Here is a 72,089-nt window from a genome sequence, read left to right as displayed (position 1 = left end):
AAACCCGCATAAAGCAAGGGAAACCTGTACACACTGGCCATGTCTACAGGAGATGCTTACTGTGCAGTAACTTGTTACTACTGCGCAGTAGTGTCATAGGGCACGAACTGTGACACAGCACCATTGTGCTGTGGGCATACCTACACATGCATTTATACTGGCTTAAATTTACTGCGTGGTAAGTGGGAATAGGCTGGCATGTACACATGCAGGCGTTAAAGCCTAAATTTAGTCCCAAGTCAGTCCACATGCACAGTGTTACTGCGCAGTAAGATGTCCAAATGTGCATTACTGCACAGTAACTAATCAGGTGTAAATTTGATACCCGCATCATGCAGTCATCAAATTTATGCCCAAGTCAGCGTAAGTCCCTAGATTTACTGCGCAGTACAGGCATGCACATGTAGACGCATGATCGTACTGTGCAGTAATCAAAATTACTGCGCATATGTAAACACACCCACTGGTCACATCTATATAAGACGCTGATTGCACAGTAGCTCATTACTACTGAGCAGTAGTGTCACAGGGCAGTCAACATCACCACAAAGTCATGCAGGGCTGCTACTCAGGGTTTGAATTACACTTTGACTCTTGTGTGGGGGTCTGGAAAATAAATTGGGCTGCCCATCAGATGCCCTAATAAAATCGAAGACCCCCAGGTTACGATTTTCAAATCTTACAGGGGAGCTCTCGTCTTTTATGGGGGGCCCCCCAAGCTCTCCCATAATTCAAACCCTGATGCTACTACGCAGTAGTTCCGGTTACTGCGCAGTCATTTAGTACTTGTGTATACAAGTACCAAATGACTGCACAGTCAGTTTCTTGTGTAGATGCAGCCACTGTGACTGCAGGTGTATCTGAGCTTGTATACCACAAGCAATGCAGCAGAACAGCCCACTCAAAGTAATTCACCCTGCTTTCATATCCAGACATCCAGGTACATCTACCCTGCATAGTTGGCAGCAGCAGCAGTCCCTCAATGCTCATCCACTAAATAAGGAAGTCATTGGTGAGTCAAAAGACAACTAAAGAGGCCAATCTGAGATCCACTTGTGTACACTGCATGGTACTGTGTAGAGATTGCAGAGACACTCAAACTAGCTCTCAACGAATTCTGCTGAGAAATCAAATTAAATTACCCAGAGTACTACATTTACCAGGCCTCACTTGGCTACTTCTGAATAGCATTGCGTCATGCGGTGTAGATATATCTGGATGTCTTGAAACAGAGGCTACTGCAGATGTTTGAAGACTTAACCAGAGGCAGACTGGAGGCTTGGACTCCATGAAACAGGCTGAAGACTTGGTTGCTATGGGGATCTGTCTGTTGGTCCCTGGTCACCATAATCATTCCTAAAATGCTGTCCCTACTTTACTCTTATTCTAGCTCTCTCTTTCATGCCTTAACTATTTTGTAATATTTTATTGTTTCTCCTGAATCAAGGAATTGAAAAGGAAAAATACATTATTGGTAATAATCCCCTGAGACATGGTTTTCATTATTTCACCCATCAGCAACTCTTCTAACCCACCAAGAAGACTGTTTGAGATCCTCAGCCAGAAGGAGCAAACAACCAAGCCCCATCAGGTACCAGATACGTTTACTAGTCCTCCACCTGCCAGATCCAAAGACTAAATCCTACACAGGCTGAAGAAACTGTTCTATCCTTATCCTATCATAAGCTTAGATACCTGCTACTCCTTGTTGCAAACATCCTAGCATCATGGTTGGTGGAAACAGATTGCACTATTTAGGAAAATCATATGTTGACTCACTAGCCAACTATGCTGAAAAAATTGGGAGGAAAAATGTGTAGAAGGGACAGTCTTGGAAAGAAACAAAATTCAGTTCCCATGGCCATTCAGTGTTGGCCTTTCTATTGGGACTTCACAAGTGTGCATGTTATAGTGCACGGTCTCCAAAATGTAAGAAATAAACTGATACTTAAATCCAACCTCTTCTGATAATTCATTCCACAGACAGCAGTCCTCCACGGATCTTGTTTCTGTCCCTTCAAAATTTCACCCTGTTCCACTGCCCCAAAGGACTATAGGTTCTTGGGTAGTTCATAAATGAAGAGATGATTTGTCCCAGAACCCTTTCAACAGTTAGGACTAATGCTTTGAATTGACATTGGAAGTAAAATAGGAGCCAATTCAGAGAAGGAATCCAGAGAATCTTTAACCTTTTCAAGTTGCATTATGAATCACCTGGAATGTCAGTGTTCCATCCTCATTTAGTTCTACGCTCAGAGGGGTGGTTTCCTGGAAAGCTGGAGGTGGAAGGAGGAACTTCTTGCTATTGTTTTTATTTGACTCTGTGTGCCAACAACCTAACTATGAGTATTATGCTTAGATAGATTAATATAACCATCCCGAATTCTCTTTTGCTTGGAAGGACCAGGAATGAACAAGCATTTCCAAATAAAATCACATTAACCTTACATGTCTGAGATCCTCCCTCAACCCCAGTCCAGTTATCCACCCCCAATTCAGGCAACATCATTACTGTTATTGTACCTTTACCCAGACTGTTCAGAGAGTATGGATTCCATTACACTAACCTATATTCATTTTGCTAGACCCTACAACATCATTATTGTGATTGTTACTGTGACAGTGAATCAAGCAGCCAACCATGAACTTCAAATTCTGTAATAAAATTATTTTTCCATTTGTTGACCCACTCTAGATTGTATTTTTGTGGTGCATGGGTTTTTGTGTGGGCCCTGCGTCTTGAGATGAATTTATCATTGAAGGAGAAAGTAATAGATGAGCTCCAGAGATGACTTCCTGTCTCACCTGGCAAATTTTCAGAATCCAAAAGAAAACAAACATAGCAGTGCAGTGCGAGGAAGAACATGTCAAGGAATAAAATATTCCTTGAGTTATAGTGCAAGATGAAGGAGGGACTTGAAACTGACTCAAGAAGGATGTACACAGAGGTAGTAGAAACATCTAGAAAACAAAATACAGGCATAAGCTGGAAAGAAAAAACAAGAGGAAGATGGGTCTGAGTCTATGGGTGGAGATACCAAAGGCATCATTATATAAAGAAGTGGGGCCCAACCTTTTTGACAGGTGCATCACAAATTAGCCCTCTGCCCTCCCTAAGTGCCACTCCAATCCCCTTCCTATGCCTGCTTTGCTGTTCTGCTGTCTGCCTTCTGCCCCATGCTCCCTGCATGACCTTCTGCTCTGCTTTCTGCTTCCTACTTCTATGTGTCACTGTGCTGCCTGTCCACTCCCCAATCTGCTGCATGCCACACAAATGGGATGCCCTGGCCCCTGGTGGCCTTTGTGCCACTGGTTGGCCACTCCTGACATAAAGGATCTATCAGATAGATAGTGATGGCAAGCCAGGACCATTTCATTAGTAAGATAGTTGTGCTTTCATGAAAAAGGATTATCAGGCAGCATAATCAAACCTTGGAGTTAGCACTAGTTTCAACCAGCTCTAGATAAGCTCTTCATAATCTAGTGATTTATTATCTATGTCTGCCAGATTTCTCTGATCAACACATCCATCCAATATGTTCTCACACTCCCTCCCACTAGATCATCATCTTCCTTGTAACCCAGACTGTTCAGGCAATATGGATTCCATTACACTAACCTAGATTCATTTTTCTGGACCCCACATTCCATATGACTGTTTAAAAAAATCTAGGTCTGCTATTTTGTTAATTGTTCAGCTGCAGGAAACTGCACGGAATGCTTTAATGAGCATCTAAAGAGACTATAACAATATAGAGAGACAATGTAATAGAGTCAGTAATTACACTACTGTAAAGCTCTTCCAACCACCCCACCTCCTTTATACCAGAATATGATTTAATAATACATTCTGCACAATCAGGAAACTGGAAACCAATTATACTGACATGGAACATGTCTATGTCCCCTCACTTTTCCCCACCCTCCACAATAAAGCATGTTAATAAGCAAGTATTATGTGTAATTAGGAAGCTGGGGACTAAATGGTCAGTACAGCCCTGGCTCTTTAATATTCTTTCAGTTCAGCATATAGGGAAGGTCATCATTTTACAGGAACTCAGTGTGATCTAATGGCATTCAGAGAGTAGGCCAGGAAGTATGGGAAGACTTTTAAAGTTTAGAAACTCTGTTACTTACTGTATTACTGTAGGTATTATCGTTCATGTCTATTAGTTGATTTCCACTTTGTATGTCACTATAGGATTTCCTTGATGATTGCAAACACTGAGTTTCCTCCTCCATCATGTAGGAAGCATGGCAATTTGGTAATATGAACTTTGCCAGTAAAACTAATAGACATTAAACAAACCACAAGAAAGAGTTGTGCAGAATCTCTCAGCCCTTTTATACTTCATTTGCCATTAAGACAAGGGCCTCCCAAGAAGCACCAATCAAAGTAAATAAAAATCCAGGGCTTTTGCTTTCCAAATCCGCAAAGGTGATTAGCTAACAGGAACCATGTGAGTTTGTGCCTTTTTCTTTCTCATTTTTGATGAGTCAAGAACACCTGAATGAGCTTGGTTATTGTTTTCCCCAAGCTATGTGTTCCTTTTAAAATTTTTGAACAAAGGGGCGGACTCTACCCTACTCAGAGCTGCCCAGCTATTTACTTACTGTGGTCAGTATGATTCCATTTCCTCTGCCTACCACAATGTTTCACCTCACTGACTATATACCAGTGTCATTGTCATAGAATACTCTCCCCCATACGCATCTTGTACTGAAGAAGTTAAATTTCAGTAGGAACAGGAAAAGGCCTTAATTTCAAGATTTGCAGAAGAATTAATAACTCTGTTGGATGGGTTTATAAAATGCAAGATTGCTAATCTCTAAAAGTCCAGATTAAGCTACACACAGAGGTGCTTATTTGAATCATTCACATCATTTTGCTGAATTAACTGAGTACCATGCATCTAGAGCAACCAAGATGTCTTTTTTAAAAGACTTTATCTTTCAAAACAGCTAAGAGCTAGAAAAGGACTTTGGTTGTCAGATTTACTATTGCATGTTTGCTGAGCAAATAGTCATTTTTCTCTGAATTTTTGTGCCAAGTCATAAGTGGAGAATCCAGCCACACGGGGCATTGCATCAGTCCGTGCCCTTCCAGTAGGAAAAGGTGAAACTTTATCTATAAACTTCTACACCAGTTACATATCAAAGTGCACTCTGACTTCTTTCAACAACTAACTTGTTTCCAAGACATCAGACTTGTCTTTGCTTTTACTTAGGTTTCTGGAACTCGGTGTGGTGAACATGACTCCATCTGTCTGTTCCTCTTCAGAAGCTGACAGCATTCATTTAAAACTGTGATGCTTGCAGGCAGTGTCTCTGTTAGATGTTCTTACAATGTTCCTTCAAATTACACCCAGCCACCCATAGCAAAGATAACAGCATTTACTCTGTAGCAATCTACACAAACAAGTTTATTCCTGGGGATACAAAACAATACACATGAAAAATAAATATAACTGTCCATACAGGTCTATTTAAAATCAGTTCCTATGCCCTAAATCAGGAAAACATCCCTATTCAGGAAAGTATGGAAGTATGTGCTTAAAGTTAAGCCTATTCCTAAGTGCTTTCTTGAATTGTGACCCTAAGAAGAAAGAAAATTGTTGTATACTATCAGTGTGAAGATAAGACATGAAGAGCACCTTATCACTCTGAAAACCAAAGATATTTCTCCTTACAAGTAGATACTGAGTGAAATCCTTGCCCCATTGAACACAGTGCCAAATCCCTCTGGTGACTCAAATGGGCCAGGATTTCACGCATTATTTTTATCTGGAGCTTTGAAAGCAAGTGAAAAATGATACACTTTGATGTCACTTTCAAGATTCTTCCTAGTTACTACCAGAAACTCCAGTATTTAAGTCCCTTTTTCCCCATTCCCAAATTCTGATTGCTCCTTTCTTGATTAAGATGTAACTGGTTTGTGTTCTTGTCTTTGACTTATTCATCTGATCAAGCTGCAAGTGATAATCTGCAACACCTCCAGACCATCTGCCATAATTAAAACCAATCTATTACTATGGAGTAACTATTTTTCTCTGGATGTCCAGTGCATTATTATTGTATTGATTTATACTGCAAACAGACATTTTCTTAGAATTCACATGTAGCCAGGCAAGCCTGTTGCTCTGGCCACCTATGAAGGTCAGAAACACTCAGACAATATTAGCGCTATCAAGCTGTCTTCTAGCCATTTATAGTTATGTATCTTTCAGACTGAACTGGATTCTAATTTGAAAAATCCAGCACTGTATTAATCACTATAGAACAAAACCCTTTAACTGTCACAGAAAAAATTATTATTATCCACCTTTCCACACAATCATCTGTTATCTGCTGGAAAGACAAGTAATAATGATTCAACAGGGAGGGGAAAATTCTATTAATATTGAACACATGGAATGAAAGAAATATCTTTTCAGATGACTAGTGGGTAACATGTGGCTTTTTACTGAAGTGAATTGTCCTTTACATGACATTGTTAATATATCATATTGTCAAACCACTCCTTGCTTAGAATTCATATTTTATTACCTTTGGAAAGAGCCTAAAGAACTGAACTAAGCCTGCTGGAGCCTTTGGTTCCAGAAAGGATATGGCAAGTCGACATTACAAAGTTTTGCTCGCAGAACTCTTATGTCTGCCAGACAGCTTTGGGCACGCTCACACCCAGGACACTTCTTGCTCCCCACAAAGTTATTCCACTTCTGCAGCTAGAACAAGGTGTCTACTACTGTCCAGCAGCCAAAAGAAAGTATATGTATATTCCTTTGCCCACTGCAGTATCCTCATACAGTACTTTACATTGCCTACTGCAGTACTCTCATGCCTCAGCACACTCAGTATCCTTTGCCTACTGCAGTACTGTCATGCTGTACTTCACATTGGCTCAGCAGCTAGTGCTTGCCTTGGCTGTACTTCACATTGGGTTAGCACAGCTGCAGAAGAAGCACCAGCAGAAACACCTGGATATACATGCACTCTGGCACTTTGGTGGGGGTAGCTGCTCCTGTTTGCAGGGAGCAGAGAGTGTAGGTATTGGCAAGGTCTTAGTAAGAGAACCTCCCCCATCTGCCTGTGTTGTTCCATGTACAGAGCAGGGGTGCCTGCTTCCAGCCCATGGCTCAGTGCAGTCATTCTCAAACTTTGCCACACTATGATTCTTTCTCCCTTGTAGCTAGGAATAGGGGAAGGACAGGGCAACCATGAGCCTCTGACACTTGTCTCCCTCTGTCCTTGGAGTGGCAGCCCCCATGATGGAAACTTGTACCTTAGGGGATCTAAGGTTGTCAGTTCAGTTTTTAGTCCTTTGTATCTCCCTAAGGGAGATACTTTTCAGTATTGATATATGCTATAGAGTCTGTGATTGGATCCTTCAGGAGGGAAGATGTATGATATAAATTTAAGATGCTATTAGGACAATAAATGTGGTAGGAAAATAACAGGCATGCACAAGCATGTAATTTGTAGCTAGTGCAGTGTGGAAACAGACCCTGTGCAACATGACTAAATAGGTAATGGCTGCCAAACAGGATGTGTCTTATTGTGGCCTGAAATATTTGTTCCTGATCCACATTTGTGAACCTTTATGCCTAATTGGTGTTCCATTGACTTGAATGGGACTATGCAGACACAGGGATCTGTATGAATGGATCTAATTGTATGGATCAAGGCAGTGTTCCCAGCCCACATAAAATCTCACCAAAATTATATTACCGGCTCAGCTAAGGAGAAAAGCAAGACAATTAACAATAAGCCCTGTCACAATGTTTCTAACCTATCTATTATGAATACAGTACCAATATTCTCACTGGTATAAACAAGGATCAAGAATCATTTACAGACTATCTTGCACAACAAAGACTTGTGATGGCTTTAAACTGTCCACCATTGACTTATTTGCTATCACGTACAAAGCCAGGCATTTTACTTGTATCATTTTCCACACTATATATATTATATGTATGTGTGTGTGCGTGTGTGTGTATGTGTGTATGTATATACAATACACAAACACACACACACATATAGTATACACACACACACACACATATATATATAGAGAGAGAGAGAGAGAAAGAGAGAGTGTGAAAAAAGGGATACATACACACATTTCCAAATGCTAATCATATTATCTCAAGCTGAACGAAATTCCCTTTGTCAGATAAGTAGGTGAATATGAGGAAAGAAAAATATTATTTTATCCTATTTTTTCAAACGTTTTAATGATAAATAACTATATTATGTGGTTTAAAACTGCAGGAGCTTTTAGTCTATTCTCTTCAGAAGCTATTCATTGGGTGACAATGGCCATCCTTTCAAACTAGATTTTTCTTTTTAAGTGGCAGGTACTTAGGAAAAAGTCATTTCAGAAAATAGTATCTATTATGATCTGTGCTGTTTTTTAAGATGTTAATATTGCATCTCCTGTCATAATTAGCATATTCTACAAATATCTAAAAGAACACTTTATCTGCAAAACTTCTCATTCTAAGTCATCTAATACCAAGATTTGACTGGGCTTCTATTATTAGGTGTATCTTATTTTCTTGAAGCTGGGCCCTCAAATATTCTATTCCTTTCCTTGTAGGATGAATATGCCCTCTAAATCAGGACAGGGATTCAAACAAATGATCAACCAGTGTGTATGTTAAATGGGATCGCCTCTTTTCTTCAGGAAGGAACCAACAGGTTTTGAAGCTTTCTCAGACTAATCTTGTTAAGTACTGTGTACCTTCAACTCCTGCTACTTTCAAAGAGGGGCTCTTCATCTCTCATTTTAATCTTTTAACTAAATGATTGAGGAATCCTCACAACAACCTTTTGAATTAGACAAATTCATGTTGTTATCACCAATTTTCAAACAGCTTAATGGAAGGAAAGGGCTTAGGTGCATTCCCCTAAGGCAGACAAAAGCCACATCAGAGCCAGGAGTAGTTTGCAGTGGGTCTTTCTCCAACTACCATGCCTAAACTACTATGTCAGAATCAGGATTTTCAAAACCTGGGCCCTAAATGAAGCTCTTAAGCCCAAATTCAGTGGTTTAGTTTAATGTATGGATCATCCAGCCCATGGTTCCCTGAGGACTCAGGGCAGATAGCATTATTCTGCTTGACCCACTTGTTCCCTGCCACTCAGATATACTGTGTGGTGCAGCACTGCCCTGCCCAGCTCCTGCGGAGGGTGGAGACAGGCAGGGAGCACCATTCCACTCACTCTACTCATCCTATGCCCTGCCACAGGTACACTGGGCACTGCCCTGCCCAGGTCCTATGGCCAGGCAGGGACAGTACAGATCTTCCCCTGCCACTGCAAAGACTCCGGGCAGTTGGGAACTTGGCACCCCCTCCCAGTTGATGCCTGAGGCAGGTGTACCCCTCAACCCACCCTACTTATGCTACTACAACCAGCAGTTCCTAAAGAAGAGAAAGAGAGCTGCTCACTGTCCTCTTGAAAACTGGGCCATTTATTTAGGACAGAGGCTCTCACCCTTCTTAGGATTATGGCACCTCTCTATAACTTTACTGAATTCAGTTGTTCACTGTTTTCAGAAGGTACATGCATGTGTGGCTGGATCCCAAAGCAGCTGCAGGAGGGGGTTTACCTGATAAACCTAATGCAGACAGAAGCACCTCCTCCTTTCAAGGGTGCTGTGGCACTAGTGCTGGCTTTGCAGCTAGGTGAAATTGCCCTGCATGCCTCTGTTTCCAGAAAGTGCATGCAAGACTGGACTGGAAAATGGCTGCAGAAGGAGAAGGTACAGAAACACTCTCTCCTGCCACAACCATTTCCCAGTTCAGCCCTGTACTCCCTTCCTTTCACCTGAAAAGGTCTCGTGGCACCCCAGGGTGCTGTGGCATGCTAGTTGAGAACCACTGATTTAGGTACATAAATAAGGATTTAGGAGTCCAACTTTAGGCTTACCATGCAAAAAATCTTGATCTAAGCTTCTCATGCTCTTATTCTGTCCTTTTCATCTAATTTCATCCTTTTCTATCCTTTTCATGCTAACCATCATATAGCAAAATTATGATTTGTATGGCATTCATCTGAGGCCACAACTGATATTTCCCTACCTCATATCTATGCAGGTTAAGTTCTGATTGTATATTCATGAGATTTGCCTGGTGGATCTGAGATTAGCAGCAGATAAATCTATATACTTGCACTGCAATGTGGAAATGTGGCTCCTAGAGAGACATGTGCTCCCAAGAAAGATTTCTGAATCTAGTTCTTTATGCAACATATTTACTTCAGCTCCAAAAGATCTCCCAAAAGAATCATTTTTAGATCAGCACATTATTGGTATAGATTCTCTAATGTCAATATTTGTGAAAATAATGGCCATGTCTTCCACAAACAAAAAATCTCTCTACCTTACAGATGAAATAACTGCTGCTTGCTCAACTTCTGCAGCTGAATTAACCCATCTGTACATAGTAGTGAGTCAGGACTCAGTCCTGCACTGTTGTTGTATGATGTAATGGCTGCTTACTATGGAGAATATTTCTTCATTTAAAGAGGTGATTCATCGTTATGGCCTCACATACCACGCTATCCCTTCTGACCTCTTATTTAACCACACATACCATAGCTGTGCCATACAGTGTATTTATATCAGATAGGATGACTGCCTTTGCACATATGGTGATGATGGACAATAAAAACCTAGAGCCTTCTGTGTCAGCCAAAAGCCAGCACCTTGTAGCAGTTACACACATATAACCTAAACAAGATGTGGGGCTAAGATTGGCTGACTGCCTCATTCTGGTGGCTCTGGAAAGGCATCAGTCAGAATTACAAAAGTTTCAAACAGGCCTGGCACACAGAAGAGGAATCAAAATGGTGCTGAGTGACTTGCTGAATTCTGGGAAATAACTACATAGGTCCTCTGTCAGGGGGTTATAGTCAATTTCTTCCTTCTTCATATTTCTCACAATTAAAAAACAGACCTTCCTATGGTCTTTTAGACTCAGAGCAGCCATCCATTTACTGGCAAGCCCTAATTTAAACCCAAGCGTGGAAGTAGGTCAAACTCACATTTCTATTCTAAATGCTCCACCCAGGAAGTCCAGTAAATGAAAATGGCATGAATCTTTGCTCTGGAAACCTGCTGGGAGACTGAGAGCACCAAGAGTGCTCCGCCCAACAAAGAGGGTAAAGGGAGTCTTCAGCACTTTGCAAAGTGACTAGAAACCAGGTTTGTGAAACAACATCCACTCCCCTCATCCGTTTATCTCAGCTCAACACAACCCCTGACAGAGAAGTGGCTGCCAACATACCCCCACTGAAAGTAATATCTTTATATGCAAACCCCTGGGTGTGCCAAAGCTTTTTTATCTCTTGAGTGCATGAGCAGCCAGCTGAACCCAGAGCGATGGCAAAGGAGCTAATAATTAAACCTGTTCTTTTTAGTCTTACTGCCAGAAAAAAGCTTCCATAGCAAGCTACTAGAGCACAGCACTCTTATAGCAAAAAATCATTCAAACAGCCAAGGTAAATACTAGGTTACACTTAGCATGCTAATTTTTGGGCTACAATCTACAGCCCCTTGCACTTTAAGTTGTATGACTCAATCTCCACTCCTTCCAAAGACACTAAAAAATATATGTTTATTGATTGGCACATATAAAATATACATTTACACATGAAAACAGGGCAGAAACATATACAACCATGGTCTTATTCATACAGACATGAGTTTTGCACAGGCAAACAGGAATGTGCCCTAACTCTCACACATAGAACAGATTCAATTATGGAAGCTGCTTTTGAGAGTGGGATCTTTAACTTGTAGAACATGATGGAGGCAGTCCTATAGGATGACTGATACTATGGAATGTGTAGTATTCCTACTGCAAGGGACAAACACATTTGGCCTAATCTCAAACTCATTGGGCACATCTACAAAAGATGTTTACTGAGGAGCTGCCTAATTAGCTCCGCAGCAAAATGTCACTGTGTATACATGCAACCCAATTAGGGCACAGTAGAATAATAAATGTTGCCACAAGGTAGTCCAGCTAAACACAAGCAGTACCTGTAGTGGCATTGCTTTGTGTGCTGCAACGCACACGTAGATGGTGATGGGGCTGGCTGGGACACGAGGGTGCTTCAGTGCGGGAGCTGTCTGCTGGCTATCCCTGCAATGAAGCACCCTCATGCCCCAGCCAGCCCCTCCGCAGTATGTGGAGTCCAGTCAGAGCAACCCTGCGCTGCAAGGCTGACCCCCTCGGTTCCCTGCCAGCCTGGGCTGCTCTGACTGGGCTCCACATGCTGTGCATGAATAAACTCTGGAGCAATATGCTCCAGAGTTTTTTGCTCCCAGGTGCACGTTCAAACAGTATACCCAGGAGCAAAAAACTCCAGCGCAATAAGCTCTGAAGTTTATTCATACATATTAATCCTACATGTAGACATGCCCACTCAGATAGATCATGAGCTTTTGTGTTTTCATTCCAGACTGTGTAGAAAGAAGAAAAAGCAATAGATTGGGGGGAGGGGGAAGGGGAGGTGGGATCCAGTAAAAACACCGAACTGATTGAAAAATGAGCATAACAAGGAAACAAAGGACACAGACCAAACAAAAATGGGGCACAGAGAAAAAGAGAGAAAAAAAACCAATAAACATGATATCTACCATATCCAAGGTTCCTACTCACCCTTGCCAGCCTCACTTGTGTTAGGAGAAAGAGAGGAATATCTATCATTATTAAATAGTACAGGTTTATTATTATGTATCATTTATTATTATCTATCATTATTAAATAGTACAGCTAGAAAAGCTTATAAATATTATTCTTTATCATTGCTATTACAGGAGCAACTACAAGCCCATATTAGGAAAACATCCCTCTTCAGCTAAACTTTTAAGTAACCTTCTGAACGTTAAAGATGCCCACAAATGCTGTGCGAAGTAGAGAGGCACTTACATTTATATTTTAGTGCTTTCCTGAATTAGGGCACAGGCCCCCAGCAGAGATTGGTGACTTGGTTCACACAGATACTAGACAAGCAATAAGAGAACAATTTGCAACCTAAATAGACAAGGCAGAAGAAAGGCAGGAATGGAAAAAAAGAGACCTGGAGAAGTAAGCATGTTTGCCTAAGGTCTCACCTCAGGCCACTTTCAGAGCATGGAATAGAACCCTTATCCCCAAATGCATAGCCCAGTTTCCTAGCCACTAAACTCAACAACCTCTTCAAACTTGGGTTTATTACAGGGACCCACTGTTGGGATGCCTGGGATGAAATCCTGGCCTCACTGAAGTCAGTGGTGTGACAGACTATGGCTTTATTGTAAAATTTCTGATTAAAAATTCTATAATAAAGTTGCGTGCCTCAGTTTCCTGGAGAAGCTTGTATCTAGGAAAGAAAGGGTTAAATGTATTTCCAGCCAGAGCTGTGGAGGTTTGCCTGATCAGTAGTTCTCATCCTCATTAGACTTAAGGCACCCTTGGAAAATGCCAGCTGTTAGTTTTTACTTGGTTTTTGACTATAGAAAAATACTGGTAATAGAGCAATTTTTCTGTTGCAAAGAACTCCGAAAGATCACAACAAGGCAGAATGTTTGTAACACTATGGATTCCTATTTGAAATCTCTGGGTTTATCTTGTGAATCATGTTTGCGCACCTAACAGTTCTAATAGTGTGGTACCCTGCAACACCAGTTTTTGAAAGGATCTCAAGGCACCCTCAGTTCTGCAGCCCCCTGGTTGAGATTCACTGGTCTACGTGCTCTATTAGGGGTAATAGGCCACCAGGCAACAAAGAGCTAATTTGGCCTATGTAGACACATGAAGTAAACTTCAGACAAACATCGACAAGATTCCCTGTTGTTTCTGTTGACAGGGAAGCCCTTGAGAGAAAGACAGGATGCTTGAGAGAAGGTCTTGAAAAGGAAGACACCCACCAGATATTGGACAGATACGCAGGAAGAAAATAAACTGAGAGGTCTGAGAAACAACAGCTGGGGCAGCTTTTCCTGACAGAGACTGCTTGGGCTTCGGGACAGGACTTTGCTTGTTGTATTGCTGTGGCCCAATAAAGGTTGTTTTGTCTTAAGAAGAGCTGACTGCTTTCCTGCTTGTGACTTTGGATGAACTCTGTCCCCTGAAAGAGAAGTGCCTCTCACTGAACTAGAAGGTAATCTCTGGTTATCTAACCAGGGATGTTATCTCAAGGAATCTATACAAGCTACAGGTCCCAAGTCAGCGCTCCCTGGAGAATCCATGACAAATGGAAAAACACCCTATGACTTTGTTGGGATTGCAATTTCCTCTTTCATGAAGAGTTCAAGAGTAAAGCTTTATATACTTTTGTTAACTTTGCAAATCAGCTGGAAATGTTGGAACACTTCTTCTTCATGAGTGCCAAATATTTAGCACATGATCCTGAAAGCTGCTGAACACCCACAACTCCTACTGATGTCACCTTACCCTGAAGCTTAAGTAGACTTACCAGCTACTGAAGGGAGCAGCAGGGGGCCACATTACTCAAGATCAAGCCAACAGATTTAATGGAAGTTTTTATGCCACAGTGGGTCAGTGTGCCTAGGGATTCATTATTCTTTACATGGAGGCTTTTAAGGGAGATGGGAACAGCACTTATGATTAAATATTCTGACTGAGTCCTAAAGTTCTCATTCAAGGGATAGGTTTTATTGTGGTCTGGGAGTTGGATTGAATCCTTGTTGTCCTTTTATGAAAGGCATTGCAATGCCATCCTAGTGGTAGAAACACACTGTCCTCCTCTCAATTTCATGTTTGCTGTGCCAGATAACACAAAACTCATAGGTACAAATCCAGCTCCAACTTTAGATAGAGCTAGGTACTGCCAACTCTGCCCCTCTAATTGAAGGCTACTGGGCAAGCATGAGGGGAACATCTTTGGGATCAGAAGTCCAGCAAGCGCAGCTCACTGGGGTCTGGCCCCTGAGTTGAGTTCTGGTCTCTGCCTCCCATTGGCAGAATTGATCCTAATGCTATTTATCCAGGGACTATCAGATGCAGAAATACCACTGGATATGGGAACAGGGACCAGACCGCAGGACTTTCTTCTTTTCAGGGCTGTACTCCTCTCAGTGAGCCACATTCCTGCTGGCTTGCTTTCATTCTGGCCCCACTCTTCCCTTCTTGGTCACCAAGGGGAACACCTTCAAAATAAAAGGGGGAGGGTGCTCTTGGCAATGCATAATCCATGGCCTGGTAGTTATGGTACTTTATAGAAGAGTGGAAAGAAAGTATAGGTTCAAACCCTTTCACTGAAGGGAGCTTAGAACATGGGTCTTTCACTCCCTAGACAAGTACTGTAATCACTAGGGTACTGAGTTAAAGGTTTGTAGCTAGTCAGAAAAGATGCTCACCACCCCACAATGTTGCAAATGCAACTTCACTGGTCAATCAAGCTGTGAAATCTTGTCCAGGGCTCCTGGATCCCATGTCTGATGTTGAGACAGGATCTTGGATTGGTGACAGGATCTCTTCAGGCTTTCTTCACAAGTGTTCCAAAGGGTACACTCTCGCACCTCTCTTTATAGGCCATATAGCTTTCATTTCTTAATACTTAAAATTAGCTTAAGGCTTCCTCCTAATGTATATTAATAATCTTGCTTCTGTTTGCCAAATATAATTGCAATTTTCTATTCTGAAGTAATCTTTTAATTCTGGTCCTCTTTTGCCCAAACTATACTTATTCAATTTAGTTAGCCAACTTTCTGATTCATTTTAAGTCAGGGACAGTATTTTTCCATCTGTTCCTTTCACTGGGTACATGTCTCAACCACAATTCAAGCTAAGCAAGCAGCGTAAGCTAAGCACAAAGGTCAAACCCAGGCCTGAAGGCCTTTGGGTCCCAACACATCCTACTCCTCTGTCAATCATTAGTCATGTTTTTTCTGGGACTAACATTTCAGTTTTTCATGGTGTTGATGTGCCTTCTTGGGGGAATATGTTTGCTATGGAATATAACTGGCCAGAGGAGAACCTGAGTGAGTATGCTCACAAGGACAAGACCTGCAGGGCTGGAGTAGGATTTAAACCTGAGAAAGCAGCCCCAAATGTCATATGCGCAGCTAAAGTTAGCGATGTACGTGCCACTTACCCACCTACAAAGGGAGCTGGAGTTGGGCCATAGATTTGAAGGACAGAAGGGACTATTATCATTACCTAAACTGACCTCCTGCACTTCCTGTGCTCTTTGTTTATATCTACACTGCACCTCAAAAGTGTAAGTCCTGTAGACATACCTAAACTAACCATAACTATCCAGCTAGGGTATTGGTAACAGAGCAGCTGTATTGGCACAGGCTTCAGCGGCTCCATACCTATCTAAGGTCCTAAGTAAGATTATTCAGCCACTTCCTGGGCTGTATGCTGCTTTGCCTATACTTTCATCAGTACCCATAGTACTGCTGGTACTATGGGTACCATAGCTAGTTTAAAAATAACTCAAATATGTCTGTTCAAACTGCAGTTACATTTCTAGATTGAGTTGTAGCCATACTTGTAAGATCTCACTAAGTGATTCCTGCATCAAGACCATAAGTCCCAGCTAAGTCTTCTACTAAAGACTTAAAGTACTCCAATGTCCCTAACTCAACATCTGCCGTCTAGCCATCACCCTCTTATGTCTAGTGAGATCTGCTGCCAAGAGGACCACAATAGATGAAGCACTATATGTCTACTTAGCAAGATTAATTTAGAAGAAAAAAACTGCACAATTCTGCTGCAAGGAGACAGCTAAGAATAGTACTCTAGGGCAGTAGCTCTCAACCTCTTTAGATTTAAGGCACCCCTTCATAACTTTTGTGAACTGAGTGGCACTCCATTTGAAAAACTACTTATTACCATCTTGCACAGGGGTTGGGCAGTGGGGGCAGGTGAGTGGCCAGGCAGGGAAAAGCCTCTATCTTATGCTTATCTCCTCACATCTCAGGGCAGCCCTCAAAAGATCTTGTGACACTCTGGTTAAGAATCACTGCTCTAAGGGCTTCCAGGCTTTGCAGTCTCATTATCATAGAATCATAAAAAATGAGGGTTGGAAGAAACCTCAGGAGGTCATCTAACCCCCTGCTCAAAGCAGGACCATCTCCAACTAGATCATCCCAGCCAAACCTTTGTCTGGCCAGGTCTTAAACACCTCCAAGAATGGAGATTCCACCACCTCTCTGGATTACCTGTTCCAGTGCTTGACTATCCTCCTAATGAGAAAGTTTTTCCTAATATCTAACCTAAACTTCCCTTGTTGCAACTTGAGATCATTGCTCCTTTTTCTATCATCTTCCACCACTGAGAACAGTCTAGATCCATCCTCTTTGCAACCCTCTCAAGTAGTTGAAGGCTGCTATTAAAGTAAAGGTGGAGTAGGGCAGCTCTGCCTCCACAGCAGCCAAGACACATGGTGCAGCTCCAGCTACCACAGTGCTAATTGTGGTAGCATGGTCAACTGTTTCCCCAGTCATCCCCCCTCAGTTAAACTACTGCTCATTATCTATGATTTGCATGCACAAATCCGTACACCACCAATATCAAGGGAACTCATAAAGATGTTTCCAGGCTCATGGGAGGGGGAGCATAGCCACCTCCCCTTGCAGGGTTTGCTCCACTTTGGAGTCTCTGGGGCATCAGATAGAGGAGCTCCAGGCCACAGTCCAGAGACTGGGTGCCATCAGGGATGGTGAGCAGGAGACAGACTCCTACTGCCAGGGCCCTTCACCCCCTGGAGGCAGAGGGTAGACCAAGGTCACCTCCCAGGACAAGGGAGGACTCGGGGATCTCCCATACTGTCCAGCCAGGAGATTGGACCAAGGTGGTCAAGGACCCCAAGGCCCACCTCACCAAGGTCCCCCCCCCCCCACACTCTGGGGCTTTGCAACAGGTACAAACCTCTTGCGGCCCCTGTAGAGCCTGCAGAGATGCCAGCTCCTGTAGGCATGGGAGGATCATCCAACCCTACTCTCCCTAAGACAAAACGCAGAGTGGTCATCATGGGATTCTCCCTCCTGAGGGGGACTGAGGGGGCAATCTGCTGCCCCAACCCACTAGCCTGGTAGGTCTGCTACTTCCCAGGGGCCCACATCAGGGACATAGCAGAGAGGATCCCAAAGATTATCTGGCCCTCTGACCACTACCCTATGCTCCTTATCCATATGGGCACAAATGACACAGCTTGGAGCATTCCCAGCCGGGTCGTGAGAGACTACAGGGCACTGGGAGTGGGGCTCAGGGGGTTGGAGGTGGAGGTGGGTTTTTTTCGCTCCTCCTGGTTATGGGTCATGGGCTGAGGAGGGAGAGATGGGTTGAGGTAGTCAACCAAAGACTGCAGCACTGGTGTCATCATGAAGGCTTCAGTTTCCACAATCACGGTTCGCTCTTTGCTGAGAGAGGCAGTGGGCTGCTGGGGAGAGACGGCCTCCACCTCACTCTGCTGAGGAGGAGGCTCTTCTCAGCCAGACTGGCTGACCTGCTCGACCAGGCTTTAAACTGAGCTGGCCAAGGGTTGGGGGGATTATCGCCACTGCTATCCCACTGGGCAACCCTTATAAATCCATCAAGCTAAGGCACTTAAGGGAACCCACCCCTACCCTAGCCCTGGAACAATCAGTTGGGAAGGCAGGGGCCCCCAGTGGGACACTTGCCTGCCTGTAAACCAATGCCAGGAGCTTGGGGAATAAACAGGAGGAACTGGTCTTCCTGCTAAACAAGAATGACTATGACCTCATAGGGATAATGGAGACCTGGTGGGACTCCATCTATAACTGGGCTACAGGTATAGATGGCTATGCCCTGTACAGGTGAGATTGTGCAGATAAAAAGGGTGGGGGTGTAGCTCTCTATGTCAAGGACAGCTACACGTCCCTCCAAATTGACATTGGCACCCAGGAAGGATGACTGGAGTCTCTCTGAGTTGAAATACATGGGAAACGTGGCTCAGGGGACATCATGGTAGGAGTCTACTACAGATCTCCTAACCAGAAACAAGAGCTGGATCAGGAATTCGCCAGGAAACTGGCTGAGGCTGCACGCTCTAGGTGCATAGTTGTCATGGGAGACTTCAACTACCCGGACATCTCATGGGAAGAGCACTCGGCCAAATCTAATCGGTCGCAAAGCTTCCTCACGTGTGTGGGTGAGCTCTACCTGACTCAAGAAGTCTATGGGCCGATGAGAGGTAAAGTATTGTTGGACCTGGCACTGGCCAAAGGGGATGACATAGTCAGTGACCTAAGAATCGATGGAAAGGTGGGTGATAGTGACCACGAGCTGATCAACTTTACTATCATTGCAAAGCTGGCAAGTCAGTCAGCAATACTGAAGTCTTCGACTTCAGGAAAGCTGACTTTGACAAGCTCAGGAGACTCATTGTCGAGGCCCTAAGGGACCATGACTCGACTGTGTCACAACCCAAGTTGTGAGTTTTTGTTTTGTGTGCTTCGGCACAGCTAAATTGCTCCCCGCTAAATTGTTCCCGCCAAATTGCAGCTTCTTTGCACGGTGGAGTTTTCTGCTGCAACAGAGAACCTCGGGTGCAAAAGAAGTTCCCGCCAATTCGTAGCTTTCTTTGCAGCGTGCATTTCTAAGTTGCAGCACGGTGATGCACGTTGCAAAGAGTTCCCGCCATTTGTATTCTAATTCGAGCCCCATTATTGGTTTACGTTAAATTATTCACACGTGGCAGCTAGCGATTGGCCTGCTAGCCGTATAAAAGGCTTGTGTGGTTTCCGCCCTAGTTGGAGAACTCCACGAACACCAGGAGAAGGAGACTTCGCACTGTGTGAAGATCTCTAAGCGCTGCGGATCCTCACAGACCCAATGCATTCTAAGCAGGCAACAGAGGTCTGATCAGCCTCTAGCCTCTCCCCGTCGCCATACGATCCTAGACGTATCCTTCCCTGCGCGCCAAAGAGACGGATCCATGGAGCCTAGCAAACTTCGTGTGAGTGAGTCTATTCAAAGCTCTTTACCGGACAGACTTTCTCCGGTTGGTCCAACAGGCTCGTGGTTTAGAGCCTCCAACCGGATGGGCTAGAAGAGTGTTCCCGGAGGAACTCTAGTCCGCCTCTCTTCTTTTCTATCCGCAACTGTAACTCAAGCAAGTTTTTCAGCCTGCACCGCAACCATCTCGGTGTAAGTAAACAATCTTAAAATCAACCGTTACGTGTCTGTGCCTAATTCTAGCTCAGCGACCTCCCTCTCCGACCCGGCCTGCCCAGGCTGCCGGCCACAGCCCGCATGCAGAGCGACGAAAGTGACCCGGGGTCAGACCCGGCGCGCACAGACTGGAACAGGAATCCAAGAGGAGTGGTTGCTCCTCAAGGGTGCAATCCTGACAGCACAAGGGATGGCCATCCCATCTTGGAGGAAGGGTAGCAAAAGGGCTCAGCAACCCCCTTGGCTCAGCAGGAAACTCGAGGACCTCCTATGCCTCAAAAGAGCGACTTATAAAGGATGGAAGGCTGGAAGTACCACCAAGGAGGAGTACTCAGCACTGGTCCATACCTGCAGGGAGCGGATCAGGAAAGCCAAGGCTGCAACCGAGCTCCGTCTGGCTTCACATATCAAGGGTAACAAAAAGTCATTTTTCAGATATGTAGGGAGTCAGAAAAAAGCAAGGGTAACATTGGACCCCTGCTGAACCAAATGGGACAGCTGATAACCGACACCCAGGAAAAGGCCAACCTGCTTAATAACCTGCTTAATGGGTACTTCGTGTTGGTCTTTCATCAGTCCAATGGGACCACCCTGCCTAGCAAGACATGGGATGGCCAGGGTGAGGGCGTATTTATACCCAGCATCAGTGTTGATCTAGTAAAGGATCACCTTGAGAGGCTGAATTCTTTCAAGTCAGCTGGTCCTGACAGATTACACCCTAGGGTACTCAAGGAGCTGGCAGGTGTCATAGCCCAACCATTGGCAAAAATATTTGAAAATTCGTGGCACTCAGGTGAAGTACCTGAAGACTAGAAGAAGGCCAATGTGGTACCCATCTTCAAGAAAGGGCGGAAAGTAGATCCCGGGAATTACAGGCCAATCAGATTGACCTCAATCCCCAGTAAGATTCTGGAGAAAATTATCAAGGAGACCCTTCTGGATAAGCTGGCTGAGGGCAACATCCTGAGGGATAGCCAGCACAGGTCTGCCACGGGTAGGTCTTGCCTGACCAATCTCATCTCCTTCTTTGAGCAGGTGATATATCACCTGGACAAGGGTGAAGAGATTGATTTCATATACCTGGACTTTAAAAAAGCATTTGATCTGGTGTCCCATGACCTCCTCATGGAAAAATTGGCCAACTGTGGCCTTGGCTACACCGCAGTCTGATGGCTGGGAAACGGGCTCTGAGGCTGGACCCAGAGAGTAGTGGTCGATGTGAGCGAGTCATTATGGTGCTCCATGACCAGTAGTGTCCCCCAAGGCTCTGTCCTTGGACTGGTTCTCTTTAACATCCTTATCAACAATGTGGACATTGGTGTCATAAACGCACTGGCCAAGTTTGCCAATGACACTAAACTTTGGGGCATACCGTCCACACCTGAGGACAGGCTAGTGATCCAGGCTGACTTGGATAAGCTTAGTAAGTGGGCGGACACAAACCTGATGACATTCAATACCAATAAATGCAAGGTACTCCACCTCAGGAAAAACACCCCGCAGTGTACTTATAGACTTGGCAGTGCTACACTTGCTGGCACCACTGCTGAAACAGACTTGGGGGTCATGACTGACCACAAGATGAATATAAGCCACCAATGCGATGTTGCAGCTGGTAAAGCAAACAAAACCCTGGCTTGCATCTATAGTTGCTTCTCAAGTAAATCTCAGGATGTCATCCTCCCGCTGTACTCAGCCTTGGTGAGGCCACAGCTGGAGTACTGCGTCCAGTTCTGGGCTCCACAATTCAAGAAGGATGTTGAGAAGCTTGAGAGAGTCCAGAGGAGAGCCACGCACATGATCAGAGGGCAAGAGAATATGCCTTATGAAAACAGGCTGAGAGCCATGGGACTCTTCAGTCTGGAAAAGCGCAGGCTCAGGGGGGACCTGGTGGCTGCCTATAAGTACACAAGGGGTGTGCATCAGGGTCTGGGAGAATCTCTGTTCACCAGAGCACCCCAAGGAAAAACAAGGACCAACGGTCATAAACTCCTCCAAGACTGTTTTAGGCTGGACACGAAAAAATTTCTTTACTGTCCAAGCCCCCAGGACCTGGACTAGACTCCCTCCAGATGTGGTGCAGGCACCTACTCTGGACTCATTCAAGAAACACTTGGATGCTTATCTTGCTGGGGTCCTTTGACCCTAGCTGACTTCCTGCCCCTGGGGCAGGGGGCTAGACTTGATGATCTTCAAGGTCCCTTCTAGCCCTAACGTCTATGAAATCTATGAGACAGGGATCTAGGTGATTATTTTGCTCAGTAATATGACATATGCAGTAGCAGTAACAGTGATATCTTTAGTTTCAAACAAAGACAAATTAAGGATTATGCATTAATCACCAGAGACACTTGCCATGAACCCCAAATGGCTATATATAGGTGATATTACTGAGATGATTTCCCCAAGGCCAGACAAAGAGAGAACCCTAACCAGTATTTATTTAGTGTTTTTGTCTCATTTTGGCATGGAACTCTTCTACATAGTTCTATATATGGTATAAAAAAGGTAAGGTTAGCCCATTGGAAAATATCAGAATCAACAACTGGAGTTTGGCAATGTGCAGTTGGACACCACTATTGAAGGCCTCTAAACCAGTGTTTCCCAACTTTTTTCACCCCATGGCACACTTACTTAAATAAAAAAGCACCACTGCACACTGGATGTGGAGTTGGGAGGGGGACGGGTGTGGCCAGCCCGACACCGATGGCAGGGTAGCACGTGGCCAGCCGCACGGCATTTTGGACTGGAGTCATGCCCCATGGCTGGCTGGAGCAGGTGTGAGGCGTGGCTCCAGCCCAAAATGCTGTGGCACACCTGGACGTGCATCACGTCAAAAATCGTGCTAATATGCTAATACTCAATAAAAATAAGCTTCTGCACATTAACCATCACTAAAAAAGTGTGCACTTTCGCTACTTCAGAGTAAGGCAGCCTAATGTGCATTTTTTAGTATCTCACTTTAGGGGGTGCCTGTACATGAGCGCGGAGGCTGCTTTGACATGTTGTAATTACAGCGCATTGGAGCAGACTCAATTGAGTCTGCTGGAGCATGGTAACTACTGCGCTCCAGTAGTCTCCCACGCCTTGTGTATAGGCAGCCCATGCTTAAAAATGGTGGTGGGGATGCTGATACACGAGACTCTGTGGCACTTTAATTAGAGCTACTCTTTGAGCTACTCTAATCAAAATGCCGCCCCCCCCCCCCCCCATGGGAGCACGTGTAAAAGTCCCCAGAGGTACTGAATTAAATATGCCTTAGGAAATGGCATTAATGAACATGTAGATGCACCCACTGTCTGCACAACTTCAAGATTTTAAAATCCAGCCCAGATTCTCCTATCCCCATCTTTTATGGGGTTAATAATTAGACTCCCTCAGAGGTAGCTTGACATTGGTTTTTATCCATAGCAGTTGCTGATTCAGCTGTGAGTGATGTTTTCAGAAAAGCCGTACTCCGTTCTATGGGTAGCAGTAAAAGGAACTTGTAAAGAGCATAGTATTTTACATACCAGGTCGGACAATCAGTCTATGTAGTTCAGCCTCCAGCCTCCAGCAATGGACAATAGCCTAAGTATGGGGTGAAAACTTAATAAACATAGCATGACATGAAATGATGCAGATGATTACATATATGTGCAAAGGAGAAGTATTCCTTCCTGCCCCCACAGAGGCAATCATCATGTTGTGCCCTAGAGCATGAAATCCGATTATTCTTATCTTAGTTTATATAATGAGAAATATAGGCCCCCTGAGCTTCTGCACATCTACTAAGTGCTCCTATCAGCTGATATCAATGGCAGCAGAAGATGCTTGACATCTTGTAAGACTGAGCCCATAATTACTCTTATCAGTCATCTAAAGAGAAAGAGGGCTGAGCAGTCATGTATGCTGTACTTTCATTTAATTGTCATATACATTGAATTCTATAATCATTTAAAACACAAAGCACTGGTCCTTTTAGAGATTCTAATGCTGGTGACAACAGGTTTTCAGCCTTCAGTTCATAAAAAGTATAAATTATTGCAAATTCCTTGGGGGCAGGTGTGTAATAAACCTATTAAAATACACATGATCATGCATTAAACTGCATCCTTGATAAAATTTCCCACCATAGATATCTCAGCAGTTCTTCCTTCTGTTTCTAGTTGCAACAACAAAGTAGTTATAACCTGAGCCAAACTAATTACCCTTGTCACAGCCATATGAAGCCTTTGTTTCACCTCCCAGGAAATCATTATCTGCCATGATCTACCATCTGCCTTGATGGCTTTGTTTATATTATGGACTGAGTCTCTGAAAGTCTATATTATCTGTCCCTTGTGGCATCTAAATATTGATTAGCACTGGTCAAAGGGGATATTTTAACAACAATTTAGCACTTAAATAGGCCAGTGACTTTGACCTTCATGTATGTTTGTGATGCTTTGCCAAAACCTCATGGATGAAGCAAGTGTTTTTAGGACTCTCTGTGGTCACTGGAACACTTACTTGCTAGTGGTCCATGGAGAGCTGGCTGGTCAGATTGTTCTGCATCTCCCAGTAAGTAGATGTTGAGGTACGTTAAAAGTATTATTTTCTGAATATTACTTCTCAATGTAAGCAGATGATGTAGTTGACACAGGAATGTTATATGATGTTATATTTCTGATGGGTATACTACTACACACCAAATACAACTCTACCTAGAAACGTGAAAATAATTGTTCTTCATAGACGTTCTGTGGTGTACAATTCTAATATTATAAAAGCCTAAGTCTGTCTGTCTGATTTACCCCCTCTATTCCTTAGTCCCAAAACGGTACAGTGGTTGTGGTACCAACCCTCACATGAAAGTAGTGAGACTGAATTCAATAATGCTTTTAAAGAGATCAGAGAAGACAAAGTACCTTTGGGATGCAAATTGTTGTTATGATTTCAATAATTCCATTTAGAATACATGCATACACATATACATTATATTATATAGATATAAAAACATAACTGACAAGATAAGGTAGACAAGTTTTATGTATATATTTGTGTGTGTATTAAAACGTGTGTGTGTGTGTGTATGTATATATATATATATATATATATATATATATATATGAATATACACACCTGTATGGCAAGATATATATTTAACTTGTTTTAATGGTCACAGATGAGAAGGGAGTAGAACAATGCTAAGGGCCATCTTATTTAAATAAAGCTATTATTTATAAAGGGCTCATCCCCTCCAACCTCTCCTTACCTCAGAGGTAGATGCAGGTACTTAGCACCATACAGGATCTGGGCCACTATGACAAAGTTCTTCATGACCTGTTTTTGCACCCCCTCATAAATTCTTGCATTGTAAGTAATACAGGGAAGTCCTTGCTCCCCAGTCAGAAAAAAAGATTGCGGTCATTTAATTTTTAGCATTATTATTTGTGATCTCAAGAATCTGTAAACAAAGCTCTTTGCTGGGAATCCCTGGAGCAGATGTATAAATCTTTGGGCAGCAGAGGCAGAGCCAAGTTGACTTACTCATTTGGAGATGAATGAAACATTTTCCTTCACGTACCCTGCCAAGATGCATTCCCCTCTCATCACCAGTATGCTACTCCAATATCAAGCTGCCATTTTCCAATAGAAAATGTTGACGAAAGGCCAAGACACAATGTATACCACACATTGTGTACTGGCCTTTTGTCAACATTTCCTATTGGAAAATGGCAGCTTGATAGTAGAATAGAAATCAGTAATCAAACCAGTCTCAGGAACTATTATTTAGAATTCATCTGCAATGCCAAGTAATGAAGATTTTTTTAACAGCATCTGGATGCATTTTATTTTATAGTCTTAAAGGGTAAAACGTATTTATATTTTTGGTAAATTAGTTAATTTTAAAAATTAGCTAATAAAATAAGCTGTTTACCATCATCACCATGGTAAAAACTATAGGCAACATTCTGGCCTGGTTTAAGTAAATGGAAAAACTCCCTTTGGTTCAATAATGCCGAGATTCCAGTGTAGGTTTTGTACCTGGGTTGACAATTGTTCAGGACTGATAAACGAAAGTAGGGATGTCTAATGTTGGTAGTTTAGTGACTTTCTGTATGCGATCATGAGAAGCTGACTTTTTTTCCATAACCTTCCTACAGTTCAGGTCAGGCCTGTATTTCCTGCACTCGCCAAAGGATTGTGAATTTTTTGGCAGGAGATTAAGATTTGTTAGGAGGCGAGGTTGGGAAATATTCTTTTGATGTATTGTCTTTTCTTGTGTTGAGAAAAGCTGTTGGTTTGCTACTGCTGTGTATGTCTTTTCTAAACTGAACTCTTAATCCAAAAATGTCATAACAAATATAAATATTTATAAAACTCTATGACCAAAGTAAATTCAGAGTCCTAGCAAGCACCAGCTAAAGTTAAAAGAAAGATCACCGTTGGGTTCAGAGGGTTTTGGATTATGTCCTTACAACCTGATCTGGCATAGTCCATGTATTTCATGAAATAGTATTAATTGTTTCTAAGTCCTCAGATGGCAGCTGAATATTGGTGAAAACTCTCACAGATCCCTAAAGTTTTATGTGTTAGGCCAAATTATTTCACATAGAATGGATCGCAATGGAAAGTGTAATTTATTATTGATTATTCACTATGCATTATCTCCTAGTCAAAGTTTCAATTGTCCAATCAGGAGGGAGAAATTAAACTATAGGATTTGAGTGACCAAATAAAGGAATTAATAGTTAAATTTTTATTTATATTTGTATTACTTTACAATAGAAATAGAACACATTAACAGATAGACCTATCAATTACCACAGCTCAAACCAGGTAATGCAGCAAGATTCAAAATTAATCAATTTCCCAAATCATTAGGCATGTCTACACAGTGGGCTTAACTTCACGTTAGCATAGTTTACTGCCAAGTAAACATGTGCATCTACACGTGCACATGCTTACTTCGCAGTAAACCTCCCTAGTCCCAAGTAAATTTGCGAGTAGCAATTTACTTGAAATTAGTAACAGTGCTGTAGCACTCATGTAGATGTCTGACTGGGAGCAAAATCTGCTCCTGGTCAGCCATCCAACAGGGAATGGAAGATAGCTCCGTGCCCCCAGGAGCTGTCTGCTGTGGGGGTGGGCTCCACCACAGCAGCCCAGATAGGGACTATATCCCCCTCCCCAGCAGTAGGGAGCTCCAAGCCCCTCCTCCGAGATAGAGAGCTATCTCCCGCTCCTTGGTGCACATGCTTCCCTGAGATCCTGGGGCTGGCCAGAAACTGTCCTGGTCAGGGGCAGGTCCCAGCCCCCTGTCCCTATCCACCAGTGGGGTAACTAGTAGTGAGCTAGCTGCTAGCTACCCCACAGGTGGATCAGGGCAGGGGGCTGGGACCTGCCCCTGCCCTGAAGCTCTTTCCAAGCCCCCTGCCCTTGATCAGGGAGCCAGGGCCAGGAGCTCCTTGCTGTTGAGGCAGGGGGACATTGTCCCCACCCCAGCAGCAGGCAGCCCGCTGGGCCCAAGAGACAGCTGTCTCTTGGCCCAGTACTCCCTGCCAGCCCCTGGGCTAGCACCCAGGGGGATCCTGGAGCTCTCCCCAGTGGTCGCAGGGCCCCACTGGAGGGCTGCAGGAAACTGGGTGCAAATCTTCTCCCTAATCCCTGTATGTGTAGGTGCCTGCCCAAAAGGGTTTATACCAGATTAGTTTACACCAATGTAAACTTAGTCTGAAGTAAATGCATGTGGAAACGCACCCAGTCTCACTTGCCACTGCTCTCCAGAGTATAAATTTGACAACTGGTCATAGGCTAAAAATGTATTATCCAGACTTTTGGTAAGCATGGATGAATGACAAACATCTTTCTGGGAAAATCAGGACCAGTTTGTGAATGATTATGGAACCAAAAATGAGACTGAATTCTCAAGGCTAAGAATATTCACAATTAATGTTTCAACTAACTTTTCTAGGGATTCTTGTCACTTAATTAACAATCACATCATGAACCTATCTGACCCTGTGGTGTACCACAAGCACTAGCAGTGTGAGCCAGGCACTTTCATTTTGAAAGTCCCACAAGTATGCATTGTGAATTTGCTAAAATACCCACTGTCTTCACAATGGACTAAACCAAAACCCCAACTCTGTGGCATTTGAAGTCATAGAGAAGTGGGACTAGAAGAGACCTCAAAAGGTCCTCCTGGCCAACCTCCTGTCCAAGGTAGCAAACATCTTATTTTGTATACAGGGATCAATCCTATGAACCTGGTATTATTTACATCACACTAACTAACTGGTTAGGCTGCAACTAAACTCCAACTAGCTTTGAACATCAAGGACAATAAAAAGTCCTTTTTCAGATATGTGGGGAGCCGGAGGAAAAGCAAGGGCAACGTTGGACCCCTGCTAAACCAGATGGGACAACTGACAACTGACGCCCAGGAAAAAGCCAACCTATTAAATGGGTACTTTGTGTTGGTCTTTCATCAGTTCCATGGGATGCCCATGCCCACTACGGGACAGGGAGGTACGAGTAAGGGAGATCCCCTGCCCTCCATCAATGCTGACCTCCTGAAGGAACACCTTGAGAGGCTGGACACCTTCAAGTCAGCTGGCCCTGACAATCTACACCCCAGGGTACTCAAGGAGCTGGTGAGCATCATAGCCCAGCCCCTGGCATGGATCTTTGAGAACTCCTGGTGCTCTGGTGAAGTGCCCGAAGACTGGAAGAAGGCCAATGTGGTGCCTATCTTCAAGAAAGGGAGGAAAGTGGTTCCGGCAAACTACAGGCCCAACAGCCTGACCTCTATCCCGGGGAAGGTCTTAGAAAAGCTTATTAAAGAGACCATCCTTAAGGGACTGGCCAACACCAACATCCTGAGGGATAGCCAGCACGGGTTTGTTGCAGGTAGGTCTTGCTTGACCAATCTCATTTCTTTTTACGACCAGGTGACCTATCACCTGGACAAGGGAGAAGAGATTTATGTTATATATCTTGACTTCAAAAAAGCCTTTGATCTGGTATCCCATGATCACCTCTTGCAAAACTGTTTCTTGTAACCCCCGGGGGCGCCTTGGTGAATAAATCCTCACCAATTCCCTTCTGTGCCCCCGTGATGAACTTAAAGGCAGCCACAAGGTCGCCTCTCAACCTTCTCTTGCGGAGGCTGAAAAGGTCCAGTTTCTCTAGCCACTCCTCGTAGGGCTTGGTCTGCAGGCCCTTGACCATACGAGTTGCCCTTCTCTGTACCCTCTCCAGGTTATCCGCATCCTTCCTGAAGTGTGGCGCCCAGAATTGCACGCAGTACTCCAACTGCGGTCTGACCAGCGCCCTATAGAGGGGAAGTATCACCTCCCTGGACCTATTCGTCATGCATCTGCTGATGCACGATAAAGTGCCATTGGTTTTTCTGATGGCTTCGTCACACTGCCGGCTCATGTTCATCTTGGAGTCCACTAGGACTCCAAGATCCCTTTCCACCTCTGTGCCACCCAGCAGGTCATTCCCTAGGCTGTAGGTGTGCTGGACATTTTTCCTCCCTAGGTGCAGCACTTTGCATTTCTCCTTGTTGAACTGCATCCTGTTGTTTTCTGCCCACTTGTCCAACCTATCCAGGTCTGCCTGCAGCTGTTCCCTGCCCTCCGGCGTGTCCACTTCTCCCCATAACTTTGTGTCATCTGCAAACTTGGACAGAGTACATTTGACTCCCTCGTCCAAGTCACTGATGAAGACATTAAAGAGTATCGGTCCAAGGACCGAGCCCTGCGGGACCCCACTGCCCACACCCTTCCAGGTCGAGACCGACCCATCTACCACGACTCTTTGGGTGCGACCCTCTAGCCAATTCGCCACCCACCGGACTGTGCAATCATCCACATCACAGCCTCTTAGCTTGTTCACCAGTATGGGGTGGGATACCATATCGAAGGCCTTCCTGAAATCTAAGTATACGACATCCACCCCTCCTCCTGTGTCCAGGCGTTTCGTAACCTGGTCATAGAAAGAGACTAGGTTGGTCAGGCACGATCTGCCCGCCACAAACCCATGCTGGTTTCCCCTCAGCATAATTTGCCCTGCCGGGCTCTCACAAATGTGAGCCTTGATAATTTTTTCAAAGACTTTACCAAGGATGGAGGTGAGACTGACTGGCCTATAGTTGCCCGGGTCCTCCTTCCTCCCCTTTTTGAAAATGGGGACCACGTTATCCCTTTTCCAGTCTTCTGGGACTTGGCCCGTGCGCCACGAGCATTCGAATATTCCTGCCAGTGGCTCTGAAATGATGTCGGCCAGTGCCTTCAGCACCCTCGGATGGAGCCCATCCGGGCCTGCCGATTTTAAAGGCATCCAGTTCTTCCAAATGACTCTGCACCACCTCAGGATCTATGTATGGAAGTCCGGCGCCTTGCTGCTGCCTCTCTACAACCCCAGTGAGAGACTTGTCGTGCCCCTCACATAGGAACACTGAGGCAAAGAACTCATTGAGGAGTTCAGCCTTGTCCCCCCTATCTGTCACCAATTGTTTCTGCCCATTTAGCAGCGGTCCTATTCCTCCCTGGGCCTTCCTTTTACTCCCAATGTATCTAAAAAACAATTTCTTGTTGTCTTGTACTTGGGTTGCCATCCTCAGCTCCATGGTAGCTTTGGCCCTCCTAACTGCCTCCCTACAAGCACGAGCAGAGGAGGTATATTCATCTTTAGTGATCTCACCCTGTTTCCACTTTTTATGTGTTCCCCTTTTGGCCCTTAGGCTGCCCTGGATTTCTCTGGTCAGCCATGGAAGCCTCCTGGCCCCTTTCCCTCTTTTGCCTCGCTCGGGGATCGTCTTGCTTTGTGCCCGAAGGATCGTTTCCTTAAGGCACAGCCACCCTTCTTGGGCTCCCATCCCATCAAAACTCCTACTCTGCAGTGCTTCCTTGACTAATCGCCTGAGTGCATTGAGATCAGCTTTCCTAAAGTCTAGCACTTTCACCCTACTAGTTACCTTACCCTGCATCCACACCTGAAGCCAGGAAGGTGATCCAGGCTGACCTAGACAGGCTCAGCAAATGGGCGGATGAGAACCTGATGGTGTTTAACACTGAAAAATGCAAGGTTCTCCACCTTGGGAGGAAAAACCTGCAGCATCCTTATAGGCTCGGCAGTGCTACGCTGGCTAGCACTACGAAAGAAAGAGACCTGGGGGTCATCATTGACCACAAGATGAACATGAGTCTTCAGTGCAATGCTACGGCTAGTAAAGCGACCAAAACGCTGGCTTGCATCCATAGATGCTTCTCAAGCAAATCTCGGGACGTCATTCTCCCCCTGTACTCGGCCTTGGAGAGGCTGCAGCTGGAGTACTGCGTCCAGTTTTGGGCCCCACAGTTCAAAAAGGATGTGGAGAAGCTTGAGAGAGTCCAGAGAAGAGCCACGCACATGATCAGAGGTCAGGAAAACAGACCTCACAGGCTGAGAGCTATGGGGCTGTTTAGCCTGGAAAAGCACAGGCTCAGGGGTGATCTGATGGCCACCTATAAGTTTATCAGGGGTGACCACCAGTATCTGGGGGAACGATTGTTCACCAGAGTGCCCCAAGGGATGATGAGGTCTAACGGTTATAAACTACTGCAAGACCGTTTCAGGCTGGACATAAGGAAGAATTTCTTTACTGTCCGAGCCCCCAAGGTCTTGGATGCTTTCATTGCTGGGATCCTATGACCCCAGCTGACTTCCTGCCCTTCAGGCAGGGGGCTGGACTCGATCTTACGAGGTCCCTTCTAGCCCTAATGTCTATGAAAACTATGAAACTGAGCTAATTTAGATCAGCATGAGAGCCAGGTTCTAAAAATTACAGAGATTTATCTTAAAAAAAAATGTTATTTTTCTGTGAACCACTAAGTACGCCAGGTACGCACTTTGCCTTCAGTATGTTATAATGTCAGATAAAGGTATCATTACCTCTAGTACAGTAACTTTTTAGCAGTGCTGATCTGGCTAAAAAGATGATTATTAAATGGGTGGCAATTTAACAATACACGGTATTAAGATATCACCCTGGCAGGTTTTTTCAAGTTGTAAAGGTTAATATTTAATCTTTGGCCGGGTTTCTAAAGTGACCTGAAAAGACCTTTTAAAGTAAATAAATAAATAAATATGCCTTCCAAGCCCAGGGAGGATGAGAACGTGTGCAAACATCACCAGTACATATTTAGAGCCAGTATTTTGCCCCATGCAGGTGCCTATCAAATGAGTCCTAACATTGGAGCTGGCCTTTCTCTCCGACACTCCAGTTGTATTTACACTGCTAGAACTCATTGCCTTTAGGTAAGTTATGCAGGTATAAAATAGAATAACAAAGTGGAGAATCAAGCCTCCTTATTCTTACATATAACATTATCGTGTACAGCTGTATTCTGGCTGAGAAGACCTCCCTTTTCCTCCCCAAGATTGAGTGCTAGTGATAAAACCTACATCATGGTGGGGGTCACAGTTCTTAGTGGTGGATCAGAAAATACATGAAGAAAAATGTGCAGGCTGTGCCTAGGCCCTGAACTGGAATTCCAGTGATCTCACTCCAGAGTCCCATGGAAGGAACAGTTTCTCCTCAGGTTTATCACAGCCAGAAGGTGTAGGAAGCATCTGCCCTATACTGTTTCTTGTACCTTGAGGGTTTCTTTCCAGTGAGTTCCCATATGCTGTGCCTGCCAGCATTCAGCGGGTTTTTAAGAAAAATGTGTCCTCTTTTGTTTAGTTGCCAGAATTTTATGTAGAGTGGTGATTTCCACCTGGCTACTTGCCAGGGGGACAGAGTTTTACTCCAGTACTGGCTACAGTCAGAGATTGGGGTGCTGATTAAATGGCCTCTTGGCATTTATGTGTAGAAAGGGGATTAATGGCTCATTCTGAGGGCAGTATTTAGATTCCTCTACAGCAAAATTCACCCAGCTGCAAGCTGCCTTTGGAAGGCTTTTCATCCTGGCTAGGTACAAACATTCAAAAAGCCCAAGGCAAAATCAATCTAAAGGTGCTGACAGAAGTGATATTTGTTGTGTGATCACCCCCATGAGAGCACTCTATAGCCATGCCCACACAGAAGTGCTGAAGAACACTTTAAAAATGCCCAATCAGGTGACAAATTAACCCTCATTTAATGACAGTTCAGATGAAGGCGCTCCAAAACAGAGCACCTTCATTAACTTTTGTTTGTCTCTGCATGTGAGCAGGGCTGGGCTGCATCCATCCAGCCCCACCCCCAGTTCTGTCTTCAGGCTGGAAAGGGGAAAAGGCAAGGTGGGGAGCTCTGGTCTGAGGGTTGCCCAGCTTGCACCTGAAGAGGGGGGGCAGGTAGATTGGAATCCCACACTTTGTGGTGGGGGACTCCAATCCACACGCCCCCTACCACACCCAAGCATGGCTGGCTCACCCCAGACCTGAGCTCCTTCCCCTGCCTTCTCCCCCTTCTGTCCTGAACACAGCACAGGAGCTCGGGGGGGGAGTGGGAGGAGAGGCTAGGAGAGAGGGGCTGCAGACATGCAGCCTCTCCCTGCTAGATTAGCTCCAAAGTGGAGTTTGATCCCCACCCCCCAACTGAATAGTGAATATCTGTTGGGTTGGGAGGCTTGCTGTAACTCGTGGCACTTTTTGTGGAGCACCATGAGTTACAGCAGGGAGCTGCACATTTGTCTACACCCTAAGTTAGGCAATTTTCTTTAAATGGCATAGTTTAGATTATGTTTAAGCCCTGTGGTCAGATGGCACAGTCTTTCCAATGGTGTGGTAAGATTGCCTTTGTATTGGTCATCTAGTCTGCCACTGAAAAATAAGCCCCACCCACTCATGCCTGCCTTGCACACATCAGACCCAGAACAAAGACAGGGAGAACAACCCAGGAATTCCTCATCTACCCACTGTGGCTTTTGAGAGCTCTGTCTTTTGAGATCACAAGAGCAGAGGCAAGAGCTACCTTTAGAGCATCCTAGCCACATTTTTTTATGTGTGGCATGTGAGAAGCAAAAATGGGGCTTATCTGTTAGTAGCAGCCTCAATAGCTATGTAAAACATACTCATACACATCATAACTGCAAAGGGATTGCTCAAGACTAGAAATGACCCTACAGCCTACTTCTAGCTGTAGGAATGAATTCTATTGTTCCTTAGCTACTGTGGGCACATCTGCATGTACAATTAGTATGCCTGAATAGGCTCCAGTGCAGTTCATCCCAGTTTTTTGCTCCTGGGTGCAATGTTTAGATGTGTGCCTGGGACCTCAGCATGTTGAGTGGGAGTGGTGCAGCCCTAGCTGGCAGAGGGCCCGGGGGGGGGTCAGCCTACCAGCCTGGAGCTTCTCTGCCCCATTCTGTGGAGGGTCTGGCTGGGGTATGAGGGGCTCTTGGCATGCAGGAGCTTGGCAGGCAGTCCCCACACTGGCAGCAGTCCCCACGCTGTAGCACCCTCATGATCTAGTCACCATCTACACATGTATTGCAGTGGAGTAAATAACTCCACCATAGGATAGTACATGTGTCAGGCAGTACTATGCTACAGCGGAGTTAATTAGTTTACTCCAGCCTAATAGTACTGGATATATAGACCATGACGCTCGTGCAGCTAATTAGTCAAATCCACAGTAAATTGCATGTGTAGATGCCCCCCATATCATCTCTCATGCAAAGGCCAAGATTTTATCTAAGTTACCAGTTACCATTGTGTCTGAGCACCTTACAACACCCTTGTGAGTCAGTATATCCATAGGTGATGCATAATTGCTATAGTGGAGGGGTACAACTCCATGCTGCCACCACATTGAGGGGTGGTACAACTCTGTGCAGCCACCACCACTACCACTGCCACCACTTCCAGGTGTTGGGTCTGGCCAGGCTGCAGCCCCTCGCCCCGCCATTGGTGCAGAAATCTGGGGGGACATGTGCCAACCCATGCCCTCCTGGCACATTGCTAATGAGTGTAGTTCAGGGCCTTTGTGAGGCAGTGAAGTGTAGCCTCCCATTTTATAGCTGGAAAAAGTGAGGAACAGAGAAATTACCTGACTTACCCAAAGCCACACAGGAAGCCTGCAGCAGAGAAAGGACTTAATCCCAGATCTTGCAAATAATAAGCAAATGTCTCAACCTCTCGACCGTTCTTCTCCTCCTCCAGTCAGGTTTTGTGCAGGAAAGGTGGCCTTCAAACCTGTATAAATAAGAGCAAGAATATAAATGGAGTGCATCTTTCATATCTGGTAGGGAAGAGAGGGCAAAAAGCTGGAGCTGCTAAGCAGTACTACTCCACCATCCCAGGTGCATATTCCATGATTCTTGAGAAGCAAAAGCTCCACACTTCCCAGTCTTCACTTATTCAGTAGGAGAGCTATATTGTCACTAAAATAATAGGTACAGAAGGATCTTCTATCTTCAAGCCAAATTCTGGTCTGGTCTAAGTACTTGCTGCCCAAGGCTCAGAAATGTGATAAATTTACCTCACAATTCCCTCTGTAAAATGCTATTATTATTATTCCCCTTTTACAGATGGGGAAACTGAGGTATCAGAAGACAAGCAAGTTGCTCAAAGTTACACAGCAAGTGAATGGCTAAGCTAGAATCCATGTTAGCTGACTTTCATGCTACCAGTCTACCATTAAGGCCTTTCCTCTGAAGGCAGAATATATACACACAGAGCGTGTCTACACAAGATGCTTTAGTCAAGATTCGAGCAAATTACTGCGCAGTAAGCATCATCATCTTATCTCCCAGCTCCCCCCGCCTCATAGGACCAGGACTTGTAGATAAGTATCTCCCAGCCTGAGCCCCACAACTGCGACCCAAGGCTGGGAGATAAGAATCTCCCATCCCTGGACCCACAGTTGTGGAGTGGTGGCTAGGAGCACCCTGCTGCCAGGGCAGGGAGACATTGTCCCCACCCCGGCTCCAGTGGCAGAGCTTGCCCTGGCAGCAGGCAGCTCCGAGGAGCAGGGAGCAATGTCCAAGCCCCCGCCAGCTGTCTCCTGCCCCCATGTTCCCTGCCAGCCCTTGGGCTAGCACCCATGGGGAGCCCCTGAGCTCCCCCTGCCTGCTGCAGGGGACTGGTGCAGGGCCAGTGGGGGCAGGAGAAGATTGCTGCCATGAGCAGCAAATCTGCTCCTGCTTCCCCACACGTGTAGGTGCCTGCCCAGGATGGGTTTACTCTATACTAAATTAGTCTAGACTAAACCCACCCTGAAGCATTTGCACGTGTAGATGTGCCCTCATTTTCAAAAACATTGTATATGAGGAGGGATTCTCAGTATCTGTGTGTGTGCATGTGTAAATTTGCCCTTATGTTTAAGAAGTCACTACTCAGTAGGCACATCTACACAAGCCGCTGTATCTGTTGGGTTGGGAGGTTTGCTCATGGCTCTTCCTATGCCATGAGTACAGAAAGTGCCATGGCACACCATTGTTACTGTGCCATCATTCAGTACTTCCTTTTGGAAATGCTAAAAGAAGGCACAGTAACAGCCCATACTGCACTGTGCACACTGCGCATGGTTATTTTTAGGGTCCACACTGCTGTAGCAACGTTCTATAATGGGGAAGTATGTTGCTACAGCAGTGTAGCTGCAGCATCACATGTTTTTCCTGCAGATGCTACGTCACATGATGGTGGGCGCTTTGTAAATATTTCAATTTTCCACTAATGTTCCTCCTCATTTGTTGAAAGTATTTGGAAGTCAGGACCTGCAGGTTATTCCAAATGCGATGCAAGTATTCTAAGAGCATCAGTTATGCTGAGCATTCATAGGAAGTTTGGCAGAATTCCAAAGCCAAGGCCCTGAGACATAAAAAGCTCAGTTCCTAAAGTTTCTCTTGAGCCCTCAGTTCTACATTGTTGTGCAGTTATCAGTCTAAAAATAACTCCAGGGCCTGGCTATCTACTGTGTTAAAGATGCAGCACCTCAAGTGGCTACCTTAGATAATGCAACTGGGCACCAAACTTCCAAATGAAGGAATTAATTAACAATTAAATATGTGTCTATATTATTTACAGAGCACATAGGAAGTATTTGTATTGACTTTGGACATCTTTTCCCCTTCAGGATGCAATTGTTAATGCAGGTTTCAAACTGTGGTAACTCAATTTGCAGGCCCAAAGCCAGTAATGATTTTTTTGTGCCCATTGAACTCAGTTGATTTCAATGGAAGCAGTAACCTAGAGAAAATAAAAACAGCAGCTTGGAAAAGTACGTGCTCATGGTCTTTTGAAACAATACATGAGGGAGGAGAGATTCAGTTAAATCAGCTCTGGACTTTCATTCACAAATATCAAGTCCAGTGGAGACTCAACAATCAGAGAGCATCAGCGCCATCTTGAGTCCACCTGAAAATTAAAGAAACAGATAAACAGGCACTTTTGACTATAAGCCAAAGCATGTTATCACTGAATGCAAAGATATATTTATTTTTCCCTGTGTATTCCAAAGGAAAACTGATTGTCTATCTGTTTTCTTAACTCAGCCTAACTGAAAAATAATATGTTCTTAAACAGTTGTCACAATACAGCTCTACTCTGGGTTCTTTAAATGACTAACACACTTTTTTTTACTGATTTCGGGATTTGCTTTTTTTTACTGATTTCAGGATTTGCAAGTTATAGCTCCTGCCTTGGCAAGGTCTCATGGAATCTGGTAAATGTTCCTTTATGGTTCACATGCAGGGGGAGGTGTGTGTGTGTGTGTGTGTGTGTGTGTGTGTGTGTGTGTGTGTGTGTGTGTGTGTGTGTGTGTGTGTGTCCCAAGATTGTGGAATGTTATTTCATGTGCTGGGTTTTGTTGCATTTTCCTATGTGCTCCATGAATCAAGATCCACATGAAGGCTAGTAGATCTACACTGCAGCTCAGAGAGGAGAATTTTTTCCCTTTCTTAAGGGCAGAAGACATGGCTCCATAGCTAAAGAATGTGAACATGAAAAACATGGGGCCTGGTGGTGAAATCTCATGTTCAGAGCAAATATGAGAAATGGTTTACAGCCCTGGACAATCTATATGCTCTCTTTATTTGCTGTGCAAATTTTAGTGCTGCAAACTCTTCCCAAGTACCCTGCCAGTGTGTGTTTCAGTCCTGATTAGGAAAGAATACTCATTTAGTCTCTTTGGCCATTCAAGTCTTAGTGTCTCTGCTGGGTGCTAATGGAGGGCCCACAGTAGTGACAATCTTTATGAGGGGAGTAACTGCCCAGTAGGAACTGAGCTAGGGTTAAGTGGGTATTTCAGGGGAGACTGCTTTCTGATGGTACTCTCTATCAGGTAGTATTAAACAAATGGCAATTGAGAAACAAATATTCATAAAGCTGGGGAACTCTGATAGCTAACAACACACTGTTGCCCAGAAATACCAGAGACCTTTGTAAGTAATTTGACTTACTCTGTCCTTTTGGAGGCAGTATGAGATATGCAAATTCAATTACATGCAGATGGAGGTCTCCCAAGTGAAGGGCACACCTCTCTCTGCATTTCTGGCTGTTTTAAGGGACTAAGCCTTACATAAAGCATGGTGGGGAAGTTTTCTGGGGTATATGGCTTGGGCTAGGGCTCCAAGTAGCTCATTAGTCACAGAGCAACATCAGTTCTCTTGGGTGCCAAAAGTGACAGATAAATGCCTAAGTACCTGAAGACACTACAAAGACACTTGAGCAGTGCCTAAATTTTAGTGCCTGGTGACCTAGCAGAATCTATAGCCCACTGGTTAGTGCCTGATGGAGAATTAAGCACCCAAGAGTGAGCCCCAAAAACCAGCTCCATTAAGCAAGAAGCCACCTAAGCGAGGCAATGCAAAATGCTAAGAAGAGGAGTGCATAAAAGGGCCAGTCTTCAATTAGGCTTCACATCCCTAAACCTCTCCTGGGGATAGCTGCTTATGTTTAACAAGCCCTTCCTCACAAAGCAAGGGAGTGATACTCATGCGCCCACTCTTCTCCAGTAGCTGGCACATGCACATGTTGACTGGGAGACCTGGGTTCAGTTTGCTTCTGTACCTGAGAGCATTTGGACCTGCTCTTCCCACTTCCCAGATGAGTGGCCTAACCTTCAACCTACAGGATAGTCTCATAATCCCACTGAAATATGAACTGGGTCAGAGAGAGAGTAGCAATCCATTGCCTACTGGTTGGGGCCCTCACCAGCAGAAAGCGGTGATGTGGGTTCTAGTTCCTGTGTTAGTAAATGAGTTCCCCCACAACCACCCAAGTGCCTTAACCATATGCTCACTGTCATATTTGCTCTGGCCCAATAGACATTGAATTATTCCATGCAAAGTGGAACAGCTTCAACAGGAGGGTTGGCAAGCTTACCTTTAGAATACACTAGAGCCTAGTGGCTAGAGTATTCACCTGGGAGGTGGGAGGTGCACTGCCCAATCTTCTCTTCTCCCTGACATAGGCAGGAATTGAACCCAAGTTTCACATCCTAGGTGAATGTTCAAGTCATCAGATCACCAGAAAGAAGGGAGAAGCAGCCCCATTTTGTACAGGGGCCAAATTGATAGGTTTGGCATGACCTGAACGTGCCCATCAGCTCAGTAGGTGAAGCAGAAAGAAAAATATCTAGGGGTTTAAGCGTGAGCTTGGCACCCACCATTCAGTACAGTCAAAACTTGATGGCTTTGGGCATACTCAGAAGTAACACTGCAAGCTCCTGGGAAATTTTACTCAGGAAACCTTAGACACATATATGGCCTTTATACAGATATATACAGGAGCCTGAGGATTTCACTTATGACTTTAGGTATGTTTGAGGTTAAGCAGCAGTTGAGCAAGGATTCGGATGATGTAAAATGTGGAGTAGTCATGCGGTACCTGGACACCTAAATCTTTCTGTGGATATGACCCTTGCACATTACAACAGCTTATTCTCAAGTGACTTGCCACACAGTGGAATTCAGTATCCCCTGACAGGTGCCCAGGGCCCACAGACAATACATGGGAAAAGTTTAGACACCTAAGAATGCATCTTTCACACCTGACTAAGAATGGGATCCACAGAAGCCAGCAACCTGAGTGAGAAGCCTCCCCCCCATAGGAAATGTCAAAAAGAAGAATGGAGTCTAAGCGCCACCCTCAAAATATAGGTAGGTGCCATGATCACTCCTGGCCACCGCTGCTGGCGGTGCCTGCAGGTGGTAGCCGACCCATGGTCAGTGCTCGTCACCCCACTCCCCACCACCAACAGTGCTGGCAGCATCAGTGGGAGCACCCTGCTCACTGCCGCCAGGCTCTCGCTGCCACCGCCATGCTTCTGCCACCACTAGCACAGCCGTGGCCCCCCAGCCACTGTGGGCACACGCTGTTCATGCTCCTGTCAATTCTGTTCCATTCTACAGAAACAAATATGCATTAGAGCAGGGATGCATCACCTCCCCTCTATCACAGGTGAATAATAAGTCATCACAGGACTGTTGGATAGAGAAGGTAAATGGTGGGAAGAAGGTAATCTATCATTCACTCTCCCTCTCTATTATTATAGGAAAGAGTCCATGCATATTATGTTATAGGAAAGAGTTCATCTGGCTTAGACATAGAAATCATAGAAAAGTAGGGCTGGGAGGGACCTCCAGATTTCATTTAGTCCAGAGGTGGGCAATTATTTTGACTGGAGGGCCATTTAACAAGTTTTAGCAATCTGTCAGGGGCTGCATAGGTATCCCCGCCCCTTGACAGTTGCCCTGCCCCCTGGTCACCACATTGGGACCAGAAGTCCTGCCCCTAACCCCTGACCTTTGCCACCGGAAGTCCTTCTCCTTGCTTCCCCTCCCCCCAACACATACTCCTTTTGGGAGGGGGGGGTTGCCATCTTAGAACCAAAAAGAACCCAAATCATACACTAGAAGTGAAACACTTACTATAACATATTTTAATTTTATTACAAAAAATATTTGTCATGACTTGTGTTTCTGTACTGTATATGGAAGGGATTGCATAATAACTCAAAAATAAAGCCTCACTTTTTTATATTGTGTGTGTATGGTGGGGTGTGGCTGGGGGGATGTACAGTGGGGGGTGTATGGTGGGGGTGTGTGAGAAGGTGTGGCTATGTAAGGGGGCATAGGGTATGTTGGGGTATATGTATGTGTTGGAGGGGGTTGTGGGGGCAGGGCATGGGTGTGAGGGGTGCAAGGAAGGTGGGTGGTGTACGGACCCCACACACATTCCCTCCATGGCGTGCAGCCCCTGCTGCCGGCAGCAGCAACACATGCCTGTAGCTCTGGCACTCACAGCAGGGAAGCCCCGTGTTGGACTCCAGGGGAAGCAGGGGGTGGGGCTCCCTCCACTTCCAGTGGAGTGCAGAGACCTATGCAGCAGCTGGCAGGGAAAGCAGCAGGCTACAGCTCAGGGCTTCCCCCACTGTGAGTGCAGGAGCTGCAGGTGCACAGTGTGGAGCCCCAGAAATAGAGGCAGCTGGGCAGGCAGTGCTCCCCCCGCACACAGCACTGGCCGGAGCCACACCCCACCTGGTGCCTGCACCATGCACGAGCGCCCTGACCTCCCCACCTGCTGCTGCTGCCAGCAGTGGAAGCTGCCTGCCATGGGGGAGTGTGAGGGGGGTTCCTACACCCCCCCACCCTCACATCTGGACCCTGCCCAGGTGAGCTCCATGCTCCCACCACTCCCCTGGGCACAGGCTCCATGCTTCCACCCAGCTGCAACTCCACCCCCTCCCAGCCCTGCCACTTCCCTACCTGCGACCCCAAGCGAATTGGACTTCCAGGAAGTCAAGCAGGTTCCCATGGGATGGCTGCAGCAGGAGCCCCACTGGGAAGCTTCTGCTGGCTGGGCAGGGCCCTTCTGCTCAAGAGGATGGGAATAATGCGCAATAGGGTATGTTGGTGGGGTGTACATGTGGGCACCCTTCTCTCGGCCTTGTGGGGGCGGGTGGAGGTGCTGGGCAGGGCACAATTTCACGGGGGGGCAGGGGGGGGCTGGGCAGGGCACAATTTGTTAGTGGGTGAGCAGGCCAGATGAAAGTGCCTGGCAGGCCGGATCCAGACCACGGGCCATATTTTTCCCACCCCTGAACTAGTCCAATCCCCTGCCTGAGGCAGGATCATCCCTATCCAAACAATCCAATACAAATTAATTGCTTAACCTATTAGCAAAACTACACAATTCACCCTAACACACAAACGACATAACACCCTAACTTGTTACAAGTAAAGAAGAGGGAGCATGGTGGCCAACATCCGGGCGCTCAAATGTTGTAAAAATATACTCAAGAGATCCGAAGAAGAGGGCCATGACCCCCACCCCCTACCCCACCAATAGAGAAAGGCAAAAACATCCACAGTCCATATCAATCTGACCATGGGGTGAGATTCCTTACTGACCCCAAATATGGTGACTGGTTTGACCCTGAGTTGGAAGGCAAGGCCCTCTAGCCAGGAATCTCCAGGTTTCAGTCCCAGCAGGAGCACTGGCACACGTCAGTCAAAATCCAAAGCTTTGGCTGCAGCCAACACCCAATGCTTCTAAGGAAAGCAAAAAATACCCCAGCAGTCTTTCCTGCCCAAGCACAGAGGGGCTGGACCTGATGATCTCATGAGGTGCTTTCTAGCCCCTAACATCTATGGATCTATGAAAAGAAAAGCCCTGATCTGTGTAGCAACTGGAGGTGTGGAAACCAGAAGAATGGGAAATACCTACAGTAGAATATAGGCACAGGTACTTAGAGATCATCCCTGATCAATGTTTATCCAACCTCTTTTTTAACACCTCCAGTAATGGAGATTCCACAGCTTCCTTAGGCAGTCTATTCCACTGCCTCACTGCTCTAACAGTAAAAGTTTTTCCTGATATCTAATCTAAACTTATTGTGCTGCAGTTTCAAACCATGGTCTGCGTTCTACTCTGCAGCAAAAGAGGTATTTTTCTTCTTCTTTATAGCAGCCCTTTAGCAGACTGCCTTCATGTTCCCTCTTAAGTGCCTTCTCCACAAACTGAACATACTTATTTCCTTCAGTCTCTCCTCATATGACTTGCTATCCAAGCCCCTTATCATTTTTGTTACCCACATCTAGACACTCTTAAACTTTTCCATGTCCTTTTTAAAAGGTGGAGCTCAAAACTGCACCCAATACTCTAGATGCGGCCTATCCTGTGCCAAGTAAAAAAGGACTTTCACCTCATGTCTTGTACCTGATGTGTCTATTGATGCATTCCAAAATCATATTTCCTTTTTTTGCAGCTGCATCACACTGCAGATTCATATTGAGTCTGTGATCTACCAAGACTCCCGGATCCTTCTCCATAGTGCTGCCATCCGGCCAGGTGTCACCTATTTTATATTTATGATTATTGTTTCCAAGGTGTAGCAACTTGCATTTGTCAGCATTGAACTTCATCCTGTTAACTCTAGCTAGGGTGGCCATCATAGGGGACAGTCCGGTTGTCCTCTATCCTCTATTGATACGAAGCCTGGTGCCTTTATGTCCTCTATTTTTTTCTTGAAGAGAAAGTTTTTCTTCAAGAGAAAAATAGAGGACATAAAGGCATCAGGTTTTGTATCAATAGAGGACAGATGACATAGTAGCAGAAAACTGGAATATCTTCTATGATGTCCACCCTAACTCCAGCCCAGTTTTCCAATCCATCAGGATCCTTCTGAATTGCACTTGCATCCTTCAATGTGTTCCCAGTCCTTCCCAGTTTTGTGACATCTGCAAACTTGCTCAGGAAGCTCTCCATTCCAGCATCCAGGTTGTTAATAAATGCAGCGAACAGCACTGGGCCCAGGACAGACCCATGGGACTCCTGCCTTTTACAATTACCCTTTGCTTGCCAGTGTCTGTCTACCTTAAAGTGATTTTGCCTAGCCCACATTTCTCCACTTTGTTTACTAGAAAGTCATGTTCTTAGTAAATCCATGCAGGCTGCCTGTGATTTGCCTTCCCTCTGCTCCAGTAACTTCCCAGGTATTGAGGTGAAGTTACCTGTTTGTAGTTCTGTAGGTCCTCCTTTTTGCCTTTTTAAAGAGGAGCACTGTGTTGGCCCTTTTCCAGTCCTCTGGTATCTCACCCATCTCCTATGGCTTAAAAAATATTATAGCCAAGGGCTCTGAGATTGCCTCTGCCAGTTCCTTCAGTACCCTGGGATGAACTTCATCAGACCTGCTGACTTGAATTCATTCAGACCCATCAAAAGCTCTCGTGAGAGTTTCTTTTGTAATCTCATCCCTTAGCACATTCCCTTCCTTACCCAAATAAACCTTACATCTAACTCATGAAGAGGGTTTGTGGCTGAAAATCTCCCATGGCAATAGGTACCTAACTATTGCAGCTTCCAAGGTATAACTTGGAATTTTGGTGCCCTGGGAAGCATGGAGAGTGAACACTTACCTCTTCATGTAGGGGCAGTGGTGTAGCCTGCTGCTACCCTAGCACAAGCTCCCCAAATACAGGCTGCTCCTGTGGCAACAACAGGGCCTCCCTTGGGGCTGCCACTCTGAATCTGTGCCAGGGGGCTGGTGCTCCATTCCCCCTGGCTCCAGGTTATGCTACTACTACTCAACATTGAAGAATCTCCCACCCCAGGCCCCACAACCACAGGGCTCGGGTTGGGAGATAAGGATGTCCCAACGCCTGTTCTCTGATCATGAAGCACGGGCTGGGTGCTCCCTGCTGCCGGGCAGGGGGACATAGTCCCTGTCCAGGCTCTGGTGGTGGAGCCTGCCCCAGCAGCAGGCAGCTCCCAGGGGCAGAGAACAATCTTCCACCTCCTGCTGCCCAACTGATGGGGAGCACATTTGCTCCTGGTCAGGCATCTACACATGTGCTACTGAATAGTAAGTAATCGAGAGTAAATCTGATACTTGAATTTGCAGCTAGCACATTTATAATTAGAGCAAATTACTGTGCAGTAAGTGTCTGCATGTGTAGACAGTGATGCTTACTGCACAGTAATTAGCTCAAATCTTAAGTAAAACATCTCCTGTAGACACACCCAGTAAGAAGTACTTTAGTACATTTTATTTATGACATTTACTTCTGGGAATATTTCCTACTTCAAAGATTTAGTCATTTCCTACTATTTGTACTTAGCCCATAGTTTTAGGTGTTCCATTCTAAGTACAAGGACTCAAAATGATAGATTTATAGATTCATAGATTGTAGCGTCGGAAGGGACCACAAATGGATCATCATGTCCAACCCCCTGCCCCCTGGCAGGAAAGAGGACCGAGGTCAGATGACCCCAGCCAGGTGACTATCTAGCCTCCTCTTGAAGACCTCCAAGCTAGGTGATAGCACCACCTGTCTTGGAAGCCCATTCCAGATCCTGGCCACCCTTACTGTGAAAAATTTCTTCCTAATGTCTAACCTAAATCCACTCTCAACTAGTTTACACCCGTTATTCCTAGTCACTCCCTGGGGCACCTTAGTAAACAGCGCTTCCCCTATTCCCCGTTGACCTCCCCTAATAAATTTATAGGTGGCCACAAGATCTCCCCTCAGCCGTCTCTTGTGAAGACTGAAGAGATTCAGCTCTCTCAACCTCCCCTGCAGGGTCTATCACGACAGCCACTAATTATGCGAGTGGCCCTCCTCTGGACCCTCTCAAGATTCCCCGCGTCCCTCTTGAAGTGCAGCACCCAAAACTGGACACAGTACTCCATCTGCGGCCTGACCAGTGCCACATAGAGGGGGAGCATCACCTCCTTTGATCTATTAGTCATGCACCTGCTAATGCACGACAAGGCGTGATTGGCCTTGTTGATGGCCTCGTTATACTGCTGGCTCATGTTCATCTTGCAGTCAATTATGACTCCAAGATCCCTCTCTGCCTCCGAGCTGCTGAGAAGGACACTCCCCAACCTATAGGTGTGCTGGGGGTTCCTCCTTCCCAGGTGGAGTACCTTACATTTATCTTTATTAAATTGCATCCTATTTCTCTCTGCCCATTGATCCAACCTGTCCAGGTCAGCCTGAATCTGCTCCCTGCCCTCCGGTGTACTAACTTTGCCCCATAACTTGGTATCATCAGCGAACTTGGAAAGGGTGCTCTCCATGCCCTCGTCCAAACGGCTGATGAAGATATTAAATAATATCGGTCCGAGGACTGAACCCTGCAGGACCCCACTGCCCACCTCCCTCCAGGCCGAGAAGGAACCATCCACCACCATTAGGATGGATTTAGCACAATACTAATCCAACCTCAATAATACTCATTTATGGCTAGTAGCATAACCTGTTAGCCTTAAAAACTCTTTCATGAATACACTCTTGAAGATAATAGCTGATTGCAGGGTAGATTTCAGCATTTGAAACTAAGGGATCAGGCATATCACCAACCAGATGTGGTTTTTAACAGGCTCAATCCTGCAAGCATTTATGCACTTGCTTTACTTTACATATGTGACTAGTCCACTTGACCACAACAGGACTTTTCACATGCAGGACTTTTCACAGGATCAAAGCCTGATTCTGTTAAGCACTTTGGGCCCTGCAAGAAGCCCAGTATACAGCCATATATTTTTAAATGGAAACATTGATGTTGTTAAAAGAAAAGTTTTAAGAGTTCCTATCTTTCACACAAGCAATTGTTAAATATTTTTATCTGATTTCTATTAAAACAATCATCCCTTCTTCCTTCTTTTCCAAGACAAATCTTAATCTATTAATCTACAAAGCAGTAGCCTGAACTAAAAAGATCTAATGTTCATCTACAAGGACCAAGTAGATTCAACTCCTCCCCGACTGTGAATAGGTATTTCAAAATGTGTGATACAGGGACACCTGGGCCTAACAGGGAGAGAGTTTGGGATTATGCTGAGGTTTTGAAATATGGGGGGCCTCAGGGTGGCTGAACCCCCCCCTCCATAAGAGCTGCATAAAAAAAAAACCCCATAAAAGACGAGAGCCCCCCCAGACCTTTTTAAGCAACTCAGGTGGTGGAGGCAGCAACTCCTTCTGCTTTCCGGCTGCCACCACCACAGATTCCCCCCGCAGGAGTCCACGTGTAATTCGAACCCTGATTATACTCTACTCTCAAACCACTTGAGCTACTCTCTTCTATGAGCTGATTAAAGATGATAAAGAAACATTGGAAAGACAGTGTTGTCCAAAATGAAGCACAGATATTGGCATATGTCCTTCATGGATCACATTCAGGGGCCACAGAAGGAGCTTTATTGTGGATACTTGCTAGCCTGAACTCCATCTCTTAAATTAGTGCTATTTCTTGCTATTCAGTGTCCTAATCTATATTTGTTTGGGATAATCTCTACTTGAAATGTTTTCTGGTGTTTAGTTTATCTTCTCTTCTTACTGTGAATGTGTGCAGCAGGTAGCTGATTAAAGATGATATAGAAATACCAGAAATAGTGTTGCCCAAAATGAGGCGCAGATATTGGCATATGTCCCTCAGGGATCATCAGCTTTAATCAGCTCATAGAAGAAGAGTTGGTCAAGTGGTTTGTTTGGTTTTTTTAATGTTTCTTTAGTTGTTCTCAGAAAGGAGACCTAAAAATAAAATTCTAAATCCAAACTAGTGTGCTGAATGCCTCTATTAACAAGGGTGTCAGAAATAGGTAACTATTAAACAAATAAAGAACTAATTCAGGGCATATCTATATATACATATATTAACTTTTTGAAAAAATTTCCCTCTGTGACATCTATCAGCATTTTCTGGGTTGATTTAACAAAAAAAAATTGCAGAAAGCAGAATTGTTCTATAACATCACCACTGTTATATTTTATGCTATTTTAAGTGCCAGTGACCCATAGAGCTAACATGATAGATCAGAGATCAATAAAAAGCATTGTTCTGTTGAAGCCTCACCACTTGACAGTTTGGTCAGTCTGGTTCAAATAGCATTTAATCTATCATTTACTCATGGGGCACTCCACAGTGAGACTGTCAGATATTATGCTGAATGAGTACCTGTCTTACAGCTGTTGTGAATCTGCATTAGCAAGTATACAATACAACAAATATACCTACAAAAGTAATTACAACATACTATCAGATTATGCCCATTTAAGTCTTTCTACCGCCACCAAAAAAAACAAGTACTTATGATGTAGACTCTCCGCTTTTTCATTTTTAGGTCCTCATGCAGTAAACTACACAAGCATCTATGTAGCTTTTAAAATATTTGTCTATTGTCCTCAGTGGAAATACTCATGCTTAATATTACACATCCACATAAGCCTATTGGTGGATTAAGACTTGTCTAAAGCTCTAAAAGGCAAACGTGTGGAAAGAGCATTTTTACTTACAGCTGTAAATTATCATAAAATATATAATTCAGGTTTTTCAATAAAGGAGGACTTGGCTCCAGAGCTGAGATCTTTTTCATGTAGTTCATGTTTACATAAATTATCATCTAACTAAATAGCTGCATATAAAAAAATCTGAGGCTAGAGGTCTGTAGCAGTATATTAGAAAATGAGTCCCTTTAATAATATCCTTTCCTTATTTAAATACATTGTTTTGACTATAGTATTAATTCATAATTTTCACCAGATGCATCTTGGCTATAAAGGGTGTAGCAGGCTTTTAACCACTGTCTACCATCAGCAGCTTATGACATTTTTCATGAGCTGTAAGGAGCTCATGGTCAAACGAACCTAGTTTGCCATTTTATCCTCTGCAAACATGACATATTATTAACTTTTCCATCCAACACATCTGTAGTGATTCAGATGTTTAATTAAACTTAATCAAGAACCAGTGATTCTAAGACTTAACAAATCTTGAAAAACATAGCAGACGACCAACTTTACCGTGAAACAATCGGAAGAATCAGTTTAAGGTGACTTATTTTTATCCTTACCTTGTTTCCCATCTAATCTCAGGATATTTTTATATTTGGAATCTCCTGTAGTAGAGAAATGTATGTACTATTAGTCTGGAAAACTAATTTCTGCTTATCCAAGCCCAAGTTTCCAGCACTAATACCTCAAACACAGACTGCTCACACTATCTTAATTAAGAGAGGAAAGTTTGAAAAACATGGCCCAGGACTTAGTCTTGACATGTACTGCTTCATTAACTACAACTTAATTAATTTAATATAAAATGGATGCGCAAGCCTAGAAAAAAGATCCAATTCCACATACACCAGTTTAACCCAGCAACAGCACCATTCAGATTAATGATGTTACAACTATGTAAGTGACAGAATCTTTTGGAAAATGCATGAGAAAGAGGACACAAGCCTCTGTCTCACATGCTTGCTATGAAATAGGGCTAACTGATATTGCCTATACTAGGAATATAACCCCAAAAATTAGAAAGTAGAGGGAAGCATTTCTTTTGTCCCCACCCAAAAGGTTTTTGAACTATTGTCTTATTCTTACAGGGCAGTATAGCAGAACCCAAAAATCAAGACCACAAAAGCCCTAGATGCCTGTGAAGAAATAGATTGTCATTAAAAATAGATACTTGAAATACATAGAAGACTTTCCATTAGTTACAGAAGTTTTAAGATAGGCATATTTCAGTCCTAACCTTGTACAGAATGTGAATGTCTACAGGAGATACTAACTGCACAGTTGACTAATTAGCTGCACAGTAAACATTTTGGTGTCTACACATGACCCTATTAGACTGAAGTAAACTAATTTATTTCACAGCAGGAAAGCACTTGTAAATTAAAGTGCTTGTAAATACAAGTGCTTTCCTGCTGCAAAGTAAAAAACTCTGCAGCAGTGCATATGTAGATGCTGGAGGGGCTGGCTGGGGCACGAGGGTGCTTCAGTGCAGAGGCTGCCAGCCAGCCAGCTAGCCCCGAGCTGAGCCACCCTCATGCCCCAGCCAGCCCCTCTACAGTATGCTGAGCTGTGGAGTGAAACAGCCCTGGGCTGGCAAACTGACCCCCCAGATCTGCTGCCAGCTAGGGCTGCTCCGTCCCAGCTCAACATGCCGTGTATGAATAAACTGCAGAACTTATTGCTCTGGAGTTTATTGCTCCCAGGCACATCTTTAAATGGCACATGTGGGAGCAATAAGCTCCACCCTTTATTCATGTGACAAAATTACATGTGTAGGCATGCCCAATGAGAATGTTAAAAACTTGTGGAATTAAAGGAGCATTATATTAGATTTTCTAATATTTATATATGAGAAAATAATGGACTCTTCTTTACATTTTACTTTGGCCTTCTAACACTGAAAGTGCCTTCTTCAAACACCCACACATTTTTAAAGCCACAGCTTGGACTTCTGGAATCAGGGTAAGCATACAGCATCCTTTCTTGACAGCAGTTGTTGTTCAGGGCAATTCAAATACATCAAGCTTTATGTCTAGGCATCCAAAAAGTAGTCAGGTGCTAGTGAACAAACTATTATGGTAGTAAGGCATAGCAGAACAACTTTTTTGCTCAGGCTTATTATATAAAAGAAGACCAATTACAAATAGTTACAATGACTGAAAATATGATTTTTGTAATAAAGAAACAAACATACAAAGATATTTAATCAAAAACAATAACTTAAAATAACTAAAAGGTAAAATTACACAGCAGTTTTTAAAACTTTCAAAGAAAAATACATCTCTCTCTCACAGATATAAAAAACTTTTTTTTTTTTTTAATTACATACATTATCACTTAGTTTTCCAACACAATAGATAAACTAATTTCTATTTTTAGAGCTAGCCTTCATTCTCTTAACCTATCACGTGTTGTTTTTTTAAAGACTGGAAGTTAATTTATTTAAAAATCACACAAGTCTTTTCATAGCTGATGATGACTTCAAGACTAATGCACCTGTACTTTCAATTACTTGCATATTATGAACAGTATCATAGGCGATTAAAAATACAGGAAACAATGTCAACACTACTGAATGTAGAAAAAAAAATAAAAATGATATTTAAATTAAGATTGTCTACTAGAACAAAATAGGCTTTGGCCTTAGGTTCACAAAAAAAATAAAAAAATTAAAAAAAGAACATACTAAGCATAGTTAGACATGTGAGCAACTCCCAAATGTCAAATATTATACATAGTATTGCATATTTCAGCGCATGCCCAGAATCTGCCTGCTTTTTAATTGATAATTTTTTTCCAATTCACACAGAGCTTGAGCCCGCAGATTGGCAGCATAAAGTCGTTTTTTCAGCTCAGCACATTTTCCTTTTGCGAGAGGATAGTTCTCCAAATTACCATCTGCTACAACATTCTCTTTTGTTTCCACACCAAAATGAACTTTCTTCTTTCTTACAGGAAGTGGGAGCATTACTTCATCATCTTGAAGACAGAAACAAAGAAAAGAGCTTTTGGGTATTGTTGAAAGTATTACTCAACATTAGTTTATTAATTAGTGTCAATGCAAATAGCTTCCAGCTGCATGATCTTTTTAATTAATTTTTTTAGATAGCTCCCTTTATGCTTAGTACCCCACCCCACCCCCACCTTTCCTTCAAGGGACAGGGATAAGAAATACTAAATATCCTGTTTAAGATACTACAGTCATAGCTTCTAGTTTTATTTTCAGGGGACTTGAGCGTAAGAAAAGAACTGTGCACATCATCTTCAGCTGCAAAACAGTACACAAGAAGAGGAGACAGTAAGAGAAATCGTGTATTTATTTGTTTATTATTCTCCAGGGAGTCCAGGTGCATGATAGAGCAGAAAAAGAAAATAAAAAGATTGAGATATCATTATCTGCTATGAGCCAAATCCAAGTACATCCCTCACTTCCCTACTTCTTAAGCTTTGTAATCAGTGCTAGAAGGCAGCTATATGAGCCACAGCCCTGACACTTACTAATTATGTATGCCAAGATGTGAACAGGTACAACTGAAGCCAGGCCACAGAGTTTGAATTTAGAGACAAAAGTTTAGCTTTACCTATAAACCATGAAAAACTGCAGTCAGTATTATTGCAGGAAGGTTCAGAGTAGACTTTAAATAACTAGTTCTAGGGAGGAAAAAAATCCTGATCAAATTGCTGTCAACAGGTACAGCTATGCATGGCTTGTGAGCAGTAGGCATTTCTTCTTCCCTAGGACAGGCCGTTGGTAAGAGGCAATACTATCACCTACCACCGGGTTGAGTTCATACTCATCCCCCAGTTAAACTGTACACCCATAATAAGATTCCAAGTTTATGGTGGACTGAAAGCTCCTTGAAGGTAGGGGGTGGTATAAGTCTGCACACAGACCAGCTATGCTAGGTTTGCCTGAATAAGTTTGTAATAAACAGATAAAAGGTAAGTTTAGGGAAAGATGAAGGTAGATAGAAGGGTACTACATGTATTAAAAATAGGTTACAGTAAAAAGATACAGAAGATATTGGAATAAAATGCTGGTCATAGAATAAATAAATGATTCCAGCTTGTAAACAAGATATTCAGGAGGCAAGAGCTGGGGAAAAAAATTACAAGATGTATGCAACAAACTCCACATGTCCAGGTTTTTCACTTTTCCAGAATGGCTAACAGCAATAATACTGTAAGAAACTTTAAAGTCAAGTCAGGAAGTTGTATGTTAGGGTATGGACACACACACTCATGTCAAAAAGAGAGTTGCTGGTCAGGAGCAGGCAGCAGCTGTTACATTGTAACAGGTACCTGTGGACAAGCCCTAAGAAATAAGGTTAGCTAAAACAGCTTCAATTCAACACTTTCTCCTCTGATGAAAGAGCTGTTCTTGCTACATTTGCATCTCTATGGGCTTATCTACAGACAGTTCTAAGAATGTTACAGCTGTGCCATAGGGTTCCGAATAGCTTTTGAAACTACTTTGAAATGTATGGTGTCCATATCCATAATGGAACAGTGCCATTGTGGGTAGTTCAGCAGAAATCTCACAGGACAGATGGAGGCAGTAGTCTTGAATGGAGCTCCTGCCATCTTGTACTTAGAACATTAGTGTAGACATTTGGAGTAAACTAGAATGCAGAAGCCAGAGACAGGAAAGAGAGAGAGAAGAAGGATTAGCTATTCCTTTATTTATGATTATCTTGAATTGAAGGTTGCAAAGATTGTGTGGATTATTCTAAAGCGATATTAAAAGAATGAAGATTAGAAAAATGTTCTCAAAAGCCACAGTAAATTGATCCAAGGAGAATAAAAGTTTCAATACAGCAGTATATTAATTGTAAAATTAAATGGCTCCCTTCACTGTTAGCATCCTGACAGAAGTCTAATACAAGTTTTTGGAAGGCAGAATAGTGGGGCTGGGGAGCAGGGGGATTTTCCCTCAGAGTCATGGCTGACTGTGACAGTAAGTCCTCCTGGAAATATGGAATGTCCTCCAAGTGTAACATCCCAGGGGAAGAATTCTTGTTCCCACCCCACCACCCAGAGCACATCTATAAATGCCAACAGAGCCTGGAGCGTGTCACATGTATCAGCATCCCCATGCTGGAAAATGGTGGCAGGGCACTTTTAACGAAAGCTCAAATGAGCTTTAAAGTGCCCTGCTGACATTTTTCAGCATGGGGATGCCGATGCATGCAATGCAGGAGTCTGGTGGAGTGAGGTAATTGCCACTTGATTAAATGGCGTCTGCTCCGAGGTGCTGCAGTTACAGCATGTCAGAGCAGCCTCCCTGCATGTATAAGAGCCCATTGTTCTACCACAGTGAGCAGTACATTGGGTTTTCAATCAGTTAAGCCTTTTTTCAAGAGCATGCCTTCAGTGGGCATAATTGACATTCTCTCACATTTAACCCTGACAAGCAGGGAAATTTACAGTACAGGGGAATTATATCATCTTCTCTTTTGAGGAAAATTCATTCCTCCCATCATCCCTTTTTGAAATGAGGGCAAAGGACATACTTTCAGATTGAGTGAGGTTATCCACACTTGCTTATATGATCAAGATTTATGCTATGTTAGTAGTATATGGTCTGCCAACTATGTATTCCAACAAACATGTTTCTGTGGTGGTTTGTATATCTTCCTAGCAAGCATGACAAGAGCAGCATTTAACTGCAGAGTAAGATTAAGTCAGTTTCTTAAAACACTTCACTTGCTGCAACCTGATAGGTTGGGACAAAAGTAGCGACATTAAACAATAGTACCATCAAACAGATTATAAACTGCATTATGGAAAAAAAAGGAGTTAAACATGCTTGTTGTAATCCTAAATAGAATATGATAGTAACAGACTCTAAACATCTGCAAGTATTTTTAGACTGATTTGAAGACTGCTGTTCCTTATTCCAAATGATAGCTTGAGGTTTCTAACAAGTATGCATTCAGTAGCAAGTTCATTCTGCATTGTTTATAGCTTCAATGCCATGTAAAAAACCAAAAACAAACATACCAGAAAAAAGGATCGTGACAGACACCATCAAGGCTCTCCCCTCAAACCATAAAAAAAAAAAAAAAATTAAAAAATCCAAAGATGTACTATGTAACATTTATTTAAGTAACTTGATCAAAAAAAAGGTACAGATCTAATTTTCATAATCTGTTCCAAAAAAATTAAGTTTTAAAACACTTTAAAATCCTGCAGCTATTTAGTGAAGTCATGAATTTACATTCTAGTACCTCCTTGTCACTATAAATTGGTGTGTCAGGCTGTATTAACAAAACAGATCATGTCAAAGTTCATAGCAAAAGCCCCCATTCCATACACTCTTCACAAGGATGAATAAAGCCATGAGCTTGTAATGGAAACCATTACAGAAGTGTGATGTTTCGTAAAACAGGATTGTGTAACAGAGGCCTGGTTTTGTCAATCCACGTTTACCAGTTCAAGTAACTTGCTGTTTTTTCCATACCTGGACTGATTGCACCTGCCAGTATCCTTTGTTCTTTAAAGAAATTATAATTCTTCAACAAGTTTTCAGCCCTGTTTTGAAGAGATAAAAAGATTAGTAAGATTGTTTGAAAAGCTCTCTCATTCATTAAAAATCCGAGTATAATCTATATTACAGGACTGTACCTAGCAAGCTTGTCTTCTGTCAGTCTTTCACGAACACAGAGCTCCCGTTCCCTCTCTGGAAGTGGGCATACAAAAACGTTATGAGAAGTACTGACATCTGAATACTACATTAAAAAGGCATGGTCCCACAATAGCATCTTTCTGTAGACTGCCTAGAGTTTTGCTACTGATGTATCAATTTGTTGCTTTACATTACAGCAATTTTTTCAAACGCATGCGTTTTACAGGATACTCCAATAACTGCTCACATAACAGACTTTACAGCCCTCTGGTAGCAATATTCTTGTGTAGTCCACACCAATCAGTAATATAGAGAGTGTACCAAATCCCCTTTAAGACTTCAACGTGGTTTCAATCAGGGTCAAAGTTCAGGTTACTTAGTTAACTTGTATCATTACAGAATCATGCAAGTATAAAAAGTTAGGTACTGTATGCTTCCAAGCTGTAGTTCCGCCTCCTCTTTTCAAGCAGTTAAAAAGATATCTTTGCCTATAGCCTCTGAAGCTTAACCTGTACATGAGACATTTCCATCATCATTTGGATTACATTTCTCTGCCACGTAAATTATGCTCTGAAAAAAAGTCTTTAGTTGACCATGTCTGATAACTATAATAGCTTGTAGTCCCATCATCTGGGCCACACACTTTCCTGAATCCATTTTGTAACGGACTGATACAAGAACTTCTCATTCTAGCATCAGAATGAAACTAGAATGGCTGTGTCATTGTATGTATGCATAAAAGTTTAGGTTCACAGAGAAAACAACACACCTTATGTTTAACTCTAATAATCTGTATTGAAGAAATTGCTGCCTGGTGTGTTAAGTCAAGCCAAAACTGAAAAATATATTTTATGTAGGTAAACCTGTGGGGCCAAGTCTGTGCTCTGCATTGCAATTAAATGATACTGCAAGTAGAGCGATTAAAATGCAGCCATTCCCTAGTCAAAAAGAATAAACTCCCCCTTTGCACTGGTGCAACAGGTCCACAGATTCAGTGGTATCAGACTCTGGAGCCTGTCAAGTTTGCTCTCTACTATACCCTGTCCCATAATCTTTTGAACCAGGATTCCAGTTTTCTCCCCAACCCTAGAGAATGTCATACGTTCCAGTCGTTGCTCTCTCTCTTTTATGGCCCGTTCCCTTTCCTGCAGCTGTTGTTCCTTCAGTTTCAGCTCATTCACTGCAGCACCAGAATACTGCAGCCTTTCTGGCTCTCCTGACCTTCGTCCTCTCTTCTCAGAATTTTTTCTTTGCTCCTCTACTACAAAGTCTGATATCAAGGGGTGCTGTAGAATTTCTTCAACAGAGGGTCGACAATAATCCTAAAAGGTAGCAAAGGTAATTTGCAAGATTTAATACTGATGCACAGTATTTTATTTGTGGGGTTTTTGGTTTTTTTTAAACGAAAAACATCTTCATAAAATACTGCGTTTCTTGAAGAAGAATCTAAGCAAGGAAAATTAAAGCATTTCAGGAGCCAATTAGCTGATCAAGTTACCAGTGAAATCAGCAGTTAAGTACTACCTTTAAATTCAACATCTTTGTAAGAAGTTCATTCAATTGATCCGAATAACGATATGGTATTCGCCTGAACTTTCCTTCTCTGATCCTCTCTGCCAACTCCTTTTGGTTGTAAGCTATAAATGGAGGCCTGGGGGAGAAAAGAAAAGAAAAAAAAAAATATATATTTTTTAAGGCTCCTAAGCAGGAGATTTACTGCAGTACCAGAATTTCAAACAGTGTAACAGTTTTGTTTTGCTTAAGAAAAAGTTTATATCAATGTAAAGAAGTGGAGGTTTAAGTTTCTAGAAAACAACTTGCTTAGTTTCAAGATCAAACAAAGCTTGGCAGTGTCAGATTCAGCTTTGACCCAAACCTTAAGTTTCTCTCATTTATCATTAAGCTCACATCATGCCAAGATGCCTGTGAGGAGCCCAGTCCTCTTACATCAGTTTGTTATACTTACGAGAGTGCACACAATTCATACAGCAAGCATCCTAGAGACCAGATGTCAGATTTTTCATTGTATGACATGCGGTTAATTTGTTCCTAAAAAAAGGAACACATGAAATGTAGTTTGTTCAATATCAAAGATGTGCATAATAATTCAGGTATAGGAATACAGCAGAGGATTAGTAAATATTTGTCTAGAACAGGGGTTAGCAATGTTTAAGCCATGGCAGGCCATAGGAATGCAGCTCGATCCAGAGGTGAACTGTTGCTTCTTACCCACTCTGCCCATCATCCTCATCTTGACTTGGCAGGCCAGATACAAAGTCTCCTCACAGGCCAGATCCAGCCCACAAGTTGTCAACCTCTGGCCTAGAGTGTTAAATATTATTTGCATTCAACTCCAAGGTTACTTCAATTAGTCAATAGTAAAGCACAGAAGATATGGCAATAGTTAGAAAAGCTATGCAAAATTGCATCAGTCTTTATAAAAAAAAAAAAAATTATGAGGCAAGACAGGCAGCAATGGAAACCACCTCATCTAAAATGAGCATGAAGCATGCAGAAACAAGGTAGAATATTTTCTTGCAAAAATTGAGTTATGTTTGCCCTGCTTCAGGATGAGTGATCCTAAATGTGTTTGAATCACCTTCAAAAAATAAAGGACTCTGAGAAGAGGCTAGATGCCTCATAACATCACTGCACTAACACTGGGACTCAACATACCAATGTGACAAAACTAGCCTCAGTACCGATTTACAAATGCCTAAAATCCAAATTTAAAAGTGGGCCAGAATTAATTAGAAGGTAAGGAACATGGCAACCAAGGATTCCAAATAAGAAATGGCTCTTCCAGGAAGAAATAGCTCACAAGGGTACAAATATCACAATGCAAGGGAGCTATTAAATTGCTGAAAGAGCATGGCTTGCCACTCAAGGAAAGAATTGTAACTTAAATATTAGGATTCTTCTCCTAAGAAGTTAGATTTGTTCATGCGACTACCATGGTTTGACAGCCTTTTCTACCAGGATAGCAGTTTTGAACAACCCCCTGCCATCTAACAAGGACAAGCACTAGCACCTTCATCCACTTGTACTGCAGCCCCAACCTGCAGGCCAATGACATCAAGCTAACCTTGCACTGATTTGGCTCATGGGACTCCTTGCAGGTCAGACCCAGAAGTGCCAGGGCAAGTGGCAGTGGGGCAAGCAGTACTGGGTCAGCACAGCCATCTTCAGGGCTATGGGGCACCACTGGAGACAGCCTTCAGCAGCAGGGTCTGAGTTCTGCTGTAGGCTCTAGGGCCCCCCAGAGGGGTGGTGGTAGAAGCCAGGGAAAATGGTTTTGTGGGCTAAAGTTTAGCACTCTATGAGCTATGTTTGACAACTGCTCTAGACCGAGGATGCATGGTATAGAAATCCAACACCAGGAACTGTACTGCTATGCCCATGACTACTGGCATCTTAGTTCTCAAAGTATATGGATTCGTACCATCAGGCACAGTATAATTGAAGCTTCCATTTCTACTCTGACACAATATAGAATTGTTACAAAAACTAAACTACTGTAAAGTTTTTAAAAAGTGTTTTCACTTTTCTTAAAAAGAAAAGAAAGGAGGAAAAAAAATAAAGCAAGCTGCCTCCAATAGGTTAAGATTTATCTAGGATTTCCTTTAAGACAACCAGAACATTCAGGAGACCTTATCAAAAAAGAACAAGATGTAGAAACCAGGAGCACTTACTGGAGACATATAATATGGAGTCCCAACAAATGTTTTTGCAAAACTTGTATCATGGTGTAATATTCTAGCTAGTCCAAAGTCTCCAAGTTTAACATTCTGCATGCCATCGAGAAAGACATTTGCTGGCTTGAGGTCCCGGTGCAATACAGTGACCCCACCATCACTTCGTCTGTGACATTCCTTCAAGGCCAGAGTCAACTGAGTCAACACACGGAGAATAAATTTTTCTTCCAAATAGTATCTGAAAGGTGAGCAAGTCATTTATCAATTATATAGTTATCCGTTATACAGGCCTACTAAATACCAACAGATGAGAAATAATAGGATGCCAGGTTAGTCTGGCAGGCTACTGGAAGTTGAGGGGCAGGGCCTGTGGCAGAGTTCAGGGCCCTTGGACCCCAATGGACATGGCCACTGTCAGCAGCCTCCCAGCTCTGTACTGCCACATTGTCTTGTGCCTTTATTTAATTTTTCGCGTAATTCAATTTGTGACCTTCCAACAAGAGGTAGCTCCTGAATTCCTCCCCCTAACAAGTTTATTCTATAAGGAAAGATTGGCCAGACCCAGATTACATGCTTGAAGCTTCTAGCAGTTTAACAAGAGATACATTTTGTTTTGCCTGTTAAATGCTCATGATCACATCCAGGTAAGTAAGTTAAAGTCTCACAGATATCACATGCCTTTCCTTGGTACATCTTGCAATCAGGCTGGCAAGGTCACCACCTTCACAGTATTCCATCACTATGTACAGTGTTGTGTTGGTCCTGTCAACAATGCGATCATAATACCGGACAATGTTGGGGTGTTTCAGCTCACGGAGCAGATTCACTTCCGAGACCAGCATCTGCTTCTCCGTTTCTGTCATGGACCCATAGTCAAGCTCCTTCCAAACCAAAACCTGAAAGAGAAGTCACCAAGGCCTGGCTGACAAGTCCCTAATGCCCTGATTGGGGATAGCCATAAAGTCACTAGGCAAACCCACACAAACAGCTGGCTGAGCTCCAAGAGCCAAATGCCACTGGCTGAAAGAAAGACCCCCCACACCTGGCAGCAGGGATTAATATCAAATACTGCTAACGCAGAAACAGATGTTGCCTGACGGCTCTTTTGTACTATCATAAATATTTTCAGTGGCAGAAACAGAAAGTACATGCTGCTGCCTTTTGCTGTGCTGCAAAGGGTAAGTCACTGGCAAGACAACAGGTGGCAACAGATGCTGCTGCTTTATCACAGGGTGCATCTATTAGGTCTGGGAGAGTACAGGCAGCATACCTACTCTCCAGACACCCCAGGCAGGTACTCTGGGGGCCCTCAAGCCCCTGGAGCACCTGCCAGCTTACAGACAAGCACTCAGGTGGGGTGGGGGGCATAAGCAGGGAAGCTCCCCACTCACCCAAACCCACTCCCTTACAATTGTGGGGGGCAGGCCTGGCTGGACAGGGAAAGCTGGGAGACCTCACAGCCCCTTACTCCGTCCTAGCAAGAGCAAGACAAGGTGTCGTGTGTGTACATACACATATGGATGCACACACGTGTGCCCGCTCGCCCCAGTGAAGCGCATCATCTGTTCCAAGCCACAGAAGATGGAGGAAAGCACCGCTGAGCTGCGTCATTCCACCACGTGACGTTTCAAAGGCGGGGTGGGTTCTAGGCGCAGCTAGTTCATTCAAGGGGGGGCGGCTTCTCTGCGCAGGCGCGGGGCTGGCCCCGCCTTCCCAGCCCCACGAGACGCGCTTGCCAGCGCAAACCCCGCGTGATGTCACGGCCCCAAGCCGGTACCTTGGCGTCGGCGCGGCGCCGCACCTTCTGGCACTTGCCATAGGAGCCAGCGCCGATAGTGAGCAGCACCTCGTAGTCCTCGGGCCGGCTCGGCATAGCACCCCTAACCTGCACCCGCCACAGGGCTCGCCGCGCTGCCTGCCGTTTTCAAACGCGCCGCCCCCGGTGCCCATTGGCCGGCGACGAAGCCCCGCCCAGGCCGGCCCTCCTTGCCATTGGCTGAGCCACCGGAAACAAACGAAGGACGCGAACTACAGTCGCTGGCGCCCGGCAACCGCCGCGTCGCGAGGCGGGAGCCGCGGAGGTCCCCACCCCACAGGGAGCGCGCTGCCACGCCCCCACAACGGCTGAGGGGCAGTCTGTGCGCCGCTCCAACCGTCTCAAACCCCCACAACACACGCACACAAGCGCGCGCGCTTGGTCCCGCGCATGCGCACCCTGCACCAAACACGCTTCCCCCACAGGCACACGCAGCCCCAAGTATGCCCCCCCACGGGCTGGCAGGTGCTCCTGACATGCACAGCCCCCTCGTGCGCGTGCACAGGCACGCGCATACACACACACACATATACACGCACACACGCAGAGGCTGGGCAGGTGCTCCTGACAGGCCGCACTGACCCTTGGGAACCAGGGATAAGGGTCACTGGCCTTTCACTAATGCTACACAGCAGCCTTCTGGCTAGGCCAGTGGCTCCCAACCGGGCTGCATCCAGGTCCCTAAAAGGTGCCACAGGGTGTGAGGAAAGCAGCAGATGGATGCAGGCTCAGGCCCCTGCTCAGCCCTGCAAAACCACGAGCCCTGTCAGACATAAATGAGTTGGTTTTAAATCAGGGCAACATACAATTCACAAAAATTACAGTGGGGCCTTAAGCCTGATATGGGGGGCATCCAGTCTAAAGATGCTGAGAGCCATGGTGGTAGGCAAGTGTAGAGGCACAGCTCACTCACACACCCACCCACACCTTCCTCATCTATTCTCTCTCCCTCTCTCACATTCCCGACCCCATCATTTTCCTGCCCTGCTCTGCAGTATATAACAGACCCTCCAGCCCAGACCCTGAACGTAAAGGTAGGGAAGAGGACAGAGGCTTATAAAGAAGGCACAAATGTTTTTATCCAGCGTAAACAGTAGCAGAAAGCCAACCCCTCTGTTTTGTAGAAAGATGTTACAGATACATGTCATAGCATTCGTCACCCTCCAAAGTCTGCCAGAGGCTTCCCAGCAAGGAGGAAGAGGAAGGGTGCAGAACCTGGAGTCCAAAAGGTAAAAACAAAACTTGAACATTTTTAATGTCTTTTTGACTGTCATATTTTTTACATGGGAAGGATTGATGAAGGCACAGCCAGTTTGTTTTATACTTCCATTTCACCAGGTAAAAAAGTTCCTGCACTAAGCTGGGTGTATATAGGCACTAGTTTTTTCCCTACCTCCCCTGTATCATTTTTGTATACAGTACCTCACATTTCCCTATGAGTACTGTAAACCAATGGTGTTCATGGTTTTGGCCCCACAGGTCATATGAATGGGACAAGACCAGTCTGCGGCCTGGATTGTGTCCCATGCATCAGGATTGGACTCCATGCAGTCCTGTGTCCTAATCGAGAGTGCAAGGTCACAGCCCAGGGGTCTCCTCAGATCCATGCGGAGCCCCACAGCCTGGATGACACTGCACCAGGGGCCGGATCTGGCACCTCTGTTGTAAACGTGTCATAACCTTTTTTGCACCTAATTTTGTGGTTCTTGGCTCCAGTCTTCAAAATCCTCATCTCAAGATCTAGTTACAACTCTGTACCTGAAAGCACAGTATCCCCACTGCAAAGTAGCCTGGTAAACCATTTACATTTAAATCCTAGAATAAGCATATCTACTCTGGCATGAATACATGGTTCAGAATAACTAGCATGACTGGCTGAGACACTAGGCATGTCTATATGTTCATTAATGCACTGTAGTTACTGCACGTTAAGTTTATTACTTGGTTAACCAAGTACTGATTCAATGTACAGTAACTCACAATACTGCACAGTAGTGCTAGTGCAGGGGTCAGCAACCCCCGGCATGTGTGCCAAGCATGGCACGCAAGGCCATTTTGCTTGGCACACCATGGCCAGCCCCAGCTCTGGGTAGCTGCTGCCAGCCAGAGCTGCACTCAGCAGGCAGCTGAGAGGCTGCAAGCCCTGCTGCAAGCAGCCCTGGGCTCCATGACTGGCAGCAGCTCCCCAGAGCTGGGGCTGGCTGCAGCCAGGAGGCTGCAAACAGCTGCGCCAGGCTCCGGCACCAGCTCTGCACCGGCACATGCATGCGCGCCTCAGAGCAAACGGTGGGGGAGGGTCTTGAGGCAGGGAAACCCTGGTCTCTCCCCTACTCCCATCACAGAGCTGATGACTGGGCTCCAGAGCCTGGCTCAGCTTTTTGTAGCCAGCCTGGGCTCTGGGCAGCTGCAGCAGGCAGCAAGCAGGCAGACTGCAAACAGCTGCGCCAGGCTCCACAGCTCCGGCATCAGCTCCATGCTGGTGGCGATTGGATATGCATCTCGAAGCAAACAATGGGGCAGTGCAGCCCTCACACTCCCCCTCGCCTGCCCCCCGCCCCACCAGCCCATGCTGCTATGCCTCCCTGCCGTCCACTCCAAGGCATGCGCGCATGCGCCGGTACAGGGCTGATGCCAGAGCCCCCTGCACCTGATTGCAGCCTCCCAGCTGCAGCTGCCTAGAGCCCAGAAACCTTATTCCTGACCTTATTATTTGGTCGGTTCCAGTCCCAGAGACTCTGGGCTCACAGCTGTGAGGCTGAGGCAGGGGCATTGCTTCCATGTTTTGAGCAGCTTGGTCACTCTGGAGATCCAGATCTGGCCCCTCCAGAGAACCAGGGAGTGCTGGGAGCTGGATCTGAGGTGATCTAGCCTCTGGGCATCATATTTGGAAGGAACGAGCTTCCCTCCTTGGACCTAAGCTCTCAGAGATGCTGGGCAGAGCCACGTGGCTGCTGCTCAGGGACAATGCGGCTTGGGGCTGTTCCAGTCTCCTACTGGGACCCTAAACCAGTGGCCCCAGCTATGCCACTGCCATCCTGCATGGCCATGGGCAAGTCCCCTGCTCCCCTGTGCCTCTGTGCGTTGCAGCTTAGAGTGAGGTGGGATTTGTTCCCTGGGGCCAGAGTCATGCCCCAGGAGCCCTTGCAGAGGCTCTGGCTTACTGCCTCAGTCCCTTCAGAATACAAGGCCAGACTCCCCTTGGAGTGGACTCCAAGATGAACATGAGCCGGCAGTGTGACGAAGCCATCAGAAAAGCCAATGGCACTTTATCGTGCATCAGCAGATGCATGACGAATAGGTCCAAGGAGGTGATACTTCCCCTCTATAGGGCGCTGGTCAGACCGCAGTTGGAGTACTGCGTGCAATTCTGGGCGCCACACTTCAAGAAGGATGTGGATAACCTGGAGAGGGTCCAGAGAAGGGCAACTCGTATGGTCAAGGGCCTGCAGACCAAGCCCTACGAGGAGTGGCTAGAGAAACTGGACCTTTTCAGCCTCCGCAAGAGAAGGTTGAGAGGCGACCTTGTGGCTGCCTTTAAGTTCATCACGGGGGCACAGAAGGGAATTGGTGAGTATTTATTCACCAAGGCGCCCCCGGGGGTTACAAGAAACAATGGCCACAAGCTAGCAGAGAGCAGATTTAGATTGGACATTAGGAAGAACTTCTTCAAAGTCAGAGTGGCCAAGGTCTGGAACGGGCTCCCAAGGGAGGTGGTGCTCTCCCCTACCCTGGGGGTCTTCAAGAGGAGGTTAGATGAGTATCTAGCTGGGGTCATCTAGACCCAGCACTCTTTCCTGCTTATGCAGGGGGTCGGACTCAATGATCTATTGAGGTGCCTTCCGACCCTAACATCTATGAATCTATGAATCCCCTGGCTCCAGTCCAGCTCTCCCCTCCCCTGCTGCACTGGCCTGACCCCAGAGCAGTGCCCTGGACCCAGTGGGGTGTTACGCATAGCCAGCGCTGTCATTCCAGAGCCAGTCTGGTTTCCTTTCCTGGGGAAAAAACACTCCTTGATGCCCCCGCTACGCCTGCTGCCTTGGCACCAGGGTGGAGGGAACGTGGTGGGGATGCGCCATCATGTGGTTTCCCAGCCTCTCTGGGGATAACGGTTTAGATGTCCTGAATGGTCCTGACATCTTAGGGCCTTAGCTGTTTGGAGGGGGTGGGTGGTTGGGCCGATGGGCAGATTCCACCTCCATTGGCCACGCTGCAGCCTGTGCAGCCAGGGAAGCACAGGGGCTCCAGTGGGCCCAGGGCATTGTTGGGTTGGACTTTGTCCAGTGGCCTAGCAGCCTGGCTCTGTGCGCCCGCTCATCTGGTTCTGTGTGTCTGTGTGCACACGTGTCTGGTTCTGGATGTGTGTGTTTGTTCTTGGTGTGTTCTGGTTCTCTGTGTTTGTTCACATGTGGGGTGTGTGTGAGTGTGTCTGGTTCTGTGTGTGTATGCGTCTGGCTCTTTGCTCTCCTTTTTCTTTCTCTCTCTCCTCTTTTTTCTTTCTCTTTACCTCTTTCTCTTTCTCTCCCTGTCTCTCTCCTCTTTCTCTTATTTCTCGCTCTCTCTCTCTCTCTCTCTCCCTGCAACATGCTTAATAAAAAAGGTACACACAACAACAAAGGCAACATTTATGATTATTAAATATACTAATATGCAGTGTGTCCTGCTATCTATAGCAGGACACACCTGATCTATATAGGGACTGTGCTGCTTTTTCCGGTAAAATTCAGGGTTTTGGGGAGTTTGGGGGGTTAATGTCTGCAAGCAGCCTCTAGTTCTGAATTGTAACTTTAGTTTTAGGTTCCTCTTAGCTTTTAGAGCAATGCTGTAGTGCATCACACTTTCCAGCAGGGGCCTCACTTGCCCTTGCTCTTTCAAAGGTAAATTCAAGGGTAGATGAAGGGACTTGTTCATGTTGTACTTAGGATGTGTTAACTGCACTTAAAACGCCAGTGCCTACATGTTCAAGCAGTCTAACAAGTGCCATTGAATTTCAGCAGTTAGTACTTTTTTCAGGAATATCTCCAGATGGTATAAAGTAACATATTCAGCTATCTTGGGACTGCCCCACAGAGATATGAGCAGTCCTCACTAGCTCTGGAGCTCTGGTGCTGTGTGAGGGCAGGGATTGACAAACAGCTGTTTGACAACTGCATATCCAACCCCAGCCCTGTCCACATCTTAGTAAACATTACAGAGAGACTGCTCAGAAAAAGTTCTAACTCATCGAAGTCATGCTTGCTTACGACAATCTAGATGAAACACATACTAAATGTCCCATCCAACAAGACCCAAAGACAAGATCCTCAGACACTAAATAACTAGAGGAATAATTCTTGTCAGATGCAGGAGTAGACTTTCTTACTCAGTAGAAAGTTCAAGGATTTACAAGTGGGAGGAAAAACAGTCCTGAGGGGCGATCAAGACTGTGGGGGCAGAGTTGGCTGAATGTGGGGATCAGGATGAGAACAAAAGTTGGTTCTGTGGAGAAAAATATCTGGGGAGAATCTAGACTTTGTTTACTGTTAATCCAAACTAAATAAAGCCAAGTTAAATGTTAAGTCTCCACTGCCCTGTGCACTTGCTAGTGATGCCCCGAATGTGTCATTGTGGGATGCAATCAGTAAAATGCGGAGAACCGTAGATAGCATTCCTCTGATATGGAATCAGTGGGCACGTCTACACTGTAGGCGCTTACTGTGCAGTAGCCTAATAACACTGTGTAGTAGCACACTGGGCAAAAACCATGCTAATATGCTACTGTGCAGTAGTATTAGGCTACTGCACAGTGAGCACCACTAAAAAACCATGCACTGGCACTATTGTGCAATAGTGTGAGTTTCTGCACATTGAATTAATACTTGGTTAACCAAGTAATAAACTTAATACACATTAACTGTGGCACATTAATGAATGTGTAGATGCACCCAGTGTCTCAACCAACCACACCAATTATTCTGAATCATGTATTCATCCCAGAGTATATTTGCTTATTCTAGGATTTAAATGGGGACTTTGATATCACCAACAACATAAAACAGTGCATTCTGAGATGTCTTCAGTGCACTCAGAGGGACAGTTACCACCCAGGAATGTTACTGAATACCAGACTAAGTTTTATTAATGGGATTTCTGGGTTTAGTTCAGTTTTCATTTCTGCCTTACAGTTTATCTTGAAAGACTCAATTCTGGACCTGGAAAATTAGTATTTCTTAATAGCCAGTGATAATAAATAATACAACAGGTATATGGATGGAATTACCTCACTCTCATTCAGGCGGACCATTTGCAGATCATATTTTATTTCACTTGTGCTTCAGCATGTTCAGCATTTGTTTACCTCCTTGCACATATGTAGTGCCTCATAGCAATCTGAAATGTTTTTTCTAACTGCTCAAATGTGGTGTAGGACTTCAAAAGGAAAAAGAAGTAAAGAGCTATTGTTTTGAGCATTATGTACCTAAAATCTTGACAAATCGCAGCTAATGATTTCCTAATTCTTTCTGCTATAGTGAATGATATTGCAGTTATATCATCATATCACAAGCAGGGGGAATAAAAGTACAAGTTTAGCATTGATGGAGTGACTTTGGGCAAATTACTTCCCTTTCTATGTCTCAGTTTTCACATTGAAAAAATTACAAAATAGCCACTTAGAAGGGGGAGTGATTCATTAACGTGATCCTCAGGTAAAAGGTGCTGTGGAGCACAAAGTACAAAGTGTAGAAATAGATTTCCTGCACTCTGCAAGAGCACAGGAGTCCAAGGTTCTGGGTTCTCGTCCTAGCTCTTCTATTCACTGGATGGGTAGACAAGGACAAGTCACTTCCCCTCTGTCCTGGTTATCCATAAAATGAGGATAAGGACACCTCCCAGGATCCAGCTGTCATGACCCAAAGGTCTGATTTTTTTTGTGTGTGCTTCGGCACTAAGAATTATCCCCGTGGGTTTGCAACTTCATTGCACGGAGGAGTTCTGCTGCGCAGAGAACCCGCGTGCAAAGGAGTGTTCCCGCCACTTTGCAGCGATCTTTGCAGGGTGCATTTCCTTTGCAGCACAGAAATGCACAGTGCAAAGATTTCCCGCTCGTCGTATGCAAATTCGTGCCCTGCAATTGGCTAGTTCTAAATTATTCACACGTGGCGGCTAGCGATTGGCCTGCTAGCCATATAAGAGGCTTGAGCAGTTTCCGCCCAAGCCGAAGAGGACTCTGCATCCATCTCGTGGGGACTCTGGGTGTGCGCGGCAGGGTAATAGAAACCCTGTGTGTCGCTCAGAGGAGTTTGGCGGCCTGATCCACCGCCCACCTCTTCCCGTCTTCGAACGGAGCCTACTATAAGACGTAACAACGAGTTTAATGTGCGCTTGTCCTGGACATCCGGATTTTGTCATGTTCTGTCTGCGTGGAGCCTTGCAACCTCCACGTGTGTTCGTGTTTTTTGTTGTATCCGCAACTGTAACTCAAGCAAGTTCTCAGCCTGCACCGCGACCATCTTGGTGTAAGTAAACAATCTTAAAATCAACCGTTACGCGTCTGTGCCTAATTCTAGCTTGGCGACCTCCCTCTCCGACCCGGCCTGCCCCGGCTGCTGGCCACAGCCCGCGTGCAGAGCGACGAAAGCGACCTGGGGTCTGACCCGGCGCGCACATGGCGACGAGGATGGGATCGGGATCACTGCGACCCATGATGGGATCCGGCGAAATCCTCACCGCGCACATGGAGACGAGGATGAGCTCAGGAGAGGGCTCGCTAGAGTTAGAATTAGTTGAGAACTGCCCTTGGAGAAGTGGGAGACACAGCGTAGCAAGCGTCGGAGAACTGGAGGCGCACCTCGCGTACCACCAGGCGGGCGGAACGGGTTGGAGATGTGTCCGTGGACACCTTTCGTTAAGGGGAGAAGAGGGAACTCCAGAAGTCGGAGCCCTGGAAGGGAAAGAGATATATCTTCACCCCGCAGCGTTCGGGTGTATCATGGGCGATGAGCGGGTCCTATATAGGCCCCTCGAAGCTGTGACCCTTGCCGAAGTCGACCCGGCAAGTGCAGTGGGCCCAACCCCCACCCAGGAGTGTATCCGTTGCTCACGGTGTGCCCGAGAGATGGGAGAGACGATGCCAATCGGCTGGTTTTCCCCTTGCATGGTGGTGCCTAGACTGAGGGGTCGAGATTGCCCGTCTGAGCTCCGCGAAGACCCGGAGACGGAGGACCGCGCTGTAAATGAGAGAGTGGTCCTACGGTGCGACAAGGGGGAAAAACTAAATGCAACCTTTCAAACCATGGCTGATTTAACGAGTGAAACTTTAAGTTTAAAGACCCAGCTGCATATGGCCGTTCGAGCGGTCGGAGAGGCGGCTGGGAAAAGGGATCTTGAAAAGCCCCAACAAGATGGCGCCGAGCAGAGGGAAGACCGCGTGGAGGAGCCGGAAGTGAGGGATGGAGCTTCGGGAGAGCCCGCGAGGGTTCGGCCAGTAACTCCGCCCAGCGACGCAGTGTCGGTTCCGCCGACCACGCCCCTCTGCCGAAGGGAGGAGGAGTCATGCGGAGGAGTGCATCCGCCCCTCCCGCCTGAGACAGCAACGACTCCCACTGTAACAATGACTATAGCTCCGGCAGAAACAGCAACAGCAACGATAAATCATGAGGAGATTGATCAGCCTGCAGTATCAAGCAGCCCAGTCATCGGTCCGCAGAATGCAGTTCAAGCTACCACCTATCACGCTTGTTCCAGAGCCGAACTGCAGAATTTGTGTAGAGAATCCAGGATACGATCCGACGAAACTCTGGCTGTGTGGTTGGGACGTCTAGTCGTGGAACTTGGGTCCGACCTCCTGGACCAGGAAGAAGCAAGCTTCTTGGTGAGACAAGCTTCATGGAGTAGGGGACATGTCACCGACATCGACATGGTGGCGTTTAGCGTCCACTGGCCTATTCCGATTCCAGCGCTTGTGGCAGGAGTGATTGAACAGAAGGCCCACGCATGGCATGATGGCCGACCAGAGCACACCGGTGCAGAACAGCTTGTACTGGCTATTATCGGAGTTTCGTACTGCACCTGGAACCCAAGAAAATGCACGTTGGGACTAACACCGCTCCAACGAATGCGACCGTGGCCTCATCGTCACCTGCGAGACCCTGGAACCGTTCCAGTGACCCTTGACAGCATAGATAGTTGTCTTAAAGTTTATGGGCAAAGAAACATCGTGGTTCTGTGAATTGTGCTGAACCCACTGGTCGATCATCCTGTGAGTAGTCTCCTTCATCAGTTGTCAAGACTGCGCGTCCTAATGGAGCCAAGACTATCCAGTGATCGGGAGTGTCAACGCCCAACTGAGGCTCAGAACACGAAACACCATGAATCCAAGCGTCCAGTATTACGCCAGAGAACACAGGAGGAGAGATATATGTTTGGATACCTCCTGCAGCGTTCTGGACTTAATAAGAGACAGCTTCGGATTTTAGGAGACGCGGGACAATGGCAGCTAGCCTACGAGTTAGGTTTTCACTATCTAGAAGAAGGCGATGATGACTCATCGACGATTTCGTCGAGTTGCTGAGTCGGAAAAGAGAAAGAAAGCTGTCCAGTATAAAATCGTGTTTATATATTTGTATTTAATAGGGATGATAAGTTTAATCGACTGCATTATCGTGCGGTCCCATGTGATTTTGTAAATAGTAGTGAATAACCATTTTAAGAGAGTTCTTTTACAGATCTGGGATTCGGAGTGCGTGGTGGAGAGAGGCCTCGAGAGGGACAACATCACTGAAAGGAACGAAGGCCTGACGCGTGATTCCACCATGACGCCCACCGAAGTCATGATCGTCCAGTTTTTTGTTATGAATGTGATTTTATGTATATGTGTGTGTGCCGGTTATTATTGGATTTGATCCCTTGAGGACGAACTTTTATTGTTGACTGATTTTGTTTTTGCTCGTTTAGTTTCGCGAACCATTGACAGAGCTGTGAATAACCCGGATGATAGGTTTGAAGTATAATTCTATTGTGCCTTCAGCAAGGGGGGATGTCATGACCCAAAGGTCTGATTTTTTTTGTGTGTGCTTCGGCACTAAGAATTATCCCCGTGGGTATACAGCTTCGTTGCACGGAGGAGTTCTGCTGCGCAGAGAACCCGTGTGCAAAGGAGTGTTCCCGCCACTTTGCAGCGATCTTTGCAGGGTGCATTTCCTTTGCAGCACAGAAATGCACGGTGCAAAGATTTCCCGCTCGTCGTATGCAAATTCGTGCCCCACAATTGGCTAGTTCTAAATTATTCACACGTGGCGGCTAGCGATTGGCCTGCTAGCCATATAAGAGGCTTGAGCAGTTTCCGCCCAAGCCGAAGAGGACTCCGCGTCCATCTCGTGGGGACTCTGGGTGTGCACGGCAGGGTAACAGAAACCCTGTGTGTTGCTCAGAGGAGTTTGGCGGCCTGATCCACCGCCCACCTCTTCCCGTCTTCGAACGGAGCCTACTATAAGACGTAACGACGAGTTTAACGCGCTCTTGTCCTGGACATCCGGAGTTTGTCATGTTCTGTCTGCGTGGAGCCTTGCAACCTCCACGTGTGTTCGTGTTTTTTGTTGTATCCGCAACTGTAACTCAAGCAAGTTCTCAGCCTGCACCGCGACCATCTCGGTGTAAGTAAACAATCTTAAAATCAACCATTACGCGTCTGTGCCTAATTCTAGCTCGGCGACCTCCCTCTCCAACCTGGCCTGCCCGGGCTGCTGGCCACAGCCTGCGTGCAGAGCGACGAAAGCGACCCGGGGTCTGACCCGGCGCGCACACCAGCCTTCAAGTATGCTTTAAGATCTGTGAATGAAAATACGTAGGCGTAAGGAGTTATTGGAAGAAATGAGTTGGAAAGGGGAACAGTTTTGCAGTTTCACTACATATAGCTGCATTTGAATTTTAAATCTTCCTGCGATAATAATCAGTATTTCTAAACAATGACATCATCTGTTAATGATGATTATTTTACTGTCAGCAGCTTACATATCCCCCCACTGTGGTCTTTAATACTCCCGCGGTGACACTAATGTCAGTTTTCCAGGCAGGGAGTTGCTTTCTCTGTATTGTCAAATAAAATTTGCAAAACAAGCTGGTTAGCAACTAAAATTACTGTTCCCCCTGTACTGACGTGGCACCCTTAGAGTGATATGTGTCTTCTCTTGAGTACATTATTGTTGACTTGCATTGAATTGGTGCAGTAAGAGTGAAATAAATTCTTGGGGCCCAAAACCATCTTTTAGTTACTTGTGCCATGCACATGGGCATCCAAAAAGCCACAACGAAGAGGGAAGTTGGGAGGCAAAACTGGATAATGGTGATCGGAGTTCACAGTAGATGGATATGCTACAGGCTGTCATTTAAAAGTATGTGGGGTATTCTTGGCACAGGTCAGGGTATGCCTTTTAAATGATAGCCTCAATTTGTTGGCAATTCCTGTACTGGTCTTCCCTGCTATTACTCTTAGGAGTAATCTGTACAAATGATGTATAATGAAGGGAAATGTAAAGATAAACCTTTTGACCTTTGATTTGCACTCATTACTGAACTAGAACAGAGATTGGAAAGCTAGTTGCAAATTAACCATCAAGCCACCTATGTTTG

At 45.0% G+C, this 72,089-nt stretch overlaps 1 protein-coding gene and 1 long non-coding RNA gene across 3 annotated transcripts in view; one reads left to right on the top strand and one right to left on the bottom strand.

Annotated features, from left to right (window-relative positions):
* LOC109282116 (uncharacterized) overlaps nucleotides 1-14,599 on the top strand; it is a 15,835-nt gene extending 1,236 nt beyond the window's left edge. Inside the window, exons 2-3 of the long non-coding RNA XR_002088988.2 lie at nucleotides 1,519-1,591; nucleotides 13,864-14,599. This is a non-coding gene — a long non-coding RNA (uncharacterized LOC109282116). The remainder of the gene's footprint in view (nucleotides 1-1,518; nucleotides 1,592-13,863) is intronic.
* A 35,891-nt stretch (nucleotides 14,600-50,490) lies between these two features.
* Nucleotides 50,491-60,612, bottom strand: NEK2 (NIMA related kinase 2). 2 transcript variants are annotated; one of them, XM_006260391.4, is made up of 9 exons: nucleotides 60,444-60,612; nucleotides 59,345-59,562; nucleotides 58,664-58,904; nucleotides 56,938-57,020; nucleotides 56,496-56,622; nucleotides 56,074-56,293; nucleotides 54,971-55,025; nucleotides 54,807-54,877; nucleotides 50,491-51,322 (listed from the first exon to the last, which is right to left on the bottom strand). In XM_006260391.4, exons 1-9 carry the CDS (start codon nucleotides 60,537-60,539, stop codon nucleotides 51,093-51,095), a joined length of 1,341 nt encoding a protein of 446 aa, XP_006260453.1. In that variant the 5' UTR covers nucleotides 60,540-60,612; the 3' UTR covers nucleotides 50,491-51,092. The 2 variants fall into 2 exon arrangements, with proteins under 2 accessions (XP_006260453.1, XP_019338752.1); XM_019483207.2 differs by lacking the exon at nucleotides 60,444-60,612 and adding an exon at nucleotides 60,179-60,404.
* Between the last annotated feature and the right edge of the window lie 11,477 nt (nucleotides 60,613-72,089).

This window comes from Alligator mississippiensis, chromosome 1 (genome assembly GCF_030867095.1).
Source record: "Alligator mississippiensis isolate rAllMis1 chromosome 1, rAllMis1, whole genome shotgun sequence".
Lineage (NCBI taxonomy): Eukaryota > Metazoa > Chordata > Crocodylia > Alligatoridae > Alligator > Alligator mississippiensis.
The sequence above is the reverse complement of the archived record's forward strand: the minus strand, read 5'-3'. Positions and strand labels throughout refer to the sequence as shown.

Excerpts from the sequence above, each read along its gene's own strand:
- NEK2 (XM_019483207.2), bottom strand. The coding sequence starts at position 60,277 with ATGACGCAGCTCAGCGGTGCTTTCCTCCATCTTCTGTGGCTTGGAACA. Across the intron at positions 59,563-60,178 it reads ACGTGTGTGCATCCATATGT|GTTTTGGTTTGGAAGGAGCT; the intron begins GTATGTACACAC and ends CTTCTCTTTCAG. Across the intron at positions 58,905-59,344 it reads GCAAGATGTACCAAGGAAAG|ATACTATTTGGAAGAAAAAT; the intron begins GCATGTGATATC and ends CTCACCTTTCAG.